A 70,873-nucleotide genomic window follows, 5' to 3' on the forward strand; every position below is an offset into this window, starting at 1 on the left:
ATTGCTTTTTGTTTCTTCAAGAACAGGGGTGTCTAACACAATGCCCGTGAGCCACATCCGGCCCGCAATGTGGTTGAATACAGCACGTGGGGCCGTCCTAGAAAATTTGAGACATTGCTTCAACCTGGTCTAACCAGTTTGAAGAGAAACATGCCAGTAGTTTGGGGAGTGGTGTCAAGCTGGCCGTGCCCACCCAGTTGGCCACGCCCAGTGAGTGGCATCAAGCTGGCCATGCCCACCCAGTCAGCCAAGCCCCTGGGACCTCCCAAAGTCAACCACAGCCTTGATGCGGCCCTCAATAAAATTGAGTGTTGATACCCCTGTTCAAGGCACCCCTGGTATAGCCAACAGAAAGAGGGGCTCCTTCCCATTCCGAGATCTGACAGACTTTCAAATACTTCATCGGCTTTGGTTTCTCAACCTTTACAACTTAAGACATGGGGACTTCCACCTCCCAGAATTCCCTACCCAGAGGGATTCTGAGAATTGAAGTCCACCCATCTTCAACTGCAGAGCTTGAGAAACACTGGTTTATAGGATTCAGCCTTTCAATTATTATTGCACCAGAAAGTTAAGAAGGAAGCTGAACAGGAGTTTTTAGGGATTTACTTTTGGGCGAAGTATTCATCGATTGGAGGCCCTGAGCAAATAGTGACTTGGCTTCCTCCCTCCCTGCCCAAGAGTGGGAATGACATTGAGGACATTTTGAATCGTGTCGCATTCTTGGAACCACAAGCTTCTCCTTCCTGGCTGCTGAGGTGTACAACTCAAGTTTATTGTCCTATGTTTTTTTAAAGAAAGAAGTAAACATGTCTGTGACCTGTTTTATATAAAGACACACTGTTTGCGACTGAAGTACCCAATGTGAGTTGTCGTCTTTGGAATTTCAACATGGAAAGTCGGAAAGGGTGGGAGGGGAGGCCAGCGAATTAATCTTACTGAATTAAATGATCTAAACAAGGGGTGACAAACTCAAGGCCCGGGGGCCAGATTTGGCCCGTGGGGCCACCCTGGAAATAATGAAGGACTGGCCCACGTCCGGAGTTCTGGAACTTCCGTGAGGTCCTCCCAGAGGCTCCTCATGGGCCGTGCACTTCCCGGGCATGCAAAATGGGCCGCCTGGAGACTCCTGGGAGGGGTGGGATGGAGTGGGTGGGGCCAGCCAGTCCTTGCAACCGACTTTGGAAGGATGGAAGGCTGAATTAGCCTTAAGTTGAACTCCTGGCTGCGTTCAGAGTTAGTCTACAATACTTACTGCATTTCTAACCACCGCTCTTGCAATCCAGCGTTCGTAAAAGTATTTTACTAAGTCCACATACTTCTCGTTCACACGTAAACTGTCCTGGTTGAGGATTTGAACTAGGAGTGGCGAGACCAGAGTTCTAGTCTATCATTAGCTAGAGAAGACCCGTCTTTAGATCTGTCACACTGACCAGTTCAATCTGAAACTGGTCTGCCCAATCTATACTTGGGTTTGTTATGGGAAGAAGTTCAGAAGAGACAACGCAGCCTTGAATTCTGAAACACAAGCCAGGATGTAAATTTATATCTTGTCGCTGACTTAGGACCATATTTGGGGCCAGGATTCATTGCTAAGCCAAGGTAGCTGCTCAGAGATTTGAACCTGATTTTACAACTGTTTTGGCCATGGTTCTAAAGTGAACCACTGCAGTCGTTAAGTGAATCACATGGTTAAACGAATCCAGTTTCCCGATTGACTTTGCTTGCTGGAAGGTCGGAAATGAGAGTCATATAACGCCAGGACACTGCAATTGTGACAAACACAGGTAGTACTTGACTTACAACAGTTCATTTAAGGACCATTCGAAGTTATGGCACAGAAAAAAAGGGGCTTATGACAATTGTTTGCACTTATGACTGCTGCAGCAGCCCCAGGATCACAGGAGGAAAATTCAGATGCTTGCGAACTGACTCCTATTAATGACGGCTTCAGTGTCCTGGGGTAATGTTGCGATAGGTTAAGTCAACGGGGAAGCCAGATTCACTTAACAACGCTGTTACTCGCTTAACAACTGCAGTGAACACCGCGGTGGCAGGAAAATTCATAAAATATGGGGAGGAGAAAAACCTCACTTAACAAATGTCTCACTTAGCCACAGAAATTTTGGGCTCAATAGTGGTCGTTAAATCGAGGACACCCTGTACTTGCTGGTGGGCAAATGCATGAATTCTGGATTATGTGAATGCGGGAAGGTGGTATTCAACCCGTTCGCCCAAGCCAGTAGTGGAACACATCATGGGTAGGGGTGGACCAGTGATGGGTTTCAAATTCTTTTAGAACCCCTTCGGTAGGTTTGGTCTGCTTTGTGGGAGTGGCTTGCCAGCCATGTGGGCGTGGTCAACTTGTAAAATGTGGTGAAACTCACTTAACAACACTCTTGCTTAGCAACCAAAATGTTGGCTCAGTCACTTACGGTTTGTCTGTAGGGCTGTTTTTCATCCTCTGGACCCTTCAGAGGCCTTCAAGCTTCCCTGAAGGCTCCGAAGGGCTAAAACTGGTTCTATAAGCAAACCGGAAGTACGTTTCTAAACTTTCAGTTTGCCCATAAGGCCAGTTTTTCGCGCTCCAGAGGCGTCTCCGGAGGGCAAAAAATGCCTTCAAAAGGCTGAAATCCATTGTTGTTTTGTGTTGAAACAGCCTGGGTGGTGGGTGGGGCTCGTTTGTTTACCAGGGCTGGTTTCCAGATGTCTGGCAGGCGGGAGGCATCGTCATGTTTATCGTCACCCACCACCCAGGCCGTTACAACACAAAACAACAACGCACAAACAGCCAGCACCAATCAACCAATCATGATACAGCCACACAGCCAATCAATCCACTTACTGAAACGCCAGCATTCCACACACACCCATCAAGATTTATAGAAAGACGGCAGCTCCGATCACACTTTAAGCCGAAAACACCAGCCTGAGGATGGCGAGTGACACCTCGCCGAAACGTTGCCAAGACAATCTCAATCTTACACGGGAGAAGGCTTGAATACAACAAGACCAGCATATGTGTGTGTGTGTGTGTGTGTGTACCAGCGTAACTCGAACACCTCGAGCAATTTCAACCAAACTTGGTACACAGATGACTTACTTTCTGGAGACAAAGACTGTGGGGATAAGACATCCCTAACACCCCTCGGGGGGGGGGGGTGTTCTGCTAAGATGCAGCCTGTTGTGCCTTTATACGGCTTCTACCATACTGCCGCAAAATGGCTTCTACTGTACAGCACAGTGGAGTTGCCATGCTAACGGCTTCACAGTACTCCAAAAGGGGGCTCCTTCTGGTAAGGGGGTAAATTCAACATTAGAAATTACATTTGACCTGGACATTTCCCCCCTTATAAATAAATACTGGGGCAACACCGGGCTATCAGCTATGATTAATAAAGCAAAAAAGCAAATATAATTCTCTTAACCATTTTTCTGTGTAGATTGAGTGGTGGGTAACATTCACCCCCTAACTTGGATGGCTTTAGAAAGCAAAAACAGGCAACAGGAGGCACGTTCCTATGTCATATTTTTTCCCCACGGATGGCGTGTTCTCTTGGAATAAGTACACTTGAAACATTTTGGGAGAACGTTCCAAATTGATCTATTTCACTCAGAACTGGAAACAAAAACATGTCTTGTTTAACGCACAGCCTTGCTACCCCCTCCGTACTCCAGGCTCACCCAACTGCACCCAGTTTAAAACGCTGAATTTCAACCTGACTTAAAATGCATTTTAGTTGTTGATTTCCCCCCCCTCTCCTTCTGGCTCAGAAGGGCCCCGGAGGCCAATGACGTTGAACTTTCAGCCTTCTTAACTCAGCACTTTTGGTCCCTTCCTCAACCTTTGCTCTGCAATACGAAACTTTTAATCTTGACACTTTCTCGGTAAAGGCAGGACATTAATACCTCTCCTTAATCTCCCCCCACCTTCTCCTGGACTCTGATGATAACGAAGCAGACCGGGCTTTATGTAATGACTGTACTAGATAAAAATGGAAGAGGAGGAGGAGGAGGAGGGGAAAACATGTAATTTTAACTAACTGTAGAAAATGAAGGCGTTCATGGTTAGTGGTAGAGCTGTCGGATTATGCCTGAAAAATATTAAATTCTGGGACAGAGGGGAGGGTATCATTTTTTGTCTCCGAATACATACTGTTCTTCGTGTCCTCCTCCAGTAATTGGAAGGAGGAGCAGTGAAATGTGCAAAACCAACATCCACCCATAAAGAATACCATCCAGAAAGGCTCAAACCACCCAAACCAATCTTATTTTTCTTCCCTTTTTCCAGTCTCAGGCAGGGGGGGGGGGGGGGTTCCTTCCAAAGTCGAACAGACCTTGCCCAAAAAAAGTTTATCTCTCCCCCCCCCCCCCAACTCCCTTCCCCTACTGGAGAGATGGCACAAAAACACAATTCTTGGCAGGAGCCAGCTGGCTTTTCCTCCCATCGGCATCAGTTACGGAAACCGTCCCATGGCCTCAAAGGTCAAACGTGTCCGGCCAAGCTTTCCTTTGGGAAGGTGAACTCAAAACGGCATGCCTTCCTTTTAAAGAGAGAGAGAAAAAGGGAAAGAAAGAAAAAAAAAGAGGACGAACCTTCCCTTTGCTGGGATTTAAAAATGAACGGTTTCCGTGGCAAAGGACTGCGGATCATAGGAATGACAGAGCTTCCTTGGGTCTTGCAGGTGCAAAAAACTTTCGAGATGTAACGATGGAGCTCAACCTAACTTTGAACATGTCCCTAAGAAAGGCGGGATTCACTGATGGGATTAAGGCTCTGCATGCATCATCCATCCCCTTTTCCCAGTCACTGTTTCGTGGGAATTGCAGCTTAGACGCGAGAGCTTGCCATCTTCCTCGTGGTCCTGATTACTATCCCAAGGAGCAAAACTTCCAGTCATCTGAAAAGGGATACTTGAATATATAAATTAAGGAAACTAAACTCCCTCCCCCCCTGGTTCCATTTGCGTAGGAGTTGTTACGGTCCTCTTTGTGCATCAACTCGCTGGCCAAGGTGTTGCATTGGTCTTTGGGGGAGGGCAGGTGGGGCTCAGGCAGATTAATTAAAATTAAACTTAAAATGAAAGTTCCCGGAGCCGAAAGGGTTAAATTCGGATGCCCATTGGTGCTGATGTCCCGATCCTCCTTGCTGATTCTCCGGATCTAAAGGATCCTCGCCGGAGTCGAATTTCTGTCGCATTTCTGGAAGGCAGGGAGGGAAATAAAAGAGAATGACAGAATTGAAAAAGGGACCTTGGAGGTCTTCTAGTCAAACTCCCCAACCCTGCTCAAGCAGGAGACCCTACGCTGCTTCAGACAAGTGGTTGTCTAATTGTGTTCTGACCTAGGCTTCCCAAGATTGTGAAGCAGACTCCTCGTCCCGATAAAACCTCTTTTATTTAACTGAAAGGGAATTCCTCTCCAGCAAAGTCCCATCCAACAGCCTTTCAAGAGATTTCACAACCACAGACCTTTATCAGGCTTGGAGAGCTGCCAGGCCGATATCTTCCAAACGCCATGCTGTAGCAGTAATTACTTGGCAAGAAGTCAGGAACAGATCTTTACCCTAATGAAGTGAACTAATGTAAAACTCCACTCCCCTTTGCTCCTCTTTATTCCCTATGGGAGGGACCATTCACTGTCCACCTGCGCCTTTATTCCCGAGTTCGGCCCTTATTCCTTAACTCCTGGCAGATCTGCGCATGTGCACATTGGGAACAGGCTCCAGCTGTTCTTCTGCCCCACTTATCTCCGACTCTGAAGGCAGCTGAAAACTGTCAAACGGCCCTGGCCCCATCTCTGCCTATAAGGGAGAGCACTCACCAGATCCTTCTCCAGATTCCAGGACTAGCCCAAGTTCCTCCCCAACCTCCTCACTGTCTGAGTCTGCCACCAGCTCCGCTGGCGGCCCACAAAACATCGCTCCTTAGAAACCTCCAGTGATCGAGCACCCAACAACAACCAAGGTTGAGTGGGAAGACCAGTTGCCAGGAGATGGTCTTAGCTTGGTATCGTCAGCCCTCACAGGAAAACCAGACAGGAAATCCAAGCAGATTCTACTTTGTTGTAAGGCTACATCAGGGATGTCAAACTCAAGGGCCATGGGACGAATCTGACCCGTGGGGGTGCTTAGATCTAGCCCCTGGGTCACCCAGGAAACAGCAAAGGACTGGCCTGTGGGCCTCTACCAGCGAAAATGGAGTTCAGGAGAGCTGTGTGCGGCCCTCCCGAGCTCCATTTTTGCTGGCAGAAAGTTGCAGGAGGCCGTCACCGACGAAAACGGAGCTCGGTAGCTCGTTTTCGCTGGCAGAGTGCTTAGGCTGCCACAGGCGTCCCCGACATGAGAGACGTCAGGCTGGCCATGCTCCCTGCCCACGCCTACCGGTTCTGTGGGCGTGGCTTGGGAGGTGTGGCAGGGGGTGGATACTGCAAAATCCCCATCTCTCCCCACTCCTGGGGGAAGGATATTACAAAATCTCCATTCCCACCCCCTCTGAGGCCAGCAGGAAGTGGTATTTGCCAGTTCTCCGAACTACTCAAAATTTCCACTACCGGTTTTCCAGAACCTGTCAGAACCGATAAGCTCATGCATGTTACCTGGATCTGTCAGGACCTCTTTAGCGGCTGCAATATCAATGAATCTTTTCTCGGCTTCCTTTTTCTCATCTTCCGACTGGAAATTGTCGGGGTGCCACTGCTGAGCCAGCTTTCGGTATGCTTTGATGATCTCCTGCTTGTTGGCGTTCCTGGGGAGGAGAGTGGGGCAGGAGAAAGAAGCCTGTTTAGGATAGGGAGATCTAAAGCATCATCTCTTGGGGGACAAAAATTAGCTCCATGTTATGACTAATACCCAAGGGAAGCTCCATTTGTCATTTTTCTGCTGGTGGGAATTGTTCTGACCCGGCCTTAGAAGAAGCAAGAAAGAGATTCCTGGTCACCAAAAACCCCTCTTCATTTACCTCTTGTGAATTAATTTGCCTTCACCCATCAAACTGTCCATGCAATAGTCCTTCAAGGAGTTAACTGCAGTGACAGACCTTATCATCAGTTCCTTGCGATAACTGCAAGAAGGCCGTGAGCTCCCAGATGAAAACTATAAAATTAAGTTCTGGCAAGCAGACTTTGTGGCACGAAACAACATGAGCAAGATCTTCAGAAATACGAACTGTTGTCTCCTGCGATAATCACTCCCCATTCCTTCTATTTATTCCCCAGCCAGGGAGGGGCCATTCAGTGTCCACGTGTGCTTTGCTTCTCAGGTCAACTCCTTGTCCTCCGTTGCTCACCTCTTCTAACTGCTCTGCGCGTAAGTGCATCTGGAACAGGCCCCAGATGTTCTTCCTCCTCACTCATATCAGCCTCCAAAGGCAGCCTGCCTCTCAGGTGGCTGGGAAATGTCGGAGGGCCCTCGCTCTATCTCTGCATCGGACACAGAGCATCCATCAGAGCCTTCCCCAGACTCCAGCACTGGGCCAAGTTCCTCCCCAACCTCCTCATCATCTGAGTCTGCTGCCAGCGGAGCTGGGGGGGCCACCACAGGAATATGAAGGACAGGGAGAATGGCAGATTGCAGGAGGTACAATAAAAAGCAGCAACCGAAATTACTCCTTTTGTCTACAGTATGTCCACAATGCAATAATTATTGGAGATTTATATCCATACACATAGGTACTATTATTTTTAAGAACATTTCCATAATGAGTGTAGAGCCCAGGCGGTGTTATTTCCCCCCCCGCTTCTCACTTAATATATAAAGATAATCCAAGATGGGGAATTTAGGGTGCTTCCAGAAGTTGTGATCTACAATTCCCAGCAGCCAGCAGGGTCATAAATAGAGGATTTGGGGAATTGTAGTTCAGCAGTGGAGGCAGGCGCAATGGCTCAGCGACTAAAGATGTTGAACTTAAGGTTCAAGACCTGAGTGCCACGCGATGGGTTGAGCTCCTGCCCACTTAGCAGTTCGAAAGCAGCAAATGCGAGTAGATAAATAGGTACCACTTCGGTGGGAAGGAAACAGCATTCTATGCACGTCAGCGTATATTCATGCTGCCACATGACCACAGAAGTGTCTTCAGACAATGCTGGCTCTCTCGGCTAAGAAACAGAGATGAGCACCGCCCCTTAAATTCTAACACGACTGGACGGGGGAAATCTTTACCTTTAGTTCAGAAGCATTTGAGAAGTTCTCACGGGACTCCACGATTCTAAATCGTAATGTGGTCCATTTCTTTGGGTCTATGTTTGAACCTACAAAGTGGGACCCAGTGGCTCAGTGGCTAAGACGCAATCAGAAAAGGTGGGCAGTTCGAATCCCTAGCGCCGCGTAACGGAGTGAGCTCCTGTTACTTTTCCCGGCTTCTGCCAACCTAGCAGTTCGAAAGCACGTAAAAATGCAAGTAGAAAAATAGGAACGACCTTTGATAGGAAGGTAAGTGTGTTCCATTCACCTTTGGCATTAGTCATGCTGGCTACATGACCACAGAGATGTCTTCAGACTGCGCTGGCTCTTCGGTTTTGAAACGGAGATGAGCACCTCTTAGAGTCAGGGATGACTAGCACATATGTGCGAGGGGAAGCTTTACCTTTTTACCTTGAACCTACCAATTATGGCTTGGGTGAGAACAAGCTATTGTGGCTTAGTCAACAAGCAATGGCTTGGCTGAACGTGCTGGTCGTTCAGGCCAGATAGCCTTGTTAATGTCAAGAGATTATTATTTTTTCCCTTGTAGAAAGGAACTTTGAGGTGACAAAAGTGCAGCAGCTCTTCTGGCTTCCCAAAATCATTAAACCAGGACTTCAACCTTCATGGTTATAGTACAGTGCAGCTTTTAATGTTCTATTACAGGGAAATTCCTTTCAGCAGTTTTAATCCTGGATTGTGAAAGACGCTGGATACCAGAGGTGAACCTGCTTACCTCTGAATTCCGAGAATTTTGTAATAGTTCCTCTTCTTGGACTGTTTCAGCAGTTTCTGTGCCCTCTCGAGCCCGTCTTTTAATTCCTCATTTTCAGCATCAAATTCTTTCGCTTCTTGATAATCTTCAATGGCTGGAGATTTTTTAAAAAGAAGGCTAGTTATAATTCTTTCAATGTGAAAGCTTCCTCCCCTGCCAGCTTTGACTCTTCGGTCAAAGACTTTTATTGTTCTGACCAAGACTTCTCAAGAGCATGAAACAAACTTCTTGTTCCAGCAAAAACCTCTTTTATTAATCTACAGTGAATTCTGCTCATTCACAGCCTGCAAAGTCTTTCAAGGGAGAATTTACAGTCACAGACCTTCTCTGGCTTGGAGAGCTGACAGGCCGATATCTACAAAACTTGGCAAGGAGTCTCAGAGTCACTAACCAATTAAGCAAACTAATTGTCTCCTGCAAACTCCACTCCCCTTTCACTCCTCTTTTATTCCCTCTGGGAGGGGCCATTCACTGTCCACCTGTGGCCTTACTCCCAAGTCAACCCCTGTTCTTTAGCTGTTCCCTTCATCTGGCAACTCTGCACATGCGCACACTGGGAACAGGCTCCAGCTGTTCCTCTGCCTCATTGATGTCTGACTCTGAAGGCAGCTGATAACTGGCAAATGGCTCTGGCCCCATCTCTTCCTCTGACACAGAGCCCTCATCAGAGTCTTTCCCAGCCTTTAGGACTGGCCCATGTTCCTCCCCAACCTCCTCACTATCCGAATCTGCTGTCAGTTCTGCTGCCCACAACATTTTATCCAGTTTAATGGAAATATGCAGCCTCCATCTACAACTAGCCGATACTCTGCAGGCTATTAGCTATTCTCCAAAAATAGGCAGGGGCAGGACTCATATTTACAATATACAATACAATAGTAGAGTTGGAAGGGACCCTGGGGTTCTTCTCGTCCAACCCCCTGCCTAGGCAGGAAACCCTATACCATTCCAGACAAATGGCTATCCAACCTTCTTAAAGACTTCCAGTGTTGGGGCATTCACAACTTCTGGAGGCAATTTCTGTTCCAGTGATTAATTGTTCTAACTGTCAGGAAATTTCTCCTCAGTTCTAAGTTGCTTCTCTCCTTGATTAGTTTCCACCCATTGCTTCTTGTTCTACCCTCAGGTGCCTTGGAGAATAGTTTGACTCCTTCTTTGTGGCAACCCCTGAGATATTGGAACAGTGCTATCATGTCTCCCCTAGTCCTTCTTTCTCTTTAAGCTAAACATACCCAGTTCCTGCAACCGTTCTTCATATGGTTTAGTCTCCAGTCTCCTAATCATCTTTGTTGCTCTTCTCTGCACTCTTTCTAGAGTTTCTTTAGACACCGTGTTAATCCCACGGGATCCATTTTAGGTACTTTAGGTTCAGGGCACTATCCCAAAAATGCTTTCCCCCGCTTCCCCCATGGCAACTAGACATTATAGGGTTATTTTTTTCTTTGAAAACATTTTTAAGCTCCTTAGACAAGAAGAAAAATGTTTTCAAAGGTAAAAACTAAGAAAGTCCAGTTGCCTCTTGAAGAAAAACAAACAAACCATCTTTGAGACAACCGTGGCCTGGATGACTTCAGAAACTCCACTGACGTTGAAGGCAAATATTTTACTCCTTAACCTCCCAAATGTGAAAAAAAATGAAAGAAAGGGGAAAGAGGACTGGAGTGTACACCTATCAATCTGGTGTGTATGTGTAAGAGAGAGAGGTGGGGGGGGGAGAGAAAGAGAGACTCTAAAGGAATTGCTACTGAGCCTCATCTCTCTCCCCTAACTACATAAAAAAAATTCTGAAGTAGAATTAGGTCTACAATTGTAGCACAATATAACAGAAGAATAGAATAGAATAACAGAGTTGGAAGGGACCTTGGAGGTCTTCTAGTCCAACCTCGTTTAGGCAGGAAACCTTACACCACTTCAGACAAATGGGTTATACAACATCTTCTTTAAAACTTCCAATGTTCGGGCATTCACAATTTCTGGAAGCAAGTTGTTCCACTGATTGTTCTCACTGTCAGGAAATTTCTCCTCAGTTCTAAGTTGCTTCTCTCCTTGATTAGTTTCCACCCATTGCTTCTTGTCCTGCCCTCAGATGCTTTGGAGAATAGTTTGACTCCCTCTTCTTTGGGGCAACCCCTGAGATATTGGAACACTGCTATCATGTCTCCCCTAGTCCTTCTTCTCATTAAACTAGACATACCCAGTTCCAGCAACCGTTCTTTATACATTTTAGCCTCCAGTCCCCTAAACAATCTTTATTGTTCTTCTCTGCCCTGTTTTCTTGAGTCTCAACATCTTTTTTATATCATGGCGACCAAAACTGGATGCAATATTCCAAGTGTGGCCTTACCAGGATACTATAAAGTGGTGTTAACACTTCACATGATATTGAGATTCCATTGGGGGAATTGTTTTGTGTTTAGTGCTATTTTTCTCCCTGCTGATAATGAAGTGTTTGGTTTTTTAAAAAAAATACTCCCAGGTTTGAGATGTTTGGAATCGCATTTTATTGCCTCTGGATGAGATTTTTAGGCGGGCTGGAAATGAACAAGCGGTGCTCGCTTCGTGTGGCTTCTGTATTTTGCGATCAGAAAGTGGTTTGACTGGGACGAGAACGCTTGCCAAGAAACGTCAAATGTAAAAAGCCAGAGAACCAGTTTGGCATAGCGGTTAAGGCGGCAGGCTAGGAACTGGGAGTTCTAGTCCTGCTTAAGGCACGAAGCCAGTTGGGTGACCTTGGACTAGTTGTACACTCCAAAGAAGGAAGGAGGAGACTGTGGGGCATCCCTTCGGGCAAAGCCTTGCCAAGAAAACAGCAGGGACTCATCTAGGCCAGGGGTGCCAACTCAAGGCCTGTGGGCTGGATCCAGCCTTAGATGTGGCCTGTGCGGCCAGCCTGGAGATAGCAAAGGACTGGCCTGCGGTGTCTCTGCTAGCAAAAATGGGGCACCTCTCCCCTCCCCGGCCCGTTTTTAGCCTGGACGGCGTCCTGCAGTACTTTGCCTGCCAAAAATGGGCTGCAGGTGGAGGGCAACACCCCCCCCCAACCCATTTTTGCTGGCAATGACTATCAAAAGAAGCTAAAAACAAAAGGAGAAATGTTTCCCCTTTTCCATTGGAACATGCAAGAAGGGGCAGGAAAGGAGAAAGGGAAAGAGGAAAGACAAAGAAAAAGATGGGAAGAGAGCAAGGAAGGAAAAAGAAGGAAAGAGGAGGAGAAGAAAGAAGAATGAAGAGGGAAGGAAAAAGAAGAGAAGGAAGGAAGATTATAATGAGAGATGGTTGGTCTCAGGGAAGTCCTGCCTAAGCACTTGGCCGCCACAGGTGCCACCCCTGACACAAGTCCCGTGTCATGCCCACCATCACCTCCGACCATGCCTATGCCCCCCCCCCCTGCCCAGGCATGCCCTGCCCCCTGGCCTTCCGATGTCAAACACAACCCTAATACGGCCCTCAATGAAATTGAGTTTGACACACCTGGTGTAGGCGGTTTCTGAGAATTAAACACGACTGAACGGAAGAAAAAAAATAAGTAAATAAGCGAAGCCGTTAACCCCGGGATGGAAGGAGGAAGAAATGAATCGGATGAGGCCGTAGCGGCCAAGAGCTTTCTCGGATACTGACCTTTCTCAAATTCTTCGTTAAGGATGAAGGCCTCTGCTCGGTCACGCAGGATGAAGATGTTTCTGGGATCAAGCTGATGGGCTTCGCTGCAGAGATCTATGGCTTCAGCAGTCCGTTTGCTCTGCAACAGGGAGTAGTGTTTTTTTTAAAAAAATCAGGGCAACCTGGTCTGCCCAAATATAGGATGGAGCATACAGCTTCTGCTTTTCGCCTCAAGAAATACTATCTAAGTCACTGGGAACTTGCAATTAGTATCCTTCTCAAAATGAGAAGGAACCCCATCATCCTGTAGCCAGAGCCCAAAGAGGAAAAAAAATGTTTTTTAATGCCTTTCGAATGGGCCAAGATGGTTTGACAACTAAACCCATCCTGTGTCGTTTCTTCCAGCTAGTTGGGGAAGGATCAGGAGAATTATTGGGCAAAACATCTGGAAAAACCTTTCCAGGACATCTTTTTACAATTTCAGAGTCTTGCAGATGCCTTTGGGTTATGATTTACAATACAATAGCAGAGTTGGAAGGGACCTTGGAGGTCTTCTAGTCCAACCCTCTGCCTAGGCAGGAAACCCTATACCATTTCAGACAAATGGCTGTCCAACAACGTCTTAAAGACTTCCAGTGTTGGGGCATTCACAACTTCTGGAGGCAACTTCTGTTCCACTGATTAATTGTTCTAACTGTCAGGAAGTTTCTCCTCAGTTCTAAGTTGCTTCTCTTCTTGATTAGTTTCCACCCATTGCTTCTTGTTCTACCCTCAGGTGCCTTGGAGAATAGCTTGACTCCCTCTTCTTTGTGGCAACCCCTGAGATATTGGAACACTGCTATCATGTCTCCCCTAGTCCTTCTTTTCATTAAACTAGACATACCCAGTTCCTGCAACCGTTCTTCATATGTTTTAGCCTCCAGTCCCCTAATCATCTTTGTTGCTCTTCTCTGCACTCTTTCTAGAGTCTCCACTATCTTTTCTATATTGACCCAGATTTCTGTTCGCTCTGACCGGCATGGTTCTCCAAAACATCTGGAGATGATCGGCTTGGCCAAAGAATGCAGATCAAGGACCACGCTCCCCCAGGGCGCAGTGGTTAGAATGCAGTACTGCAGGCAAACTCTGCCCACCGCCAGCAGTTCAATTCTCATCAGGCTCAAGGTTGACTCAGCCTTCCATTCTTCCAAGGTGGGTAAAAATGAGGAACCAGATTGTTGGGGGAGGGGGGCAATAGGCTGACTCTGTAAATCGCTTAGAAAGGAGTATAAAGCATTGTGAAGTAGGTAGCGGGATAGAGAGAGAGAAATAGAAAGAGATAGAGAGAAATAAGTAGATAGGTAGCAAGAGAGAGAGTAGGTAGGTAGAAGAATAGAGAGATCGAGAGAGAAATACAGTAGGTAAGCAGGGAGAGAGAGAGTAGTTAGGTAGATAGGTAGAGGGATAGAGAGAGAAATAGAGAAATACAGTAGATAGGTAGGGAGAGAGAGAGTAGTTAGGTAGATAGGTAGAGGGATAGAGAGAGAGAAATAGAGAAATACAGTAGATAGGTAGGGAGAGAGAGAGTGTGTGTGTATAGGTAGGTAGATAGAGGGATATATATATAGAGAAATAGAGAAATACAGTAGATAGGTAGAGAGAGAGAGTGTATGTGTGTAGGTAGGTAGGTAGAGGGATAGAGAGAGAAATAGAAAGAGAGAAAGAGAGAGAAATAAAGTAGATAGGTAGGAAGAGAGAGAGAGTAGGTAGGTAGGTAGATGTTTCCAGGTGTTTTTATCCATGTGCTGGAGAAGGAAATCTCTGATAATCTGCAGCACCTAAGACTGTGTTTCTGCTGGCACAGCACTTGATCAATGCAATTCTCATCAATCCGTTAAAGAGCTTTCCCAAAGGGAAAAAAAAAGTTTTTGCACTCTGCAAACCTCCCCCAAAGAGCTGTTTTTTTGCGAAAATGGGCCCATGTTTTTTTTTTTTAAAAAAGGCATGAATAGCCTTGCGGGGGCTTGCAGAGTGCTCCTGGGGAGTGGGGGGGGACAAACAAAAAACGGCCTGTTTTTTGTGAAAACGGGCCCGTTTTTTGTCAAAAAAATTGCACACATAGTCTTATGGAGGCTTAGAGAGTGCTGCTGGGGGCTGGGGAGGGCAAAAAACGCCCCATTTTTTTGCTTATTTCCGCCCTCCCGACCCCAGGAGCTCTGAAAGCCTCCATAAGGGTATGCACGGCCATTTTGGTGAAGGGGCGGGGTTTCGGGAGGCAAAAAATGCTGTATTCGATATATAAGACGCACCCAGATTTTCAGCATCTTTTTTGCGGAAAAAAGGTGCGTTTTATACTCCGAAAAATACGGTAATTACCCCGCGGGCCAGTTCCAGCCCGCGGGCCAATCCTTCACTATTTTTAGGGCAGTCGTACAGGCCAGATCTAAGGACCCCACGGGCCTTGAGTTTGACATCCCTGCCATACAGAAAGAAAGCAAAATGTCAGATGGGTGAGCAACAGAACCAGACAGACGGAGGCCTGATAGTAGACCCAGGAAGTAAGCACCGATCCCCATTTCAACTTTATGAGATCAAGCAAAGCATTGGCACTTCTTTCGGCCTCTGGTCACATTATGCCAACACAGGCAGCTTCCCAAAGGGGGCGGCTAATCGACAGGGATCCAAACCCAGATTCTACCTTGGATAAACAGTGGCAGATCCGTCCTTTGGCTTTGATGGTGTAGACCTCTACGCTGGGTTCCGTTTTCATGGTGGCTTTGTACTTCTCGATGGCATCTGCGTATCTGTTATTAGAGAGCAGCAAAGAAGAAACAAGATTGGATAGGGGACACAGATAGTGAATGATGGTATAGCAGGAGCATTTAGATTCATATATACCGCCCCATAGTAAAGCTAGCAGCAGAGTCGGACAGTGAGGAGGTTGGGGAGGAACATGGGCCAGTCCTGGAGTCTGGGGAAGGCTCTGATGAGGGCTCTGCGTCGGAGGCAGAGATGGGGCCAGGGCCATATGCCAGTTATCAGCTGCCTTCAGAGCCAGACATTAATGAGGCAGATGAACAGCTGGAGCCTGTTCCCAGTGTGCACATGCACAGAGTTGCTAGACGAAGGGAACAGCTAAAGAACAGGGGTCGACTTGGGAGTAAGGCCACAGGTGGACGATGAATGGCCCCTCCCAGAGGAAATAAGAGAGGAGCGAAAGGGGAGTGGAGTTTGCAGGAGGCCAATGAAGTTCCCTTCATTGGTTCGTGACTCTCCGAGACTCCTTGCCAAGTTCTGCAGATATCGGCCTGTCAGCTCTCCAAGCCAGAGAAGGTCTGTGACTGTAAGTCCTCCCTTGAAAGACTTTGCTGGATGTGAATGAGCAGAATTCACAGTAAATTAATAAAAGGGTTTTTTTTCAGGACCAGGAGTTTGCTTCGTGCTCTTGGGGAGTCTGGTTCAGAATACAGAAAGGATTACTTCATATCCTTCTTACCAGCATGCCCAATGATTTCAATCCACGGTGCTTTGTGCCATGCAACCTCCGTGAGAGTGTTAAAGGTAGGTAAGGTGGCTGGAGAAATCTCAACCACGGTTAAGGCCGAAGTCAGCTTAGATATGGGCACCCAAGCAAACAGAAAACCCTGGGTGGGAAGATCACCTCTGAGCTCTGATGTGCTCCTCAGCGGATTCCAGCTGCTTGGTGAGCTTCCTCACTTGCTTGTAGTGGGAAAAGCAGTCCTTGTCATCTTGATCCAGCTTCAAGCACTCCCGCACTTGGCTGTGTGTGGAAAAATGTTGAGAGCGAGAGTTGAAAAGAGGGAGGTGTTTGAAGCCTTCCAAGCAGGGAAACTGAGGCAGAGAATAGAATAGAAGTTGGAAGGGACCTTGGAAGTCTTCTAGTCCAACCCCCTGCTTTGGAAGGAAACCCTATACCAGGGTTTGGCAATCTTAAGCACTCACAGAGCCACAAAGGTCCTAACCGGAAGCCCCCCCTCTGCCAACCAAAAGTCTGGTTCCCCCACCATAGAGTCTCCTCCTAGCACGGCGCCCTTCTTCCTCTACCTGTCCTAACCGAAAGCATTATCAATTGTGGAGCTGACCGGAAAACCCATCCCTTTCCATAGACTCCTCCTGGCGCACCCTGCTCCCCCCCCCAAAAAAACCCCTTGAAGCTCCTCTCGAAATTGTGGTGCTCAGTGGCAGCAGGGAGCCGCACAGAGGGATGAAAGAGCCACATGCAGCCCCAGATCCGTGGGTTGCTGACAGCTGCTCTATACCATTTCAGACAAATGGTTAAAAACTTCCAGTGTTGGCGCATTCACAACTTCTGGAGGCAAGTTGTTCCACTGATTCATTGTTCTCACTGTCAGGAAATTTGCCCTTCGTTCCAAGTTATTTCTAGAATAGAATAGAATAGAACAGAAGAGAAGTTGGAAGGGACCTTGAAGGTCTTCTAGTCCAACCCCCTGCTTAGGCAGAAAACCGACAAGTTTCCACCTATTGCTTCTTGTCCTGCCCTCAGGTGCTTTCATTCCATTGGGAAGCTTTTATTATATTTTATTCTATTCTATTTTATTATTTTATTGCTCCCTACATGACTCTGGGCTGTTCACAATGTTAAAAAAACACACAATACCATAAATAACCAAAATTGCACAATTATTATTTGGCGTACGATGAGATCGTGACAAAGAGAAAATATACTGTGGGGGTAACAAACCCTTATCACCACTCGGGGAGTTTGTGTGTGTGTGTGTGTGTGTCTGTGTGTTTGTGTGTCCTGGCACCCAGGTGGCATGCAGAACCCAGCTTAGCTTTACCGCGCATGCGTGCGTGCCTGCCATTGGCCAGCTGATTTTTGGGTTTCTGCCATGCATGCGCAGGCGTTAGGGGGAGCACAGCGGGGGCAGTGCAAGCCCCCCCAACGACCAGGTTTTGCTCCCAGGAGGCTGCAGGGAGGCCTACTAAGCCCAAAACGGGATGCCTGGGTGTGTGTGTGTCATGCACGCATGCGCGCAGGGTCGGTGGTGTTGCACGATACTATAGATATCATTCATTCCCTTTCCTGTCAAACACAGGATTAGGAAAAATAAATGCCCAGGCAATTTCAGGTTAGTTCATTATAATTACAACATGGATATTAAGATTAGAATTTGGAAGGCTATGATTATGTATATTTAATTGTATTATTATGATTAGCATTGTGTAAAAAGTACATTGACCCAGACAATACACTGTCCAGAAAATATGTATGGCTATACAATATAATAGAATAGCAGAGTTGGAAGAAGAGACCTTGGAGGTCTTCTAGTCCAACCCCCTGCCTAGACAGGAAATCTTACACCATTTCATACAAATGGCTATCCAACATCTTCTTAAAGACTTCCAGTGTTGGAGCATTCACAACTTCTGGAGGTAAGCTGTTCCACTGATTAATTGTTCTACCTGTCAGGAAATTTCTCCTCAGTTCTAAGTTGCTTCTCTCCTTGATTAGTTTCCACCCATTGCTTCTTGTTCTACCCTCAGGTGCCTTGGAGAAAAGTTTGACTCCCTCTTCTTTGTGGCAACCCCTGAGATATTGGAACACTGCTATCATGTCTCCCCTAGTCCTTCTTTCTCTTAAGCTAAACATACCCAGTTCCTGCAACCGTTCTTCATATGTTTTAGCCTCCAGTCCCCTAATCATCTTTGTTGCTCTTCTTTGCACTCTTTCTAGAGTCTCCACATCTTTTCTACATCGTGGTGACCAAAACTGAATGCAGTATTCCAAGTGTGGCCTTACCAAGGCATTATAAAGTGGTATTAACACTTCACGTGATCTTGATTCTATCCCTCTGTTGATGCAGCCTAGAACTTTTTCACTTTTTTGGCAGCTGCTGCACACTGCTGGCTCCTATTTAAATGGTTGTCCACTAGGACTCCAAGATCCCTTTCACAGTTACTACTATTGAGGAAGGTACCACCCATACTGCACCTGTGCATTTCGTTTTTCCTGCCTAAATGTAGAACCTTACTCTTTTCACCATTGAATTTCATTTTATTAGATAGTGCCCAATGTTCAAGTTTGTCAAGATCCTTCTGTATCTTAAGCCTATCTTCCGGAGTGTTGGCTATTCCTGCCAGCTTGGTATCATCTGCAATATTACTTAATTGTATTATTATGATTAGCTTTGTGAAAAATTAATTGACTCAGACAATACACTGTCCAATACAACACAATGTACGGCTGTTAAAGGAAAATGACAAATAAAATATATTAAAACAAATAAATAAATAAAACTACGGGTATGTCTGGGAAGGAAAACCAGCTTGTTTATGGTACACTGACTCGGGCTCCCAAATTCTGTGAAGCCACCATGTGACTTCCCTAATTTGGGTTTGGCGTGGGTGAAGGAATGCAGACTTGGCCTTGAGAACAGGGAAGAAATAAACCCCGCCATCAAAGGGGAAGTTTCAGAAAGGATGAGTCAGTCTGAGCATGAGGAGGAGAAGAAAATCAAGAAGACCCCACCTTGAGTTTATCTGGCATACAAGCGGAGTGGAGGAAAAAGAAGAAGAAGGAAAAACTCTCGATAGGCTTTGAAGGGGCTGTTTTTCTACCCTACATCAACAAAAAGCATTCTGGGAATTTCGGCTTTTATACCTGTTTTTTTTTCCCCTTGACCTGGCCTTCCTTGAAGGGCTAATAAAATGCTATGGCGGCTTGCAAGCCATGTTTTCTGAACAGACTCAATCATCGCCATGTACATTTATACATCCGAACTAGACTATGTTGTTTTTCTGTGTTATCATACATGTGACTATATGCATAATTAACTTTTTTCATTTATCTATCTCTCAGGGACTTGGTGACTCAGTGGCTAAGACGCTGAGCTCGTCGATCAGAAAGGTCGGCAGTTCAGTGGTTCGAATCCCTAGCGCTGCGTAACAGAGTGAGCTCCTGTGACTTGTCCCAGTTTCTGCCAATCTAGCAGTTCGAAAGCATGTAAAAAATGCAAGTAGAAAAATAGGGACCATCTTTTGGTGGGAAGGTAACATGCCGGTCACATGACTACGGAGACGTCTTCGGACAGTGCTGGCTCTTCGGCTTTGAAACGGAGATGAGCACCGCCCCCTAGAGCCATAAACGACTAGCATGCAAGTGCGGGGGAATATGTGTGCCCAATATAAGCACTACCCCCCAAATAAACCCCAATTAAGACCCCGCCCACTCCAGGGTGCAAGGGTAAAAATTAAGCCAGGGTGGGGATTGAGGTGTGTATTGATTTGCCCTACTGCTTAGCTTCGGATAGTTGCAGCCAGGCCTCGCACACCTCAGCCCATTTCTTCTGCAGCCAGCAGCCAACAGCCCGAAGCCTGAAGGCCTCTGCCAGCGAAAAGGAGGCCGGGGATGACGCCCTCAAGTGAGGTGAGTCAGTGGACATCGCTTAATAACCACACAATTCACTTAATGATGCTGGGGAAAAATGCTGTAAAATGGGGGCAAAACTCACTTAACAACTGCCTTGCTTAGCAACAGAAATGTTTAGTCGTAAGTCGGGGACTATCCTGTTACTCATTGGAAAAATGGAAATTGGAGGCAAAACTGCTACTGTTTGCATGTCACAACTTTTTCCCCTGAATTCTAGCATTCCAAGTTTGGGATCGTGTGGGGGGGGGGGGCACTAGAACAGTGTTTTTGAGGTTGTCGGTGGTCTTTTTAAAAATTATTATTATTATTTTTTAATACAAACAATCCATCTTCCATTAAACAGTGTATCATTTGGGTACAAATTACTGGTGCGATAACAATTAAAATTTACAACCATGCTCATTATTTATCTGCTCATGACTGAATACTGAATTATAGTCAAATTAAGGTTGAGCTATAATAATTGCGATATACATGAATATAGGTGAATTTAAAATATGCGATTTGATATGAAAAGCAGGTGGTGACTATGGAAGAGATGCATGGAAATACTGTAACCAACTGACACACTTTCTACAAATTGTAATGGAAGATGGTTTTTTTTTAAAATTTTAATTTTTATGTTTTTTTGTCCTTGTTCAAAAACAAATAAAAATTGTATTAAAAAAACAATTAAAATTTACAACCATACTCATTATTTATCTGCTCATGACTGAATACTGCTATGCATAACATATCTGATACTGTAACAATCCTCTTCTTAAATTATTTAATTCTATTAATATATATTTCTATATTTCACTAATCTACTTTCACTTTTAACTACCATATCGGTTCTCTAACCTTCGGGAGAATAGTTTCCATTTACTATAATAGTCAGTCTGCTCCTTCTATTTCATTGCAAGTGTTAACCTATTCATTTCTGCACATTCTACCCTGTTTCCCTGAAAAGAAGGCCTCCCCGAATAATAAGCACAATCGGGCTTTTGAGCGCAAGCCCCCCCCTGAAAATAAGCCCTCCCGGAAAATATTACAACATAGCAGCAGCAGCCATGAGGTGACCACGCTCGCTGCCTTCTGCACCTCAAAAATAACAAGACCTCCCCAAAAGTAAGGCCAAGTGCTTATTTTGGGGGAGTCAAAAGAAAATAAGACTCTGTCTTTTTGGGGGAAACCCGGTAATATTTTCCTGATCACCTTCTCATGCATAGGAATGTCTGTGTATTGCTCACCTGCTACCCAAGTATACCAAAAAGTGCGCACGGGCACACAAAGAGCATTGGATTTACATGGCCCACTCACATTAAGGACTCCTCGTGTTCTCCCAAGTTGTAATAGAGCTTGCTGAGCTTAAGGAAGGCGGCCCTGTTGTCATTCCGCAGCTTAGTGGTGGGCTTCAAGTCCATGATGGCCTTATTGTAGTCCCCAAGATGGAGGTAGCACTCGGAGCGCAGCTCTTTGGGTTCTGGATCCCACGGAGAGATCTGAAAGAAAGCCGGGGGGGGGGGGGGTTGGTGGTTTTGCTTAGCCTAATTGTGGTAAAACACACACACACACAAATTATATATAAGGAAGAGAACCTGTGGCTTAGTGGTTAAGACTCCTGCCTAAGATATATACAGCCCGGGTTCTAATCCCAGTAAGGGTATGGCTAGCTGATGAGAGCTAATTAGCTCGAAATAGATCTATCCTAGTCTCCCTTTATTTATTTATCAGTACAATTACAACACACACACACACACACACACACACACATATATATATATATATGTTTTCGTAGATTTTCACGGGTGTAGGTATGCTGGTTTTGTTGTATTCGGGTCTCAACCTTACACGGGAAAAGACCCGAATACAACAAAACCAGCATGCATATATACGTTCGCTTAGAGAAGATGAATTAAGAAGGTACCTCAATGACTCGATCCAGAAAACTGACCGCTCCCACATAGTTTTTTTTCTGAAAGGCAATCTGAGCTTCTTGCATGGAAAATTCTCGCTCAGTGACTCTGGACAGCTGGTTCTGGGCGTCTGCATCATCCGGATTGCTCTTGAGCTGGGGAAAGTGTTGGTTTTTTTTTTTTTTAAAAAATAATTTTAAAAAAGGGTACGTGATACATATTGCATATAAAAGGAAGCACATTGTTTGCATTCTTTTGTGGCACATGTTAAAGAAAAATGCTCAGTTCAAACAGATCTGGACAGCGGTTTGTTTATTTAGCAATGCATTCTATTCCACCCAGCTCCAGAGACTCTGGGTACCTAGCGAAAGAATCAAATTAAAACTCGTGAAACAAACAACGATTATCATGGCACAACGTGGATGGGATCGAAGAAGAAATGTCTGAAATGCGTAGGGTAGAAAAACAATCGTCATTCCAGCTCTTAGTGTCAGGCCCAGAAGCTTTCAGATTCAGGTTTTCCCAGATGCTAAAGACTCTCTTGATGCGGGTGAAGAAAGAGAGTGCCAAAGTTGGCTTGAAACTCAACATTAAGAAAGCTAAGATCATGGCATCCGGCCCTCTCAATTAGATGGGGAAGAAATGGAGGTGGTGACAGATTTTATTTTCCTGGGCTCCAAAGTCAAATTAAAAGACGCTTCTTTCTGAGGAGGAAAGCTATGGCAAATCTAGATAGTATACTAAAAAGCAGAGACATCACGTTGCCAACAAAAGTGCCTATAGTCAAGGCTATGGTTGTCCCAGTTGCCATGGATGGCTGTGAAGGTTGGACCATAAGGAAGGCCGAGCGCCAAATAATTGAGGCCTTTGAACTCTGGTGCTGGAGAAGACTCCTGCGAGTCCCTTGGACTACAAGGCAATAAAACCGGTCAGTCCTAGAGGAGATCAACCCTGACTGCTCTTTAGAAGGCCAGATCCTGAAGAGGAAACTCAAAGACTTTGGCCACCTAACGAGAAGGAAGGACTCCCTGGAGAAGAGACTCATGCTGGAAATGATTGAGGAGAAAAGGGGACGACAGAGAACGAGGTGGCTGGATGGAGTCACTGAAGCAGTCAGCGTGACCTTCAATGGACTCCAGAGGATGATAGAGGACAGGAAGACGTGGAGGAATGTTGTCCATGGGGTTGCAATGGGTCGAACACGATTTCACAACTATCAACAACAACAAATAAAATGGACCTTTGAGGAAACTCAAGCCTCAGAGTCTTCTTTCGTTGGGGGTGTTAAACATTTAGTCTGCAATTACTGTCCGTTAAAAACCAGGGCTTTCTCGCTACAGGGAAAACACTGGAGTTTGGGCACCGTATGGATTTCAGGCTGCTGAAGATCCCACAGGAATAAACATTTAAAAGTCTTGCTTCCAGCCCCCTCCCTTCCCCCCCCCTCGAGATGTCAAGAGGAGAATGACAGGGCATCATGGATGATGCATGAAAATGGGATGGGTAGATTCCAACACACGGTCCATTTGTGGCTGGAGACACACTCAAGATTATTGAGTAGGCCGATAATCTTGGTCACCCACCCGCTTCTGTATTTTGAAATGATATTTTAATCCAGAAATCCAGGCTGCCAGCTAACCACGCTGCTTACTAACTGAAGTTGTTGCTACCGAGGAATGGTGTTTCTGATGCACAAGTCAAAACAACGACACCTGCATGTCTTTAAACCCTACCCAACTAGGAAGGGAACGTGATTCCTCCAAAAGTTTCTTGAAACAGGTATTTTCCTTACCACGGCTTCAAAGTCTTGCTTTGCTTCCTGGGTGTAGCCTTGTTTCAGAAGGATATTGCCTCGTTGAAGCCGGGCCTGTGGAAATGGAGAAGACCAGATCCTTCAGAGCCAACTAAAAGTAAAGGTTCCCCTCGCACATATGTGCTACTCGTTCCTGACTCTAGGGGGTGGTGCTCATCTCCGTTTCAAAGCCGAAGAGCCAGCGCTGTCCAAAGACGTCTCTGTGGTCATGTGGCTGGTGTGACTAAACACAGAAGGCGCACGGAATACTGTTACCTGCCTAACAAAGGTGGTTCCTATTTTTCTGCTTGCATTTTTTTACGTGCTTTCGAACTGCTAGGTTGGCAGAAGCTGAGACAAGTAACGGGAGCTCACTCTGTTATGCGACGCTAGGGATTCGAACTGCCAACCTTTCTGATCGACAAGCTCAGTGTCTTAGCCACTGACTGCCCCAAATTAGAACAGTTTGTTGTCTGTTTGTTTTAAAGACTAGGTCAGCACTTTGGGACCAGAATAATCCCATTTGCCCTTAAGAGTCCCTTTCTGCTTAATGTCAGCTTGGACCAGTGGTGGGTTGCAAATCCTGTTCCAACCGGTACGGTTGGAACAGGGCCGGCAGCGTCCTCATGAATGCGCGCAGCGTGTGCATGCATCTTAGCGCCTCCGCAACGCTCCAGCTGCTCCACGGAGAGTTGCGCAGGCGCTGTATTTACCATGTGCCTGCGCAGAAGTGCAGAAGCCTTTAAACACCGGTAAGGAGCTCGGACGGGTGGGCGGGCCCTCCGGAGCACCGTACCCGAACAGTATACAGTGCTTTGGGCTGGCTCCGGTACGCCCGTAAAGGGGCATACCGCCTGCAACCCACCACTGGCATGGATAGAGGGTGAAAGTAAGAAGCACTTACCACAAGGAAGTCCGGTTTGAGTTCAATAGCTTTGGAGAGATCCGGCAATGCTGATTTAAACTTGCCCATAGCCAGGTAAATGGTGGCCCGTTTGTAATAGGTAAGGTAATTTTTGGGATCAATTTCTGAGGGGAGGAAAAGAAATCAGCCAGAGGGTCAGTGTCAGTTGATACTTCACATTTGTGTGTGCTTCGTTACAGTCTGTCATGGACTCTGGGAAGGGTGGATAGGAGGAATAATGCTTGGGGGAAAGTAAAAATAACTTCTGTATCTTCCCGAGATGCTGCTTCAAGGTCACCCTTCTGGGAGAAGAAGGCAGCTGCATACCAAAGTTGAAGTGACCTGTTCTGAAAATATTTTAGTTGAAACCTGATTGATCAGTGTGTGTGTATGTGTGTATTTTCAAGTTGCTGGCCTGGCTCAACTTTGATCCAACTATATCGCTCCTGACGGGTTTTTTATTTGGGGTATTTTAATTGCATTCAATTTATTTAGGGGTTTTTAAACATTGTTTTTACTTGTTTTTATCTATCAGTTCACCTCCTCCTTGTATATGTCGTATATATGTCTTGGTATATGTTTTGTTATATGTATGTCGATATATTTATTTCCTATGTTTTGTTGTACGCCGCCCCGAGTCCTTCGGGAGAGGGTGCGGCTAAGAAATAAATAATAATAATAATAATAATAATAATAATAATAATAATAATAATAATAATTATTATTATTATTATTATGATGTGTGGGGCAGTTAAGGGAGAGAAAAGTTGAACGCAGGGAGTTTGGTGTGCAATTCTGGCTATGCACTATCGCAAGGCAATTGATTTCTACTAAAACTATTCCTTTCCCAATAAATGGAGCCAAGGAACATTCCTGTTTAGAGTGTTGGCAGTCACTGAGTGCATTATCTACTCTATTTCCCCCAAAATAAGCCCTCCCCAAACATATTGCAACACAGCAGCAGCCATGAGGTGACCACTGCCTCCTGCACCGCAAAAACATAAGACTTCCCCGAAAATAGGGCCAAGCGCTTATTTCGGGGTGGGGTGGGGGATGGGGTCAAAAGAAAATAAGACCCTGTCTTATTTTGGGGGAAACACGATAGCAGGAAGGCAGGCGAACAGGGACTCTTGCTAGCATTCTAATCAACCTGCAACTCTGCCTCCATTTGCGACACACAACACCAGAAAAGCAGCAATGGAAACAAAGAATGTTGGTCCCTCACTGGGTGTTCCTGCCTTGAGTATGCAAAATCCCTCCCGGAGTCATTTTGCAAAGGGACACAACGCTGAAACGGCTACATCTTCCTGCAGCAGGCTGCCAGCGGTGGGTCAGAAAGCCTTGGACTGAACCTCAACAGAGCATCCTGGAGCTGCCATTATTGCTATTCTCTACTGTACTGATCCCCAAACTATGGCCCGCGGGCCGGATACGGCCCACCAATGCAAAGCATCCGGCCCGCGGGGTGGTGGGATTCAGCCCTGCCTCTCACCCCACCCCTCACCTTTGGCCTTATCTTCCAGCGAGCATCCACTCCAGCTGCACTTCTGGTTAGTTATTCCACTGGTTGAGCTGCACTTCCAATCACACCGCTACTGCCGAAGGTAAGGCCGAAGGGCGCTGGGGAGGGCCAGCTGAGGGGTGATCTCGCCAGCGCAACCCCATGATCCAGGGCTGTGGGTGAGCAGGGGAGGGCCTGCTACTGGCTTGAAAAGCAGCTGCCAGCTTGTAAAGCAGTGTTTTAAAGTTGTTTAAAAACACTTTAAAAACAGTGTTTCAGGATGTTTTTCAAAGCCACATGATCCAGGGCCGGTGGGTGAGTAGGGGAGGGGCAAGTACAGCAAGGGCAAAGACAAAATGGACTGCTAAATTGGCTACACCTACCCAGTCACATGACCACCTAGCGATGCTCACCCAGTCACATGACCACCTAGCCAAGCCTATCCAACCAGTCCGGGCCCCCAACAGTCTGAGAGACTGTGAATCGGTCTCCTGTTTAAAAAGTTTCTGGACTCCTGCTGTACTGCATTATTGTACAGATTAAGAAAGGGTGGTGGGGAAGGAAATTTGTGCCCTGTGTACAAAGGAAGGGCAGGTTAAACATCTGAATAAAAATATTGAGACCAGCTACTGAAGGAAAGGAGTCCTGCTACTTATCTGAGAAATAGTCCATCAGGTTTGTAAAAGGGGAAAATCATATGAATTTGAAGGAAGCATTATGTAAGATTTTGGCTTTTTTGTGCTAGAGACATGGCCCGTTCATAGCAGGCCCTGCCTTAAAAAACACAACCCCCCCCCCCCTGTGGAAAACCCGACAGATTTGTGTTTCACATCAGAAGATTTTAAAAGTGCTTGAAGTTCAAATAAATATTTTTAAAATGAATTGATCTAGGTCCTGGCAATAGGGCCAATTTTGGTTAGCTTTTTGCTTTCTTCCTATTAAGCCTAAGTGAAGATACAGGTAAAGGTTCCCCTCGCACATATGTGCTAGTTGTTCCCGACTCTAGGAGGTGGTGCTCATCTCCCCTTCAAAAGCCGAAGAGCCAATGTTGTCTGAAGACGTCTCCGTGGTCATGTGGCCGGCATGACTAACTAAATGGCGAAGACGCACGGAACGCTGTTACCTTCCCACCAAAGGTGGTTCCTATTTTTCTACTTGCATTTTTACGTGCTTTCGAACTGCTAGGTTGGCAGAATGTAGGACAAGTAACGGGAGCTCACTCCGTTACGCGGTGTTAGGGATTCAAACCGCCGAACTGCTGAACTTTCTGACCGACAAGCTCAGCGTCTTCGCCACTGAGGCACGGCGTCCCTTAGCCTGAGTAAGACACTGTAAAAACACACTGATCTACACTATTATGTAGCAGATCTGCCTGTTTAGTAGTTATTAATAGTTAACAGACTTTTTTTTTTGCTGAAGAACAGGATAGACTTGTTCCAGTTCAGTTCATCTAATTCTCCTTTTTAAAAACTGCTTGGGCTGATTCCTAAAGCTCTAAATTTTCCTACTAAGAGATCTGTCACTGCCTTTCAGCAGTCTACCCTAGAGAAATTGGACAGTGCCCCAATGTTAATGTAACTGTGTCAGCCAATGCAGCTCTACTTCCAATAGGCAGCTGGCATCTTGAAATGGTATTCCAAGGCTGGTACTCACCCACTGCCGAATGGTAGTGTGAGAGGGCTTCGGCCAGCTGCCCAGCAGCCAGTAGCTTCCGACCCATTTCTAGATGGTTGTCAATCTCAGCTTGCCCGGCAGCCAACAAACCTGGAAGGGATGAAGTCATTCAGGAGAGCAAGAGCTAAGGCAGTGCTTTTCAATGATGGGCAATTTTAAGATGCCTGGACTTTAACATCTTTGCCAAGAGTATGCCGGTAGGGAATTCTGACAGCTGAAGGCCTCACATGCTGGCTGGGAACTCTGGGAGTTAAAGGCTTCACATGCTGGCTGGGGAACTCTGGGAGTTAAAGGCTTCACATGCTGGCTGGGGAACTCTGGGAGTTAAAGTCCTCACATGCTGACTGGGGAACTCTGGGAGTTAAAGTCCTCACATGCTGCCTGGGGAACTCTGGGAGTTAAAGGCTTCACATGCTGCCTGGGGAACTCTGGGAGTTAAAGGCTTCACATGCTGCCTGGGGAACTCTGGGAGTTAAAGGCTTCAAATGCTGCCTGGGGAACTCTGGGAGTTAAAGTCCTCACATGCTGGCTGGGGAACTCTGGGAGTTAAGGGCTTCACATGCTGACTGGGGAACTCTGGGAGTTAAAGGCTTCACATGCTGACTGGGGAACTCTGGGAGTTAAAGGCTTCAAATGCTGCCTGGGGAACTCTGGGAGTTAAAGTCCTCACATGCTGGCTGGGGAACTCTGGGAGTTAAGGGCTTCACATGCTGACTGGGGAACTCTGGGAGTTAAAGGCTTCACATGCTGACTGGGGAACTCTGGGAGTTAAAGTCCTCACATGCTGACTGGGGAACTCTGGGAGTTAAGGGCTTCACATGCTGACTGGGGAACTCTGGGAGTTGAAGGCTTCACATGCTGACTGGGGAACTCTGGGAGTTAAAGTCCTCACATGCTGACTGGGGAACTCTGGGAGTTAAGGGCTTCACATGCTGACTGGGGAACTCTGGGAGTTAAGGGCTTCACATGCTGACTGGGGAACTCTGGGAGTTAAAGTCCTCACATGCTGGCTGGGGAACTCTGGGAGTTAAAGGCTTCACATGCTGACTGGGGAACTCTGGGAGTTAAAGGCTTCACATGCTGACTGGGGAACTCTGGGAGTTAAAGTCCTCACATGCTGACTGGGGAACTCTGGGAGTTAAAGGCTTCAAATGCTGCCTGGGGAACTCTGGGAGTTAAAGTCCTCACATGCTGACTGGGGAACTCTGGGAGTTAAGGGCTTCACATGCTGACTGGGGAACTCTGGGAGTTAAAGGCTTCACATGCTGACTGGGGAACTCTGGGAGTTAAAGTCCTCACATGCTGACTGGGGAACTCTGGGAGTTAAAGGCTTCAAATGCTGCCTGGGGAACTCTGGGAGTTAAAGTCCTCACATGCTGACTGGGGAACTCTGGGAGTTAAGGGCTTCACATGCTGACTGGGGAACTCTGGGAGTTAAAGGCTTCACATGCTGACTGGGGAACTCTGGGAGTTAAAGGCTTCACATGCTGACTGGGGAACTCTGGGAGTTAAAGGCTTCACATGCTGGCTGGGGAACTCTGGGAGTTAAAGGCTTCACATGCTGGCTGGGGAACTCTGGGAGTTAAAGGCTTCACATGCTGACTGGGGAACTCTGGGAGTTAAGGGCTTCACATGCTGACTGGGGAACTCTGGGAGTTAAAGTCCTCACATGCTGGCTGGGGAACTCTGGGAGTTAAAGTCCTCACATGCTGGCTGGGGAACTCTGGGAGTTAAAGGCTTCACATGCTGGCTGGGGAACTCTGGGAGTTAAAGGCTTCACATGCTGCCTGGGGAACTCTGGGAGTTAAAGGCTTCACATGCTGACTGGGGAACTCTGGGAGTTAAAGTCCTCACATGCTGGCTGGGGAACTCTGGGAGTTAAAGGCTTCACATGCTGCCTGGGGAACTCTGGGAGTTAAAGGCTTCACATGCTGGCTGGGGAACTCTGGGAGTTAAAGGCTTCACATGCTGACTGGGGAACTCTGGGAGTTAAAGTCCTCACATGCTGACTGGGGAACTCTGGGAGTTAAAGGCTTCACATGCTGGCTGGGGAACTCTGGGAGTTAAAGGCTTCACATGCTGACTGGGGAACTCTGGGAGTTAAAGGCTTCAAATGCTGCCTGGGGAACTCTGGGAGTTAAAGTCCTCACATGCTGGCTGGGGAACTCTGGGAGTTAAAGGCTTCACATGCTGACTGGGGAACTCTGGGAGTTAAGGGCTTCACATGCTGACTGGGGAACTCTGGGAGTTGAAGGCTTCACATGCTGACTGGGGAACTCTGGGAGTTAAAGTCCTCACATGCTGACTGGGGAACTCTGGGAGTTAAAGTCCTCACATGCTGGCTGGGGAACTCTGGGAGTTAAAGGCTTCACATGCTGACTGGGGAACTCTGGGAGTTAAAGGCTTCACATGCTGACTGGGGAACTCTGGGAGTTAAAGGCTTCACATGCTGACTGGGGAACTCTGGGAGTTAAAGGCTTCACATGCTGGCTGGGGAACTCTGGGAGTTAAAGGCTTCACATGCTGGCTGGGGAACTCTGGGAGTTAAAGGCTTCACATGCTGACTGGGGAACTCTGGGAGTTAAGGGCTTCACATGCTGACTGGGGAACTCTGGGAGTTAAAGTCCTCACATGCTGGCTGGGGAACTCTGGGAGTTAAAGGCTTCACATGCTGGCTGAGGAACTCTGGGAGTTAAAGGCTTCACATGCTGCCTGGGGAACTCTGGGAGTTAAAGGCTTCACATGCTGACTGGGGAACTCTGGGAGTTAAAGGCTTCACATGCTGACTGGGGAACTCTGGGAGTTAAAGTCCTCACATGCTGGCTGGGGAACTCTGGGAGTTAAAGGCTTCACATGCTGCCTGGGGAACTCTGGGAGTTAAAGGCTTCACATGCTGGCTGGGGAACTCTGGGAGTTAAAGGCTTCACATGCTGACTGGGGAACTCTGGGAGTTAAAGTCCTCACATGCTGACTGGGGAACTCTGGGAGTTAAAGGCTTCACATGCTGGCTGGGGAACTCTGGGAGTTAAAGGCTTCACATGCTGACTGGGGAACTCTGGGAGTTAAAGGCTTCAAATGCTGACTGGGGAACTCTGGGAGTTAAAGTCCTCACATGCTGGCTGGGGAACTCTGGGAGTTAAAGGCTTCACATGCTGACTGGGGAACTCTGGGAGTTAAGGGCTTCACATGCTGACTGGGGAACTCTGGGAGTTGAAGGCTTCACATGCTGACTGGGGAACTCTGGGAGTTAAAGTCCTCACATGCTGGCTGGGGAACTCTGGGAGTTAAAGTCCTCACATGCTGACTGGGGAACTCTGGGAGTTAAGGGCTTCACATGCTGACTGGGGAACTCTGGGAGTTAAGGGCTTCACATGCTGACTGGGGAACTCTGGGAGTTAAAGGCTTCACATGCTGACTGGGGAACTCTGGGAGTTAAAGGCTTCACATGCTGACTGGGGAACTCTGGGAGTTAAAGGCTTCACATGCTGACTGGGGAACTCTGGGAGTTAAAGTCCTCACATGCTGACTGGGGAACTCTGGGAGTTAAAGGCTTCAAATGCTGGCTGGAGAACTCTGGGAGTTACAGGCTTCACATGCTGACTGGGGAACTCTGGGAGTTAAAGGCTTCACATGCTGACTGGGGAACTCTGGGAGTTAAAGGCTTCACATGCTGACTGGGGAACTCTGGGAGTTAAAGTCCTCACATGCTGACTGGGGAACTCTGGGAGTTAAGGGCTTCACATGCTGACTGGGGAACTCTGGGAGTTAAAGGCTTCACATGCTGACTGGGGAACTCTGAGAGTTAAGGGCTTCACATGCTGACTGGGGAACTCTGGGAGTTAAAGGCTTCACATGCTGACTGGGGAACTCTGGGAGTTAAAGGCTTCACATGCTGACTGGGGAACTCTGGGAGTTAAAGGCTTCACATGCTGACTGGGGAACTCTGGGAGTTAAAGGCTTCACATGCTGACTGGGGAACTCTGGGAGTTAAGGGCTTCACATGCTGACTGGGGAACTCTGGGAGTTAAAGGCTTCACATGCTGACTGGGGAACTCTGGGAGTTAAAGGCTTCAAATGCTGGCTGGGGAACTCTGGGAGTTAAAGGCTTCACATGCTGACTGGGGAACTCTGGGAGTTAAAGGCTTCACATGCTGACTGGGGAACTCTGGGAGTTAAAGGCTTCACATGCTGACTGGGGAACTCTGGGAGTTAAAGTCCTCACATGCTGACTGGGGAACTCTGGGAGTTAAAGGCTTCAAATGCTGACTGGGGAACTCTGGGAGTTAAAGGCTTCACATGCTGACTGGGGAACTCTGGGAGTTAAAGGCTTCAAATGCTGACTGGGGAACTCTGGGAGTTAAAGTCCTCACATGCTGGCTGGGGAACTCTGGGAGTTAAAGGCTTCACATGCTGACTGGGGAACTCTGGGAGTTAAGGGCTTCACATGCTGACTGGGGAACTCTGGGAGTTGAAGGCTTCACATGCTGACTGGGGAACTCTGGGAGTTAAAGTCCTCACATGCTGGCTGGGGAACTCTGGGAGTTAAAGTCCTCACATGCTGACTGGGGAACTCTGGGAGTTAAGGGCTTCACATGCTGACTGGGGAACTCTGGGAGTTAAGGGCTTCACATGCTGACTGGGGAACTCTGGGAGTTAAAGGCTTCACATGCTGACTGGGGAACTCTGGGAGTTAAAGGCTTCACATGCTGACTGGGGAACTCTGGGAGTTAAAGGCTTCACATGCTGACTGGGGAACTCTGGGAGTTAAAGTCCTCACATGCTGACTGGGGAACTCTGGGAGTTAAAGGCTTCAAATGCTGGCTGGAGAACTCTGGGAGTTACAGGCTTCACATGCTGACTGGGGAACTCTGGGAGTTAAAGGCTTCACATGCTGACTGGGGAACTCTGGGAGTTAAAGGCTTCACATGCTGACTGGGGAACTCTGGGAGTTAAAGTCCTCACATGCTGACTGGGGAACTCTGGGAGTTAAGGGCTTCACATGCTGACTGGGGAACTCTGGGAGTTAAAGGCTTCACATGCTGACTGGGGAACTCTGAGAGTTAAGGGCTTCACATGCTGACTGGGGAACTCTGGGAGTTAAAGGCTTCACATGCTGACTGGGGAACTCTGGGAGTTAAAGGCTTCACATGCTGACTGGGGAACTCTGGGAGTTAAAGGCTTCACATGCTGACTGGGGAACTCTGGGAGTTAAAGGCTTCACATGCTGACTGGGGAACTCTGGGAGTTAAGGGCTTCACATGCTGACTGGGGAACTCTGGGAGTTAAAGGCTTCACATGCTGACTGGGGAACTCTGGGAGTTAAAGGCTTCAAATGCTGGCTGGGGAACTCTGGGAGTTAAAGGCTTCACATGCTGACTGGGGAACTCTGGGAGTTAAAGGCTTCACATGCTGACTGGGGAACTCTGGGAGTTAAAGGCTTCACATGCTGACTGGGGAACTCTGGGAGTTAAAGTCCTCACATGCTGACTGGGGAACTCTGGGAGTTAAAGGCTTCAAATGCTGACTGGGGAACTCTGGGAGTTAAAGGCTTCACATGCTGACTGGGGAACTCTGGGAGTTAAAGGCTTCACATGCTGACTGGGGAACTCTGGGAGTTAAAGGCTTCACATGCTGCCTGGGGAACTCTGGGAGTTAAGGGCTTCACATGCTGACTGGGGAACTCTGGGAGTTAAAGTCCTCACATGCTGACTGGGGAACTCTGGGAGTTAAAGGCTTCACATGCTGCCTGGGGAACTCTGGGAGTTAAAGGCTTCACATGCTGACTGGGGAACTCTGGGAGTTAAAGGCTTCACATGCTGACTGGGGAACTCTGGGAGTTAAAGGCTTCACATGCTGACTGGGGAACTCTGGGAGTTAAAGTCCTCACATGCTGACTGGGGAACTCTGGGAGTTAAAGGCTTCAAATGCTGGCTGGGGAACTCTGGGAGTTAAAGGCTTCACGTGCTGACTGGGGAACTCTGGGAGTTAAAGGCTTCAAATGCTGGCTGGGGAACTCTGGGAGTTAAAGGCTTCACATGCTGACTGGGGAACTCTGGGAGTTAAAGGCTTCACATGCTGCCTGGGGAACTCTGGGAGTTAAAGTCCTCACATGCTGACTGGGGAACTCTGGGAGTTAAGGGCTTCACATGCTGACTGGGGAACTCTGGGAGTTAAAGGCTTCACATGCTGACTGGGGAACTCTGGGAGTTAAAGTCCTCACATGCTGACTGGGGAACTCTGGGAGTTAAGGGCTTCACATGCTGACTGGGGAACTCTGGGAGTTAAGGGCTTCACATGCTGACTGGGGAACTCTGGGAGTTAAAGGCTTCACATGCTGACTGGGGAACTCTGGGAGTTAAAGGCTTCACATGCTGACTGGGGAACTCTGGGAGTTAAGGGCTTCACATGCTGACTGGGGAACTCTGGGAGTTAAAGGCTTCACATGCTGACTGGGGAACTCTGGGAGTTAAAGGCTTCAAATGCTGGCTGGGGAACTCTGGGAGTTAAAGGCTTCACATGCTGACTGGGGAACTCTGGGAGTTAAAGGCTTCACATGCTGACTGGGGAACTCTGGGAGTTAAAGGCTTCACATGCTGACTGGGGAACTCTGGGAGTTAAAGTCCTCACATGCTGACTGGGGAACTCTGGGAGTTAAAGGCTTCAAATGCTGACTGGGGAACTCTGGGAGTTAAAGGCTTCACATGCTGACTGGGGAACTCTGGGAGTTAAAGGCTTCACATGCTGACTGGGGAACTCTGGGAGTTAAAGGCTTCACATGCTGCCTGGGGAACTCTGGGAGTTAAGGGCTTCACATGCTGACTGGGGAACTCTGGGAGTTAAAGTCCTCACATGCTGACTGGGGAACTCTGGGAGTTAAAGGCTTCACATGCTGCCTGGGGAACTCTGGGAGTTAAAGGCTTCACATGCTGACTGGGGAACTCTGGGAGTTAAAGGCTTCACATGCTGACTGGGGAACTCTGGGAGTTAAAGGCTTCACATGCTGACTGGGGAACTCTGGGAGTTAAAGTCCTCACATGCTGACTGGGGAACTCTGGGAGTTAAAGGCTTCAAATGCTGGCTGGGGAACTCTGGGAGTTAAAGGCTTCACGTGCTGACTGGGGAACTCTGGGAGTTAAAGGCTTCAAATGCTGGCTGGGGAACTCTGGGAGTTAAAGGCTTCACATGCTGACTGGGGAACTCTGGGAGTTAAAGGCTTCACATGCTGCCTGGGGAACTCTGGGAGTTAAAGTCCTCACATGCTGACTGGGGAACTCTGGGAGTTAAGGGCTTCACATGCTGACTGGGGAACTCTGGGAGTTAAAGGCTTCACATGCTGACTGGGGAACTCTGGGAGTTAAAGTCCTCACATGCTGACTGGGGAACTCTGGGAGTTAAGGGCTTCACATGCTGACTGGGGAACTCTGGGAGTTAAGGGCTTCACATGCTGACTGGGGAACTCTGGGAGTTAAAGGCTTCACATGCTGACTGGGGAACTCTGGGAGTTAAAGTCTTCAAATGCTGACTGGGGAACTCTGGGAGTTAAAGTCTTCAAATGCTGGCTGGGGAACTCTGGGAGTTGAAGTCCTCACATGCTGACTGGGGAACTCTGGGAGTTAAAGGCTTCACATGCTGACTGGGGAACTCTGGGAGTTAAAGGCTTCACATGCTGCCTGGGGAACTCTGGGAGTTAAGGGCTTCACATGCTGACTGGGGAACTCTGGGAGTTAAAGTCCTCACATGCTGACTGGGGAACTCTGGGAGTTAAAGGCTTCACATGCTGCCTGGGGAACTCTGGGAGTTAAAGGCTTCACATGCTGACTGGGGAACTCTGGGAGTTAAAGGCTTCACATGCTGACTGGGGAACTCTGGGAGTTAAAGTCCTCACATGCTGACTGGGGAACTCTGGGAGTTAAAGGCTTCAAATGCTGGCTGGGGAACTCTGGGAGTTAAAGGCTTCACATGCTGACTGGGGAACTCTGGGAGTTAAAGGCTTCACATGCTGACTGGGGAACTCTGGGAGTTAAAGGCTTCACATGCTGACTGGGGAACTCTGGGAGTTAAAGTCCTCACATGCTGACTGGGGAACTCTGGGAGTTAAAGGCTTCAAATGCTGGCTGGGGAACTCTGGGAGTTAAAGGCTTCACATGCTGACTGGGGAACTCTGGGAGTTGAAGTCCTCACATGCTGACTGGGGAACTCTGGGAGTTAAAGTCCTCACATGCTGGCTGGGGAACTCTGGGAGTTAAAGGCTTCACATTCTGGCTGGGGAACTCTGGGAGTTAAAGGCTTCACATGCTGACTGGGGAACTCTGGGAGTTAAAGGCTTCACATGCTGACTGGGGAACTCTGGGAGTTAAAGGCTTCACATGCTGACTGGGGAACTCTGGGAGTTAAAGTCCTCACATGCTGACTGGGGAACTCTGGGAGTTAAAGGCTTCAAATGCTGGCTGGGGAACTCTGGGAGTTAAAGGCTTCACATGCTGACTGGGGAACTCTGGGAGTTAAAGTCCTCACATGCTGGCTGGGGAACTCTGGGAGTTAAAGGCTTCACATTCTGGCTGGGGAACTCTGGGAGTTAAAGGCTTCACATGCTGACTGGGGAACTCTGGGAGTTAAAGGCTTCACATGCTGACTGGGGAACTCTGGGAGTTAAAGGCTTCACATGCTGACTGGGGAACTCTGGGAGTTAAAGGCTTCACATGCTGACTGGGGAACTCTGGGAGTTAAAGTCCTCACATGCTGACTGGGGAACTCTGGGAGTTAAAGGCTTCAAATGCTGGCTGGGGAACTCTGGGAGTTAAAGGCTTCACATGCTGACTGGGGAATTCTGGGAGCTGAAGTAGAAGTGCAAATGCAATACAATATACAAATACAATAGCAGAGTTGGAAGGGACCTTGGAGGTCTTCTAGTCCAACCCCCTGCCTAGGCAGGAAACCCTAAACCATTTCAGACAAATGGCTATCCAACATCTTCTTAAAGACTTCCAGTGTTGGGGCATTCACAACTTCTGGAGGCAGAAGTCCTCACATGCTGGCTGTGGAACTCTGGGAGTTGAAGTCCTTACATCTTGGCAAGGGAATTCTGGGAGTTGAAGTCTTCACATGTTGGCTGGGGAATTCTGGGAATTGAAGTCCACACAACTTAAAAATGGCTGAGAAACTCTGACCTAGATCCTTGATGCATTCTTAGCAAGCTGGTGATACAACAAATTCTTTTGCAAACACCAAAGATGGTACCTCACTAATTTCCTTCCTCCCTCCCTCCCTCCCTCCCTCCCTGAGGAATCCTTTTCCTTTGAAAATGACTCTGGATGGCTCACCGGTAGTAGAAACCAATTATTAAAATACGAGAATAAAAACAGCCACATTAGGGACACAAGCAGGCTTAACATATATATCATTACTATATTAGATTTGCACACTGTCCTGCCCCAGTACCTTTTGAAAGAACATGGCTTAATTAATTAATTAATTAGTGAGGTCAGGGCCATAAGGATTTCGGAGGGATGCTAATAAAAGAGTGAAAAAAACACTGACTTTTGAGTTTGCAGATTGCTGCTCTTTCATGAGAACCATAGAGCTCCTGTCCTTCTTTGATTAAATGAGCAAGATTTGAAAGGCTAGGAAATAGTACTCAAATGTGCCCAAATCCTATTGTATATATTGTAATGTAAACACACTTTTCACACCATTTGTTCCTTAGATATTATGTTTTCCTGCATTTGCTCCAGAACCTTCTTTCTTTCTTTCTTTCTTTCTTTCTTTCTTTCTTTCTTTCTTTCTTTCTTTCTTTCTTTCTTTCTTTCTTCTTTCTTTCTTTCTTTCTTTCTTTCTTTCTCTCTCTTTCTCTCTCTCTCTCTATCATCTATCTATCTATCTATCTATCTATCTATCTATCTATCATCTATCTATCTATCATCTATCTATCTATCTATCTATCTATCTATCATCTATCTATCTATCTATCATCTATCTATCATCTAACTATCTATCATCTATCTATCTATCTATCTATCATCTATCTATCTATCTATCTATCTATCATCTATCTATCTATCTATCTATCTATCTATCTATCTATCATCTATCATCTTGTCATGTTTATGTAGTGTAAAATTGGAGGTGGTGACCCTTTAAAAGCTGTATCCAACAAAATTTCATTTTTAATGTATGCCAATAAGTGAACAAAGTGATAATAAAGTATTGTATTGTATTTCTATTCCATTCTATTCTATTCTACCTCTCTATACTCTACTACCTAGAGGTCCACTGAAACTTTAGATCACGTTTCTAATTCAAACTTTTCTATTTAACTTTACCTTACTAAATTAGCTGTATAGTTATAAATCTTTCCTGTTTTTTATTGTAAAACGGTTACCTGCTTGGTATACCTCTACCAAGGGTAGTTCCTCTTATACCCCATGGCCTAGGTTTTGATGGGTATAAGTTGTAACTTTGTACAGCTCAGTTTAGTGAACATTTCTTTATTTTTCTCCTGTCCTGGGTTTTTAAATAAATAAACCTTGACTTATGACTATTTTTTTTTCTAAGCGAAACATTTGCTAAGTGAGTTTTGCCCCATTTCATGACATTTCTTGCTACAGCTTTTAAGTGAATCACTGCAGTTGTTAAAGTTAGTAAGACGGTTAAGTGAATCTGATTTCCCCATTGACTTTACTTGTCTCAAGGTTATAACGGACCCCGGGACACTGCAATGGTCATAAATATGAGTCTGTTGCCAACTGTTCTGAATTTTGATCATCTGGCCAAGGGGATATGGCAACGGTCGTAAGGGTGAAAAATGGTCATAAGTCTCTTTTTTTAGTACCGTTGTAGCTTTGAACAGTCACAAAATGAACTGTGGTAAGTCAAGGGCTACTTATATAGAACGAATAGATTAACAGAGGTCAATCCCCTCAGACAGAGAGATCATTGAGGACTAGGAACATGCTAAGGTTTAAATGGAAGAAACCCAGAGAAGAGGGTTGGGGGGAAAGCACAGGCGAAGCCAGCCAATCACGTTGCCTGAGGGGAGGGCCTCTCGGAGCTTGTCAAGGCAAAGGGGTATTGGGAACAAAAAAGATTGACAGGAAACGACTGTGGGAACAAGGGGCGGGGCCAGTGGAAGCTCGGTTGCTAAGGTCAAAAAGGAAACGGAGGTGGTCTCCAGTTACTATGGTTACCTGGCAACTGTAGATCCAGCAAGACGCAGAGCAACGAAGCGGCCCACAGCAGCCTCTTCTCACAGTTGGCCGGACCGAGTCCGGGACCGTCCGCCCTTCGGCCAAGCAGCCCCAGGCTGCGCCACACCGGCTGCTGTCCGAACTCCATGTCCCAGCTCCGGAACCCGCTCACTTCCGCATCCGTATTCAGGTCGTTGACAGTTCTTTCCGGCACGCTGGTCGTCTTTTCTATTGTTCGAGTGTGAAGGTGGGGCCGCTCTAGGAGGATCATTATCTCTCGTCATCGGCCGTCCAAAGAAAGGGAGGATGGGAATGGAAGACTGGAGCCTGCTAGCCAATCACCGCCCTCTTCTTGGAGAGCCGTAGAACTTCCCTGGCCAATCAGAGCTAGGACAGGAGCGGCGGAGAGTCGGAAGGCGGGGCTTCTTCGCGGGGAAAATTTGCAGAATTCGAAAGGAGGTGAGATTTTTCCCCCCCAATCACGTGGTGCGAAAAAAAGTGGGATTCCGGGATTTTTTTGGGAGGTGGGGGGCGGCGGCGGTTATGTACAAGGCCTTTTGCAAATTGGAGGAAGGGAAATTACTATATGCATTGTTTTATTTAACAGCCAATAATAGTAATATTTTTAAGGGTGCCTTATTATTTCCAGCGGAAGCACGTGATGAAAAATGTAGTCCCTGAGCTTGTGCAGAGCGCCTCCCCCGCCGTCCTCTCCTCCAGACTCTCCCATTGAAAGCAGGGCGTATAAAGCAAAAGCTGAGCAAGAGCCACTAGAGATTATTCTTAACCTTTGTGCCGTGTAAAATAAATAAATAATACGGGTGGCTCTTTTAAGGGTGGCCTTTTCTATTTCCCCCTTTAAAAACAATATAATTTTTTTTTAAAAAAACGCTCTTGTTCTTGGAATTGTCAGTTAAAGTACCCAAGGAGCTGGAAGGCTATTGTGTCACAACTGGAATGTTCACAACATTGAGGGTTCTGTGTGCTTTTCGAGTTGTGAAATGTTTGGGAATGAATGGGGAAAACTGGTTTGCAGTGCACGTTCTCCTTTTGTTGTTGTTAGTGGTGAAGTCATGTCCAACCCATTGCGACTCCATGGACCACGTTCCTCCAGGCCTTCCTTCCTCTACCATCCCCTGGAGTCCATTTAAGCTCACACCTACTACTTCAGTGACTCCATCCAGCCACCTCATTCTCTGTCGTTCCCTTCTTCTCTTGCCCTCCATCTTTCCCAGCATTACATTCTTCTCCAGGGAGTCCTTCCTTCTCATTAGGTGGCCAAAGAATTTGAGTTTCATCTTCAGGATCTGGCCTTCTAAAGAGCAGCCAGGATTAATCTCATCTAGGACTGACTGGTTTGATGGCCTTGCAGTTTCAAAGGCCTCCATTCTTTGGCGCTCAGCCTTTCTTATGCTCCAACTTTCACAGCCATCCATTTCAACTGGGAAAACCAAACAATTGACTATGCACATTTTTATTGGCAGGGTTGGTGTCTCTGCTTTTTAGTCTGCTGTCTAGATTTGCCATAGCTTTCCTCCCCAGGAGCAAGCGTCTTTTAGTTTCTTGGCTGCAGTCCCCATCTACGGTGATTTTGGAGCCCAAGAAAATAAAAGCTGTCACTACTTCCATTTCTTCCCCATCTATTGGCCAGGAATTGAGAGGGCCGGATGCCATGATCTTAGTTTTCTTAATGTTGAGTTTCATGCCAACTTTAGCACGCTCCTTCAACCGCATCAAAAGGCTCCTTAGTTTCTCTGCCATTAGAGTGGTATCATCTGCATGTCTTAGATTGTTGATATTTCTCCTGGCAATCTTAATTCCAATTTTTGGTACATCTACACCTTTCTCATGGTGTGCTCTGCATATATGTTAAATAGGCTCCCCTTTGCAACTCTTTAAAACAGCTCCATCTTTCTCCTGGGATTACATGGCAGCTTTCTGGAGCTGCCCCATGATCTTGGGGTGGGGGGGTGAGGGAATCATGGTTTTAAATTTTAAAATGTAATTCAGCCTCACGGTGAGCTGGATGGCAAATGAAGCAAACAATAAATACTTTAAAAAAATAAAATCAAACGGTGTTTGCATTTTTGTCTTAGCCACACATCCTGGAACCAGATTTGAAGTTCAGTACAGCCAGTTGTGAGCTGCGGACAAGGCCTTGACTTGTTTCTTTAAAACGAATCATGTTTGGATTTTTTCCCTCTCTTTGAACGTTTTGTGAAGGAAGGAGAAGATGGGAGGGCAGGTGAATGATTAGTGCTTTTAACAATCATCCTGCATTTAATTTTGGATTGACTCATTGTTCCAATATTTGAGGGGCTGCCACAGAGAGGAGGGGGGTCAAGCTATTTTCCAAGGCACCCGAAGGCCGGACAAGGAATGATGGATGGAAACTGATCAAGGAGAGATTCAACCTGGAAATGAGAAATTATTCTGACAGTGAGAACAATCGACCGATGGAATAGAAGTTGTGGGAGCTTCATCACTTGAGGCTTTCAAGAAGAGACTGAACTGCCATCTGTCAGAAAATGTGTAGGGCAGTATTTCTCAATCTTGGTGACTGTAAGTCCTGTGAACTTCAACTCCCAGAATTCTCCACCCACCTGTGCTGGCTGGGGGATTCTGGGAGTTGAAGTCCACAGGACCTAAAGTCACCAAGGTTGAGAAACAGTGGTGTAGGGTCTCCTGCTTGGGTGGAGGGGGGTTGGACAATATGACCTATAACCGTGATGGCGAACCTATGGCACGCGTGCCACAGGTGGCACACAGAGCCCTCTCTGTGGGCATGTGAGCCGTTGCCCCAGCTCAGCTCCACTGTGCATGCATATGTGCTTCCTGCGACCAGTTGATTTTTGGATCTCTGCCACTTATGCACAGGGCACTCATGTGCTTGCATGAGTGGGGGTGTCAGGCGCACATGCATGGGGGAGTACGGAGGAATGCCACCCCCCTGCCCCCGCGGCCCATTTTTGGTCCCAACAGGCTGCAGAGAGGCCTACCAGGCCCAAAATAGGGCACAGGTATGTGTGGCATGCTTTCCCCGCGGCCCGTTTTTAGTCCCAGGAGGCTGCAGAATGTTGTACTAGGCCGAAAACTTAGCACGGGGGTAGTGCATGTGCATGCAGTGGGTGTAAGGGAAGTGGGCGTGTGTGTCACACGTCGGCGTGGGGGAAGGGCACATGGGAGCATGCCAGGGGTGGGTTGCAGGCAGTGTGCCCTGGTACGGGCGTACCGGAGCCTGCCTGGAGCACCAGATACCGCTGAGCGGCTGGAGCGTCGCGGAGGCTCACGGAGGCGCTAAGACGCATGTGCCGCTGCCGTTCCAACCGTATCGGGTAGAACGGGATCCGGAACCCACCACTGGGGCATACATTGCATTATGGGCACGCCCATGCGTGCACGTTTGGCACACAACAACAAAAAGATTAGCCATCAGTGGTGTAAGGTCTCCTGCTTGGGCGGGGGGGGTGTTGGACTAGATACTACAAGGACCCTTCCAACTCCGTTAATCTGCAAATCTCTTTCATCCCCAGAGAATGTGACAAGAATGCCTGATGGAGCCCGATTCCAAGCGACGGAAGACAGCGGAGCCCAATGGCGCCTCTGCTTGGGAAGTGCGGCCTGTACTTTCGGAGCAGGAATCTCGGGACGTCCGGCTCATGCCCGTCTACGCTGCCCCTGTGCTGGATAAGAAAGAGACCTGTCGCCTAATGAAAGAGGTCTCAGCTGTCTATCCGTTGAGTGACTACCCTCATTTGAAACGTATCCGGGCCTGTCTATCCACAGGCAGCCCCCACCCACTGGAGATGATCTTGTGCCTTGAAGGCCTCAACGGAGAGCAAGCCAGCTTGCGGACTCTCGCTGAACTCTTTCCCAGCGGCGAAGTAGATCTCAGTGGCTTGGGGAAACCTTTCTTGGTCCATGTGCCGGCTTGCGCGCCTTTGACCCGTCCCCAGTATGAGGAAGCAGCGTCGCACTGGCCCGTCTCCTTCCACGAGAACAAACGGATCAGCCAAGCGCTGAAAGGCTGCCTGTTCTCCCCGCTGGAAAAAGAGCGTATGCAGGGTTACATGGAGTTGGCCATCCAAGCGGCCCAGCGGGGAGCCAGGCAGGGTATGGAGCCCGTAGGAGCTACAGTGGTGGACCCCGCCACTGGCCAAGTCCTGGCTGTGGGTCACGACTGTAGAGAGGGCTCCAACCCGCTTCTCCACGCTGCCATGGTCTGCGTTGACTTGGTGGCCCACAGCCACGGAGGGGGAGCTTACAGCTTCCAAGATTATCCCGCTTGCACATTTCTTCCTGCGGACAACACTTCCGGGCCGCCACCGCCTCTTGAGGACAGCCTTCCGTACATTTGCACCGGCTATGACATGTACTTAACGCGGGAACCGTGCATGATGTGTGCCATGGCGCTGGTGCACTCCCGCATCCAGCGGGTGTTCTACGGTGCTCCGTCCTCTCACGGGGCTCTGGGCACCACACACCACATCCACAGCCGGAAGGACCTCAACCACCGCTATGAAGTCTTCCGGGGCATTCTGGAAGATCAGTGCCAACGCTTAGCGCGGCTTTCCGATCACAAGGAATTGCCATGAGGGAACGTTTCTGGTGCTTTTGATGCTTCTGGGGATGGTATATTGTATTTTTTTAAAAAAAAATGATATTGGAAGGATGGTTTCGTGTTTGTGGTGTAGTTTGTTTGTAGTTCTTGACTTATAACCATTTGTTTAGTGATGGTTTGAAGTTAAAAACGGCACTGAATAAAGGGACCAATGACTGTTTTCCCCCACTTACGACCGTGGTTACATCCTCTTGGTTACAGATGCTTGCCAACAGGTTCATATTTATGACGGTTGCAAGGTCTTGGGGTCACATGATCCTTTTTTGTGACCGTCAGACAAGCAAAGACAATGGGGAAATTCATTTAACAGCCGTGCTACTGACAACTGCACTGATTCACATAACAACTGTGGCAAGAAAGGTCGTAAAATGGGGCAAAACTCCCTTAACAACGGTCTCCATTAGCAACAGAAATTTTGGGGTCAGTTATGGTCATAAAGGGACACAGTGGCTCAGTGGCTAAGACACTTAGGTTGTCGATCAGAAAGGTTGGTAGTTTGGCGGTTCGAATCTCTAGCGCCGCATAACGGAGTGAGCTCCCATTACTTATCCCAGCTTCTGCCAACCTAGCAGTTCGAAAGCATGTAAAAATGCAAGTAAAAAAATAAGGACCACCTTTGGTAGGAAAGTAAAAGCGTTCTGGGCAGCTTTGGCATTTAGCAGTCATGCCGGCCACATGACCATGGAGACGTCTTCGGACAGCGCTGGCTCTTTGGCTTTGAAACGGAGATCCCCTTAGAGTTGGGAATGACTCGCACATATATGCGAGGAGAACCTTTAACTTATGGTCATAAATCGAGGACTACCTGTAAAAGCTTGGATCTTGAGATCAGCTGGTGAGAGAACCAAAATGCAGGGTGCCATAATATGGTGGGTATAAGCAAAAGCCAGTTTGTTCTAGTGTAGATAAAGCACCAGATTAGAAACTGGGAGGCTGTGAGTTCTAATTCCGTCTTGGCTATGAAAGCCAGGTGAGTGACTTTGGGCCAGTCCTTCCCTCTCAGTCCAACCCACTTCACAGGGTTGTTGTTATGTAGGGAAAACAGAAGGACGAAGGAGTATGTCAACTCATAAAGCATGTCTGTTATAAGTTGCCATGGTGAGGAAATGGGGGGAGAGCATTTCAGGCATACCTTCAGCTAGAATCGGATCTCGGATTACTACAGCAGGCTTGTGAGGCATGCACCTCATTGGAGAATGTGATTTATGACACAGTCTGAGGGGAAGGGAAGAAACCGGGGCAAAGTTCAGCCATAATTTAAATGAGATCAGTTCTGACTGTAATGGGGTATTGCCGAAATAGTGTTCCTTATAAATGACTGGATTTCTTTTGAAACTTGGCTCGAATTAATTAGGGCATCTTTTGGAAACCTGACAAAGTATTGGATTTATTCACCGGCTTGAGTTATTTCTAAAAATTATAAAGGTTGGATAAAAAATAAAAATAAACATGGTCATAGCAAGGCTAAAATAAGACGGAATGGTGCAAGGCCCTGAATCTACGGTGGAATTGTTATTGTTTTTATTTTGCTTTCGATGCCTAAGAAACGGTGACTTTGTTAACCATCAATATAAATTATAAGTAAAGTCTTTTTATCCTTGTCTCTCTCTCTCACACACACACACACAATGTTACATTTGATCATTGCCTATTTCTGGTGAGCTGGAACCAATTGCTCCCTTTTCCCTAAAAAACCCCCATCACTTTGATATTTTAAAACGATGCAACCATTTTCTGAGATTCATTCATCCCAACACTCAAGACAGTATCACTCAAGACTGTCAAGACTGCTGGCGCCGAATACAGACGTGCCTGCTTGCTTTAATTCAACAATTGCAATGACTCGACTCCTTTGGGATTGTATAACCCAGGGGTTGGCAATCTTAAACACTCAAAGAGCCATTTGGACCTGTTTCCCATAGAAAAGAAAACACCGGGATCCACAACTGCCTGACTATTTTTCCTGAGCGGCCACAAAACTAATATATGTAGTTGAAGCAAGCATTCTATTTTCTTCTGAAACTTTTCTTGGATTTCACCATCTTTGACCTGGTACCCGGAAGTTGAAAAGCTCAAGAAATCACATTCCAGCGGGTGTCGCACATTGGCGGGTGTAACACATATTTTGAGCAACAGAGAGCCGCAGCAGAGGGCTAAAAGAACCACATGTGGCTCTGGAAGCCCAGATTGCTGACCACTAGTATAACCAACAGTGCTGGCGTTTTCCACTTTTCCCACGACAGTCTCCCCAAGGAGGCAGTATAGCAGGAGTCGTAGAGCTAATCATTTTGATTTACACTTTTATTAAATAAAAATGGAATGAAATCATGTTTAATACCTGTCCTAGTGACACTCATACATTAATGAAGCAGGGTGGCCTATAGGGGCCTGAACGGCATCCTTCTTTCTTCAAGATTCATAAAATGTGGATCTATCCACTCGTATTAGTTAAACTGCTATGACTGGATATGTACCTATTTCACCGAAAATAAGACCTCCCCGGATAATAAGCCTCAGAGTTGGTGGGGCATGCATGGCCATTTTGTGTTCTGAGGGCGTTTTGAGTTTGCCGCTCAAAAATGGCTGCTCGAAGCCACGCTGAGCTCCGGGCTGGATGTACTTGCTCGATTGCTCGATTGCTACGCTCTTTTTGGTTTGCCTAATTGCCTTCCAATCCTATCCTCGTTGCCAGTGTTAGATTGGGTAGTGGATAGGCACACACAGGCTTAACGGTAACAACAGCTCTTTATTAAGTACAACAAGTGAGAACAATCCAGCGAAGGTTGAGTCTGACAGCAGCCCTTTTATAGGGAGCTCTCAGACCCTTCGACCAATAGGATTAAAGCTCTGTTCCCGCCGGAACAGAGGACCTTAGAACAAGTATCTAACAACGTTGGATCTGTTGTGGCCTGCCAGCGGCAAATATAGCTGGCAGCAGATCCGGGGACAGTGAGGAGGTTGGGGAGGAGCAATGGCCAGTCCGGGAGTGTGGGGAAGGCTCTGATGAGGGCTCTGTGTCAGAGGCAGAGATGGGGCCAGAGCCGTATGCCAGTTATCAGCTGCCTTTGGAGTCAGACAGCATGAAGGAGACGAACAGCAGGTGCCTGTTCCCAGTGTGCACATGCACAGAGTTGCCAGATGAAGGGAACAGCTAAAGAACGGGTTGACTTGGGAGTCGGGCCACAGATGGATGATGAGGAAATAAAAGAGGAGCCAAAGGGGAGTGGAGTTTGCAGGAGACAATTCATTCACTTCATTGGTTCGTGACTCTCCGAGACTCCTTGCCAAGTTTTGCAGTTATCGGCCTGTCAACTCTCCAAGCCAGAAAAGGTCTGTGACTGCAAATCCTCCCTTGAAAGACTCTGCTGGATGTGAATGAGCAGAATTCACAGTCAATTAATAAAATGTTTTTTTTCATGGGGACAAGGAATTTGCTTCATACTCTTAGGTAGCCTAGGTCTGAACAAGAGGACGGATAGGAAACAAATGTTGTATCAGCTATATATCATTTTTGGGGTATACACAGTCTATGTCGATACAACACGTTGATTTACAGATGCTCAACTCACGATTCACCATGTAGACACGTAACTAATATACAGAGTAGCCACCATCCAATACACAGTATTTAATCCCAATACCAAGCAAGGAGAACATACAGGAACAACCAGAAACAATCAGGAGTAACCAGTATAGTTCCTACTTCCTTTTATGGCTGCTTAAAGCAATAGCATCCAATTACATTTCACTTGCATTTAAAGTAACAGATACATTGTTACAATCATGGCTTATGCATACATACATACATACATACATACATACATACATACATACATACTGCCAAGCCAAGACTAGGTTACATCCTTAACAGTGTCCACTGATACTTTACTAATTTTTACTATGGTGACACTTGATTGACTAATTTTGAAAATATTTGGAGAGACATTGCATGCCAACCAGCAATTAGGGAACAATAGCGTTGAATCCATATTCACGTTTTTCTTCGTATGTTTTCCTAAAATGACCTTAGCCTCTTGATTAAAAAAGGCTATATATGAACCCTTTTGTAAGAAAATAAACCAAATGATAAAGCAAGAAGGCAAAGATTAAAACCAATTATTTAAAAATAAAACAATTAGGGCAGCTGATAAGGAAGTCCAAGAAAAGGGAGGGAAACTGATAAATCTAATTTGCTGACACCAGGAGGAGAATGACCTTCTCACCTTGAAGTAAATATTTAACCAAAGTATTTCATATTTAAACATTTAATCAAAATATTTAAGATGGGGAGTCCTTGATTTCCGAGCACAGTTGAGCCTAAGATTTCCATTGTTAAGGCAGTTAAGTGAGTTTTGTCCCGTTTTACGACCTTTCTTGCCACACTTGTTAAGTGAATCACTGCCCTTGTTCAGTTAGTAACACGGTTGTGACGTGAACATGGCTTCCCCATTGACTTTGCTTGTCAGAAGGTCGCAAAGGGGGATCACATGAGCCCGGGATGCTGCAACTGTCATAAGTACATGCCAGTTGCCAAGCCTCTGAATTCTGATCATGTGACCCTTGGGGACCATTCATTGGTGCTAAGTGTGACAAATGATCATGCTGGGTTTTTTTTTCAGTGCAGTTGTAACTTCAGTCACTAAGTGGATGGTTGTAAGTCAAGAACTACCAGCAATACCATTTGACTGACCAATTTTGGAAATACTGGGAGATAAATTTCATGCCAACAAGCAATTAGTTCACCACAGAATATAATTCATCTTCACACTTTTCTTCCTATTTCTTCCCAAAACGATCTTAGCTTCTTGATTTAAAAAGACTGCAGGCGAACCCTTCCTAAGGAATTATCTAAAGTTATAAAGTTAAAAACAAACATTGAAACCAATTATTTGAAAATTAAACAAGGGATAAGTAGGGCGGCTGATGAAATGACAGGGAAGTCCCAGAAAAGGGAGGGAAAGAGATAAATCTAATTTGCCAACACCAGGATACAATAAACCTTTCTCCATTAAGTAAATATTTAACTGAAGCATTTCATATTTAACTTAATATTTAACCAAAATATTTCATATCTGGGAGCTGAAGTCCACGTATTTTAAAGTTGCTATGTTCAAGTGACAACAGGTTTTGGTATTTGTGAATCAGAATCAAATATGCCTCTCCTCATTTATGATCCTCGACTTATAACCGTTTGTTTAGTGACCGGAATTAACAATGGTACTGAAAAAAATGACTTACGACCGTTTTTCGCCCTTACAACCATTGCAACATCTCCACGTGATTAAAATTCAGATGCTTGGCAACTGACTTGTATTTATGAGGGTTTCAGTGTCTCCTATACTATACTATACTATATTAATTATTCTAATAATTGAAGTCCCCAAGTCTTAAAGTTGCCAGGTTTGCAGTTATAAGGAGTCTTCAAAATTGGCCACTTTTAGGCCTGTGGACTTCATCTCCCAGAACTCCCCAGGAAACGTGGCTGACTGGCTGTGGAATTCTGGGAGTTGAAGTCCCCAAGTCTTAAAACTGCCACGTTTGCAGCGTCTTATTATAATATAAGGAGTCTTACTGGTTGTGGAATTCTGGGAGTTGAAGTCCACAAGTCTTAAAATGGCCACCCTGCTTTAGCATATTAACACACCAAATGGAACACAATGTGACTCTATTGGGAAGCACAGTTGCCTTTTAACGGAGAAAAGAAAGGCGCATTTCGGCAGGCAGCAGAGTGGCGCAGCGGAAGCGTGCTGGGCCCATAACCCAGAGGTCGATGGATCGAAACCATCCTCTGCTAAGTTGTGTTTTTTCCCCTCTTCTTCCCCAAAGGGGAAAAAAATGAATTATAACCTGCCGACTTTTGGATACATCCTTTTAACATTTTTCCCCCTGCCTGGATTTCAGAAAATACAGGAAATGCTGCAAAATCACACCTGTCAATCATCCTGACTGCCTAGCATTAAGGATGGCACAGAATTGCCTTTAATTGCTGTTTAACGCAAAACCTTGCTTTGCGTGGGTACAATTCAGGGCGCAGGGGCGAGGGAAAGCTAGCTGGGTTAAGGAAGTGGATGGGAATTGTAGTGTGAGGCTGCTGGGTTGCAAATGAAAAAGGCGGAGCATTGATTTAAACAGACGTGCGCATTTTATAATAAATCGGATTTATTCCTTCGGGATTGCAAAACCTTGGCTGCAGAGGCTGGAAAAGCTAAGCAAGAGAAAAGGCTTATAAGCCAACATTTAATGGGGAAGGATTAAAAAAAAAATTAACCGCCCGAACAGGGACTTGAACCCTGGACCCTCAGATTAAAAGTCTGATGCTCTACCGACTGAGCTATCCGGGCTCTTGGAGAATGTGGTTTTCTGCACTCCTGTAGTGTAACTCAAACTCCCGATGTATTTTATTTTTTTTAAGAGAAGAGAAAAGAAAATAGGAAGTGAGGTGGAATGGAATAGAATAGAATAGAAAATATGGAATGGAATAAAATGGAATGGAATGGAATAGAATAGAATAGAATAGAATAACTTCTTTGTTGGCCAAGTGTGATTGGACAAACAATGAATTTGTCTTAGGTATATATGCTCTTAGTGCATAGGAGAATAAAATAAATCCATCATAAATAAAAAGATACCACACTTAGTGATAGTCAAGGTAACTAATAAGCTATCTTATCGTATTAGGAAACAAATAAAAACATTCTATTTTATTTTATCTTTCAATATTGAAAGATACAAGAAACATGATTATAGTAATAAGGTGGAAGAGACAGAATATTCCATTGACTTTTTCAATTCTCTGATCTCAATTTTGACCCGGAATCCAAATGATTTGTGGGAGCAACCAGGGGGGGGGGGTATATTAAATAACTGTGGGAAGCATCCCCCTTCCGAAGAATGAAATATTTTGGGAAATATTAAAAAGCTAGCATAGAATATTTTCCCTAAATGATGTAGAAAGCTAGCACCCACCCCTCTCCACGAAGAATGATATATTCTAATTAATATTAAAAAGGAAGAATATTATATTTCCCTGGATGAGAAATGGAGAAACATGTTTTTTAAATGTTTTATTTATTTTACTTATAACACTTTTCATCTCCATCAAACAGTGTGTGAACTGGGTACAATTATTTTAAAGTTCATAATCCACATATTTCTTGTTATATTCATTACAACAGCATATATAACTATGTATCAGGAAAAACCAAATAATACATAATGTCATCATAAACTTCTCTCCAGAGTAACGTTTTCTATTCTTGTATCTCCTCCTTCCTAACTTCTGTTTCTATTCTCCAGCTATTGATAAAATGCATCCCACGTCAAAAAATATTCAGTTTCTTCTCTGTCCCTGATAATAAGCGTTAATCTGTACATTTCTGTGGATTCCATGTTGCATTCCACAAACATGATCCCACATAGCCTCCTGGGAGTCCGACAGCCAATAGAATAACATGTCTTTGCCACAGGAACAGGAAACTCAAGTTCATAGCCCACAAGAGGCTATAAATAACACTCTCTCCACTCCATGTAGTCAGGTATCCAGAATCACACGTGCTTGGTGGCTCTGCTTCACCAATAAACCATCTTCCCGATCAGCCTCCATATTTCCAATGTCTTCCTCCCCACTTTGAACTGAACATGGATGGATATTTCTTCCAATAATGAGAAATGGGAAAAACCTTAAGGGAGACAGAAGTCAGCCCCAGTTTCCCGTGTCCCCCAAGCAAAAATTGAGGAGGCCAGCTTTTAGAAACGCAGATTTGGTAATCCATTCAGAAAGACTGGGTTAGACGGAAACTCCAGATAAGCCACAAACAAAAGGTTGACAAGATTAGCTCAGACAAACACACACGATTTGCATTTCCCCTTTTGTCTATACAGCCAGCTATGACCCCTACATGACCCCATAGGAATTCAGAAGGTATAAAAAAACCACTCACTCTAAACTCTATTTTGTCAGCGGTACCAGAATCACATCGGGTTGGTGATTCTGCTTCATCTTTCTAATAAGCCTTCATTTTATTTCCAGCATCTTTCTCCCAGCTTGGAATTGAACCAGATGGATTTTCCTCCCAAAGTAACCATAACGCAAGACTGCAAAGACAATAAAAACAAGGAAGAGAGTAACAAAAACCATAAGGAGCTGATGAGATTTGTGCCTTGGCAGGATGGCTAAGAGTTTGTAACAGGGGTGGATTCCTGCCAGTTCTAACCTCTTCTGTAGAAGAGGTTCCACAAATCTACCGTGCCGTTTAGAACCGGTTCCAGCTCCCCCCCGCCTGTCCGCACATCATCAAGATGAAGAGCAAGAGGAGGAATTCTGGGAATTGAAGTCCACAAGTCTTAAAGCTGTCAAGTTTGAACACCCCTGGGGCTTTTTTTCTAAAGGGTTAGGAGTGCAAGGGTCTTATAACTTGACAGCTTTAAGACTTGCATGCTTCAAATGCCAGAGTTTCTGAGCCAACATTTTGGTTGCTAAGCAAAAGCGTTGTTAAGTGAGTTTCACCACATTTTACAAGTTGGCCATGCCCACCCAGTCACATGGCTGGCAAGCCACTCCCACCCAGTCACATGGCAGACAAACCACTCCCACAAAGCAGGTCACACCTACAGAAGAGGTTCTAAAAAAATTTGAAACCCACCACTGCTACAGGCAACCCGGAAATCCATACTTCCGGGTTGCACGGAGGGCCTTTTTTCGCCCTCTGGAGGCTTCAGGTTGTTCCCCAGTCGCTGGTTGGAACTACCAGTTCGCAAACCAGCAGCAGCCCACCATTGCTTGGAGTAAGGATCTCCCAGGGAACAAGAGCCAAATTGATTCTCTCTAAAGGTCTCTGGTCATCCATGAGCCAGAGGGAGTAAAAGGTGGTGAGATTCAAAGCAGAAGACTCAGGGCAAGAGTCGCCTTAGAGAAGGTTCAGCTTGAACCTCAAAATAAAACAGGACACTATTATAAGAAACTATGAGAATCAGGAACAATCTGTCCCATCTTCCTTGCTTACATAAAAGCGGAGAACTTCAGATAACTTTGTTGATAAGTCGCCTGACCTGAGAGGGAGACAACCCTCTAAACAACTTCCTTTCTCCCAGTAGTCCTCGACACACAGGCCAAATCTTTATCCAGACATCTAAACGCTGGTTTAGATCATCAAGAGAGGTCATTTGGGAGAGGACACTGTGGCAAGAAAAATCCAGCTCCAGTTCCAAGCTGGGAGAAAGATGCTGGAAAATAAAATGGAGGCTGATTGGAAAGAAGGTTTTGTTGATGAGGAGAACCAACTACAGTACACAATTCTGGGACAACTGGGGAACAACAAACAAATGGGTTTGATGAGTACATGGATTTTTGTAGGGTTCTGAGATGCTGAGTTGGGTTGTGCAATTTCTGAGACCTTTGTGTCTTTTTACTATTTTAGTAATAGGTCAATCCTATTGCCTCCTAACGGCAACATCTTGCCCTTCTTAATCTGATCAGCTGGAGCTATGTATGCAGGAGAAATCTGGTTCACAATCTGTTGGCTCGGTGGTGGTCGGTAATTGAAACACGTAAGGGAATATCGCCCTTGCTGCCTTGAGTCTGGAAGCAGTTCCATAGGTGGAAGGCGTAGACATTTTGGTGAGTTTAGTACGGTAAGGTACTATTTAGTACTGTTAGGAGCCCCAAGACCGCTCCTGAGTGAAAGAATGTCTGCCAGTTTGAACTGAGGTAATGGAATGTGAGTCAACTGGCAGTCGGAACAGAGTTCTTTTCAGGTGGGGAGAGGGAGTAGAACTCCTTAGCATCAGAGCGTGTTAATTACTGTATAAGGAATACTAATGATCTGAAGGTTATTTCAAAACATCCTGGTTTCTGTCTTTAAGAACATGTTTTCTCAAATTTTGGCCTTTAGTTCAAGAGTGAACTAAAAAATAAAAGGGAATCGGAATATTTTGAAGTCTGGAACAGATTTTATTATTATTAAGACAAGATGGCAAGACTGGAACAAACTGTAGATAATGTGATTGGATAGAAGGATAGATAATGTATTAAGTAGGCTAATAGTTACTGGATGAGATTATTTGTATATAATGTGATTGTATGGTCATTTCGACTTCGCGGTGCTGCACTGTTTTAAATGTAAAAACAATAAAAATATATTCAAAAAAAGAGAACATGTTTTCTCTATTTCTCCTTTGGGAAAATATTCTATCCTGCTTCTTAATACTAAGAATAAAGAATATTTTAATCTGGGGGTGGGGTGCTTGCTACAACATCAAAGCTCTGTTGTTGAGTATATGGGAAAAGTGTTAGGTTGGGGTTGAATGAAGAGACAGGACTAGCATCACGATTTCAACTCTTTATGTAGTAGACCAGTACATCGAAGTGAACAGGCTCTCTCACAGCTCTCTCTTTTAAAGGGACCTCTCAGGCAGCCCAGCCACTGAGATTATTCTATTTTCCCGCCAATCAATTGGACCAATGGGCTCAGATTATGCTAATTTCTACTTAAGAACCGGCCCAGGGTGAAGCCTCTATCCAAGTCTTCGCTCTCTATTTACATATGTAACAAAAAGCACCTTCTCTTTAGGCTGTGCTTTGAGTCCAAGTTTGGTTGCCTTGTTGGCTGATGTAATTTTTCCAGGTGCCTGATGGTGAGTTTCTGCAGAAGGCTAATTCTACCTTTGTTATGTAGAGTAGACTAGTTCAGGCTTTTTAATGGCCCATTAATAAAGGTGGGGGCTATTAGGAGTGAGTCTGTTTCCTGCCTAAAAACATGTTTCTCCATTTCTTATCCAGGGGAATCTAATATTCTGTCTTTTCAATATTTCCCAGGATATTTCATTTTTCTAGGAGAGGGGTGGGTTTTAACTTCCTACATACGTTTTTTTTAAAAAAATAAATTGCTTTGCGCTGCTTTCAGTGTCCAGAGAAACTAAACACCATCAATATGACAGTGAATAAAAATGAATAAAATTTAATTTAAAGAAAAATACTAAAGGCCTCTCTTGCAGGCTTTTGTTTTAAAATGTGCTGCAGCAAGAAGGATGAACAATCCTTGATGAAAATAAAAGGGCTCAAGAAATCCGAATTGAACAACGGAAGGTGATAATACAATATTTAGGATTATATTTAAAGAAGCAAATTTAGAGAGCATCAAAGACTTCCCCTTTTAGGAATATAATTCGACTCATTTGGATTCATGGAGAGGCTAAACCAGCTCCTTCCATAGGTGGCCGGTTAGCTCAGTTGGTTAGAGCGTGGTGCTAATAACGCCAAGGTCGCGGGTTCGATCCCCGTACGGGCCAACGAGTATTTTTATTTTATTTTTAAAAAAAAGACGATGAAAAACTATTTTAAACAACAACGCGTTGTGACTCGCTGTTTCCCCCGACAAATCTTTCGGGAAACCGACGTTTTATGCAATTCTTCCCGTGTTAAGCAGAACATACCATGAAAAAAATGCAACGCAACGTAATGCAACACAATGTAATGCAATGCAAAGAAAAAGATGCAACGCCTAAGGAGGGAGATGCTAGAAGACCTCCAAAGATGCTTTTTCAAAAGGCAACTGGACTTTTTTTTTTTTCCTTTGAAGACATTTTGTTTCTTATCCAAGTAATTTCACTTCTTGGATAAGCAGCAAAACGTCAAGGAAAAGAAAGGAAATTGAGTTGCTTTTTGAAAAGTCACCTTTGGGACAACCATGACAATCCGTTCCTCCCTTAGGATTACAGGACACAAGGTCCATATTTTGAAGGGCTACCGAATTGCTCATAAAATAAGAGTTGGAAAAGACCTTGGAGGTCTTCTAGTCCAACCCCGCGCACGGGGGAGGGTTTTAGCAGAGTGGGTGCTGTTTTGTGCGTGATGTTTGTAGTGCTTGTTGTAAGTGGCTTTTTAGTTGCTGATTGGGGTGCTATATATAACACAGTCGGAAGGGACTCTGGAGGTCTTCTAGTCTAACCCCCCCTAGGCAGGAAATCCTACATCACTTCAGACAAATGGCTATCCAATCTCTCCTTCAAACCCTTGTGTTGGAGCATTAACACCTGGAGGCAAGTTGTTCCACTGACTGATTGTTCTGTCAGGAAATTTCTCCTTAGTTCAAAGTTGTTTCTCTCCTTGATTAGTTTCCACCCATTGCTTGCTCTCAGGTGCTTTGGAAAATTTTTCACTTTGTGGCAACCCCTGAAATATCGGAAGACTGCTATCATGTCTCCCCTTGTCCTTTTCACTAACCCAGTTCCTGCAACCGTTCTTCATGTTTTAGCCTCGTCCCCTAATCATCAGTGTTGCTCTTCTCTGCACGTGGCTTTAAATAGCTAGGAACAGCAGCTCTTCCTTTGCCTACGTGTTTGGCTCTTAAAAGAGCCTTTGGTGTTAGAGATTTAAGGATCCCCGCGCTTTTGCAGGAAAGCACCTTTCACTTGGAGCTGGTGTACTTGGTGACGGCCTTGGTGCCCTCGGAGACGGCGTGCTTGGCCAGCTCCCCGGGCAGGAGGAGGCGGACGGCCGTCTGGATCTCGCGGGAGGTGATGGTGGAGCGCTTGTTGTAGTGAGCCAGGCGGGAAGCCTCGGCGGCGATGCGCTCGAAGATGTCGTTGACGAAGGAGTTCATGATGCTCATGGCCTTGGAGGAGATGCCGGTGTCGGGGTGGACCTGCTTGAGGACCTTGTAGACGTAGATGGAGTAGCTCTCCTTGCGGCTCTTCTTGCGCTTCTTGTCCCCTTTCTTCTGCGTCTTGGTGATGGCTTTCTTGGAGCCCTTCTTGGGCACCGGGGCAGATTTAGCCGGTTCAGGCATCCTTCGTTCTAATCACGATACAGCACAACCGAAAAAAATAACCTGAACTTAATTTAGCAGCTACCTTTCTACTTATAAGGAGCCAGATGCAAATGAAGTTCTAAAACGCACTCCTTACTATTGGCTCACACCCGCTTTTTCAAAGGGGGGCGGGGCGGGAAAAACTTTTCGAAAGTTTGGTTTGACGAGCGGTGCGCTCTCATTGGTCAATCCTTAGCATGGTTCTCTCCCATTGGTGGCTTCAACAGACGTCCTTTTGGTGATTGGTTAGTCCGGGGATTCCGGACCTGATTGGAACGCCGGAGATTCGAGCGGCCCAATCAAAAAGAAGCACTAGTAAGACCCCGAGAAAGTATATAAAGGGCAGAACGAGGCAGGCTTTTCATTCGGCGATTTCAAAGTCGATTTTCTCCCCCTTCCAATTCTAGCTTCACCCAATTTCAATCGGGATGTCTGGACGTGGCAAGCAAGGAGGCAAAGCTCGGGCTAAGGCCAAGACTCGCTCTTCCCGCGCCGGGCTGCAGTTCCCCGTGGGCCGCGTGCATCGTCTGCTTCGCAAGGGCAACTACGCAGAGAGAGTCGGAGCCGGGGCGCCCGTCTACCTGGCCGCCGTGCTGGAGTACCTGACAGCCGAAATCTTGGAGCTGGCGGGCAACGCGGCCCGGGACAACAAGAAGACGCGTATTATCCCGCGCCACTTGCAGCTGGCCATCCGTAACGACGAGGAGCTCAACAAACTCCTGGGCAAAGTCACCATCGCCCAGGGAGGCGTCTTGCCCAACATCCAGGCCGTCCTGCTGCCCAAGAAGACCGAGAGCCACAAGGCCAAAGGGAAGTAGACAGCGCGCCCTCTTGCCTACAGGCTCACTTTTAGCCGCCAAGAACGACACCCAAAGGCTCTTTTAAGAGCCACCCACCTTTTCATAGAAAGAGCTGGGGAGAACAGAAAGGTGTTTTTTTTTGGGGGGGGGGGGTAGAATTTAAAAGTCGACCTCTTGATTTCCCTGGCAATAATACAATTTTACTTTAAACGGTCAGGCTGGATTTTTGCACGAAAATCGGGTCTCTACGATTTATATTTTGTTTCCTAGTAGAATAGAATTCTTTATTGGCGAAGTTGATTGGACACAAAAGGAATTTGTCTTTAGTGCATATGCTCTCTGTACATAAAAGGCAAGATACAAAAAAGTATTTGATTTGCTTATTTAGTAACCAATGACTCACTAAGTGTTGTATTTTAAGATTCTTTATGAATATATTTTCCCCTTTTTATGTACACTGAGAATATGCACTAAAGACAAATTCCTTGTGTGTCCAATCACACTTTGCCAATAAAGAATTCTGTTCTTTTTGTATGCTAATTTAGATTTTAAAAAATCTACCCCAAGATTACGGCCACCCTTCAGGTTTCTAATTACGTTTAAAGTAATCAACTTTGGTTTATATGGAGATTCAGTCATCCAAGTCTTGGTTTGTCCCAAAGGTGCTTTTTTTGAAGAGACAACGACTTTGCCTGGACTTCTTTGAATGACCAGTTGTCTGCAAGGAGTGTAAATCTTTCCATTTCCCATCATCCAGTCAGCTGAAGAAGCTTCTTGGAGGAGAAGGGGAATGTCTTCAAAGAAAAACCAGAAATATTCTTCCCTAAAATGTCACCCCCCCCAGTTACTAGACTAGATTGTTTTATTATGTTCTACAACTTTGTGATTTTAATACTTATTACACATTAGTGATTTTAAAGCCTGTTTTATGCCTCTGGTTGGTTTTAATTTCTTATTTTAAAAAGGCTAATTCTATTTTTATCATAGCTTCTGTTGTTTTATGATGCTGACTACACACACAATCTCAAAAATCTTTGCAATTTTAAGCCTTTTGGGCAATCCTGCATATACTTATATATGGTGGCCTTTTATTTTGTGTGTTTTTATATCTTTGCATTTCACTGTATTATTTTAAAGAAACCAGGCAAAATTTAGCAGTTACCTATGTGACACCTCTCATGCCCAAATAACATTCTATAGAAGACTAATTAATATAAATAAAAAGACCAAAGAAACAAGAAACAGCTTTGTCATTTACACATTATCTGAAAAAATTGTACAGCCTCTTGGGGAAAAAAAGCACCCTTGGGATAATAAACTGGGTTTTCTTAAAAGCCATTCATTTCATCCCCTTGGCCTTATTCACACATAACCCGATCTCCCAGAAATTTAATACCTTTAATACGTGGTTTCATATTTTGTTGTAACCCGGAGGACGGATTAAATGAATGGCTTTTAAGGAAACCCAAACTTTATTATCTATAAAAGCGTCCCAAAGATGTGTGAACACAACCCATAGTCGTGGTCAAAGCGAGTTTAACGAGAGTTTGAAAGGCGTGTAAAACGCGCGATTCGCCCCTTTGAGTAAGCATCTTTAAGAGAGATTGATACTGTAATTCAAGTGAAATGTTTCAAAGTGGCCTTATATTTTTACAATGTTAAAAAGGCCCGGGGATAAATACGACTTTTTTTTGCAACCAATCGAAAGTCTGGCCGCGACTTTTTCGACGATCACATTTTTAATTTTTAAAAAAGCGTAAGCTTTCCTTTCGTTGAAAAGCGCTGGCTTTAAAACTCTTTAAAACTTTCCAAGGAGTTTTGCTTTCCCGCCCCTTGTTTCAAAATCCTCAACTACGCGCCAACTCAAAAGGAGAGGAAGCGATTGGCTTCCGTCCAAGCTGGCGCGGGAGTTTGTTTTTTTTGAAAAAGGAACCAGTCGCTTGCAAGCGCGGGAATTTTGAAAAGGGGGGGGATTCAGCCCTGCTTGGAAGGACAAACGCGCCTTTGCGTTCATGCCTGAAGGGTGGGAAACAGTGGATCGGTTTAAGTTCCTTATTGATCAAACGGGGCATTTTGAAAATAATTTGGGGTGATAAAGAAATCAGCAGTTTTAAGATGTGTGAACTCCAGGTCCCAAAATCCCCCAGCTTGCTGAAATTGAAAAACTAAGTATACCCAGATCCCTATGGGCTAATCTGTATTTACACCAAAAATGTATTCTTACTGATTTTCTTTCCTATTGAATCCTATTATATTTAACATAACTTATGCGAATTCAAATATTACGACCTTGGCTTTCTATCTCTTTCATTTGGATTGATTTGGTTAAAGGCATTGTTTTAAATGTATGGCCAAGGCGATGGTTTTCCCAGTTGCAATGGATGGCTGTGAAAGTTGGACCATAAGGAAGGCTGAGTGCCTAAGAATGGAGGCCTTTGAACTCTGGTGCTGGAGAAGACTCCTGCAAGTCTCTTGGACTGCAAGGCGGTCAAACTGGTCAGTCCTTAGAGAAGATCATCCCTGGCTGCTCTTTAGAAGGCCAGATCCTGAAGATGAAACTCTACGTATTTTGGCCACCTAATGAGAAGGAAGGACTCACTGGAGAAGAGCCTCGTGCTGGGAAAGATTGAGGGCAAAAGAAGAAAGGAACGACAGAGAATGAGGTGGGTGGATGGAGTCACCAAGCAATTGGCATGAGCTTAAATGGACTCCAGAGGATGGTAGAGGACAGGAAGGCCTGGAGGAACATTGCTCATGGGGTTGCGATGTGTCGGACATGACTTCGCAACTAACAATAACAAATTGTTTTAAAGCTAAGAGCTTGACGCAGAATAAGTAGCATTCCTCTATTTCTCATGCTGCCAACAACCCTGTGAGGTAGGCCAGGCTAGGACAGTACCAAGCCAAAAGTTTCCCAGGGTCTGGGTGGGGCCTTTCCAATTCTTTTGATTGACATTTTAAAATTACTTCTTTGTTATTATATAAGCTACAGCTCTTGAATCTTTTCTAAATGAGATGAGTGGCAAATTCAATAAAGAAAATATTATGTTGCACCAAATTGTTTTCAAGTCCTAAAGAACGCCTCAATGGATTTTATCCAAGATAAATGGACTTTTAATTTGTTCTTTCAAATCTCTCAATCTCTTAACAACTGTGTTGTTTTTCCGTGTCATGTAATATACACTATATTGCCAAAAGTATTTGCTCACAGCTGATTCTGCTTATTTGGATGGGTGAGTGAATACTTTTGGCAATATAGTGTATGTGGGTATATGCATAATTTTGTATTTATTTAGTCATGTTTATGTAGTGTATATTGGAGGTGGAGACCGTTTGAGAGCTAATTTTTCATTTTAATGTATGCCAATTAGTGTACATTCCAAATGGCAATAAAGTTATATTATATTAAATTCATCAATATTGATGTTACTACTTACTAGTCGTCCTCTTCTCTTTTCTTCCTTCTCTCCTCTTTTTCTCTTTCCTTCCACTTTCTCCTGCATTAGAACACTTTCCAGAGAATTAGGTCTTTGCATACTGGGTTCAAAGTGAAGATAATTTGAACCTGTTTTTTGTATCACAGTTTTTGGGTTGACTCCTAATTTCATCCTTCCAATTATCTCTTTGCCCCTGATTTTAAAAAACACTTCTGTAGTTGATGACTTAGATGGGAGAATAGAAGGGGAACGTACCAAATTTACGAATGATACTAAACTGGCAAGAATCGCCAACACCCCTAGATGATAGGGTCAATATCCAGATGGATCTTGACAGACTTGAAACCTGGGTCCTATCTAACGAAATGAAATTCAACGTAGAGAAAAGCAAAGTCTTACACTTAGGCAAGAAAAACCCAAAGTACACATATAGACTGGGTGAAACCAGGCTGAACAGCAGCAACTGTGAGAGGGATCTTGGAGTCTTAGTGGACAACCAGCTAAATATGAGCCAGCAGTGTGCAGCGATAACCAAAAAAGCCAACACAATCCTAAATTGCATTAACAGAGGGATACAATCAAGATCAAGGGAGGTACTAATACCACTCTATAAAGCCTTAGTAAGACCACACCTAGAATGCTGCACCCAGTTTTGGTCACCACACTATAAAAAAAGATGTTGAGACTCTAGAAAAAGTGCAGAGAAGAGCAACCAGGATGATTAGGGGAGTGGAGGTTAAAACATAAAGAACGGTTGCAGGAACTGGGTATGGCTAGTCTAGTGAAGAGAAGGTTCATGGGAGACATGATAGCAGTCTTCCAATATTTGAGGGGCTGCCACTGAGAGTAGGGGGGGGGGTCAAGCTATTTTTCAAGGCACCTGAAGGCCAGACAAGGAATAATGGATGGAAACTGAACAAGGAGAGATTCAACCTGGAAATAAGGAGAAATTTTCTGACAGGGATAATAATCAACCAGTGGAACAGAAGTTGCCTTCAGAAGTTGTGGGAGTTTTATCATTGGAAGCTTTCAAGAAGAGACTGGACTGCTACCTGTCAGAAATGGTGTAGGGCAGGGGTGTCCAAACTTGGGAACTTTAAGACTTGTGGACTTCAACTCCCAGAATTCCCCAGCCTGGCTGGGGAATTCTGGGAGTTGAAGTCCACAAGTCTTAAAGTTCCCAAGTTTGGACACCCCTGGTGTAGGGTCTGCTTTTTTTGGGGGGAGGGGGGAAGTGTTGGACTAGATGACCTTCCAACTCTGTTAATCCGTAATCTGTAAATTAACTTCATTATAAATTGCCGCCACCACCTCTCAACTGCACGCAAAACCGTAAAAAGGACAGGAACTTCCAAATATAAATCAATTAAAAGTCATTTTGTGAGTGGAAAGGTTGAGAAATAAAGGCTATCAACGCGGAGGATCTGAGAGAGACGAATCAACACAGGGGATTGGACTAGGTGACCTGCAAGGTCCTTTCTAACTCTGTTAATCTGTTAAATCACTTCTAAAAGGGATCTAATCCAATTAACTCTTGCTTCCAAAAATAGAACATCTCTTCCAGGTTAAAGATGTCACAACCTTGTACCCATGTGCCTTCTTAGCGCAGTAGGCAGCGCGTCAGTCTCATAATCTGAAGGTCCTGAGTTCGAGCCTCAGAGAGGGCATAATTTTTCTTTTTAATTTAAGGAAGTGGGGGGGGAGAAGAGCTTTTATTTTAGCAGCGTTCTTAAAAAAATGAAATAAAATATCTTGCTTTGGGCAAATTGAAGGACACAGGTCAAGTCTTCTAAAGGGAGTTTTGCATTCCTGCCCCAGCCATTCCATTCCTTCTTTTCTTTTCTTATCCTATCCTATCCTATTCCATTCCATTCCATATTTTCTAGTCTATTCCATTCAATTTATTCCATTCTATATTTTCTGTTCTGTTCTGTTCTGTTCTGTTCTGTTCTGTTCTGTTCTGCAGGTTTTGGATTTAATGGGGGAGGGGAGAGGTTGGACGGACACACACACACACAAACACACACACACACACACACACAAACACACACACACACACACTTTTATTAGGGTCTTGTGCAGGCTTTAGAATTTGGCTGCAAATAGCGTGATAAATCACCATTGGCTTCTCATTGCAATTCACTGTTCCATGCATGGGTCTTCTCCGACGGAGTAAAGATACGTAAACTGCAATACTTCTCAACTGCCCGGCTAGCTCAGTCGGTAGAGCATGAGACTCTTAATCTCAGGGTCGTGGGTTCGAGCCCCACGTTGGGCGTACTTTATTTTTTCTGCTCTGCTTTTGAAATAGCAGCTCAACGTCATCGAAGGGTGGTTTTAAAAAAACAAAGCAAAATCAACACGCTTTATCCAGCACAGATCACAGAATAAATGGCCCTGGCTGCAATCATCCTGCCCCAGCCATGTTTTACAAGCAGGTGACTGCATCTGTTTCAGGATGGAGGGTTCACAAACGGAATTGAAGGGCTAAAACTTTGTTGGGAATGAGTTGCAAACAAAATAATAATAATAATTAAAAAAAAACCAACCTGGATCTAAGGATAGGGGAAAAAAGCACTATTTAGCAGAGGATGGTTTCGATCCATCGACCTCTGGGTTATGGGCCCAGCACGCTTCCGCTGCGCCACTCTGCTGTACGTGAAATTCTTTTAATGGAAACCCTTCAAATGATGCTCTTTCTGCTTGAGAGCATCTTAAAAAAAAAAGCTTTTTCTACCTCTGAAACCCTGAAAGGAAACAGCTTGGATTGCTGTCGGTACAGAGGTGAGGTATTCAGAGTAAAATCAGGGTGGGGTGGGTGGGCGGGGGCGAGGGGGTCATACCACCAAGCCCCTTCCCCTTTTTGCATGCATTAATGCATGCCAATTAGTGTACTTTCAAAATGACAATAAAGTCCTATCCTATCCTATCCCCTTTCCTATTCTATTCTATTCTATTCTGTTCTGTTCTGTTCTGTTCTGTTCTGTTCTATTCTATTCTATTCTATTCTATTCTATTCTATTCTATTCTATTCTATTCTATTCTATTCTATTCCCTTTCCTATTCTATTCTATTCCCTATTCTATTCTATTCCATTCCATTCTATTCTATTCCCTATTCTATTCTATTCCATTCCATTCCATTCCATTCCATTCCATTCCATTCTATTCCCTGCCCTGCCACCCCACTGCATTCCATTCCATTCCTTTTCTTTTCTTTCTTTTCTTTTTATTCCATTCCACTCCATCTCATCCCATATTTTCTATTCTATTCTATTCTATTCTATTCTATTCTATTCTATTCTATTCTATTCTATTCTATTCTATTCCATTCCATTCCATTCCATTCCATTCCATCTCATCCCATTGCATCATTTTTCATCCCCTTCATATGAATACTCTTGTGTCCATACAGTGATTAAAACTGGCAAGTTGAAGGTGTGCAAGAAATAATAAAATTTGGATTCCCTGAAACACACCTTCCTTGGTCAATTTGACAGCTGTTTTTTTTTTAAAAAAATATTGCTGTTTCTTTATATCCTGCTTTTACTATTTTTATAAATATAGGTAGTCCTCCATTTACAACCACAATTGAGCCCAAAATGTCCGTTTCTACCAAATTCCTCAGCCACTCATGGAATTCTGGGAGTTGAAGTCCACACAAGTCTTAAAGCTGCTCATTTTGGAGTCCCCTGAGGTAAAAGATGGGACAGAATCATTCAATACTATCCCAAGAGACAGGACAAAAATAATGGTCTTAACATCTGGCCTGTCTCTCTTTGTTACTTCTGCAAAAACACTGTAATATCTCTCTTCTCATTCACAGAGCCAACCCCACCGCAAAAGAGTTCACATCCTTTATATTAGCTGATAAATCCTCAGAAATACTTTTTAAGAGGATACAGTTTTGCTCAATTGCAGTAGGAAACCTTGTTACAGCAACCCCATATTTGAAAGCATGCTTCTTTAATATTTTAGTTCACCAGTTGTTGATATTTATAGTTACATTTTGAACTCTATTGCTTATTGCAGGGGTGTCCAAACTTGGGAACTTTAAGGCTTGTGGACTTCAACTCCCAGAATTCCCCAGCCAGGAATTCTGGGAGTTGAAATCCACAAGTCTTAAAGTTCCCAAGTTTGGACACCCCTGGTTTATTGTCTTCTCAATGCTGTGCTTTTTTTTTGGGGGGGGGGGGGGAGGGAGCCAGTCTCTCTCTCTTCTTTCTTTCTGCTTTTTGCAGATGTTACCTTTCAGCTCTTTTTTTCCAAAATACCTTGCCATTCTAATTCAAAGTTTTCTTCCCTGCCTTCTCTGTCTCCCCCAAAGAAAATAGGATTGGTGGCCCTTTCTTTTTCTTTTTTTCTCATTTCCCCTTCCTCCTTTTTTCTTTTCTTTTGCTTCTTACTTTCTCTCTCCCCCCCCCCGTTCCTTTCCTTCTCCTCCCTCCCTCATTCCCTCCTTTTTGCTTGCCTGTTTTTCTTACTTTCTCTCTCTCTTCCTTTCCTCTTCCTTTCCTCTTCTTTCTTTTCCTTTCCTTTCCTATCCCTCCCTTCTCCTACCTCCTTCCCTCCTTTCTGCCTGACTGTTTTTTCTTACTTGCTCTGTCTCTCTCCCTTTCCTTCCTCCTTCCTTTCCTCTTCCTTTTCTCTTCTTTCCTTTCCTCTCCTTTCTTTCCTCTCCTTTCCTTTCCTTCTTCCTTTCCTCTTCTTTCTTTTCCATTCCTTTCCTTCTTTCTTTCTTCCTTTCCTTTCCTTTCCTCTTCCCTTCCTTTCCTCTTCCCTTCCCTTCCCGTATTCAACCCTTCTATTGAATATCCTCTGAATATCAATACTTGTGCGCCATCTGCTGGTAGCCCGAAGAGTTGCAGCATTTGAATAGACAGAATATACTTTTTTATTGTTGAAATATATCGCTAGATAGTCCATGTTGAGATGACTGATACTCCCCCCCCCCAAAAAAAAAAAAAATTACAAGCGGAATGTACCAGAGTATTTAAATTCTGACCAAAAGTGGTGATAGGGAGAAGACTAAGTTATTATGGTCAGATAGATCGGTTAATCTAAAATGTTCTAAAGTCACTTATAATTTCCACTGTTTCGTCCTTGGTCTTGCTTTTAAATAAGCAAACATATATAAGCTTAGGTGGGCTCAGCAAAGTATTAAAAGCTTGCGGGAGATCCAGAATATAGTGTATTGTATTGTAAGTCAGGGAACCTGTGGCTCAGGAAATCAAATTGTTTCTATAGGTAGTTTTCAACTTATTTGTTTATTTAGGTAGTTTTTAACATCAGAAAGAAAGTGACTCATGACATTTTTTACACTTACAACCATTGCATCAAAATTCAGACACTTGGCAACTGACTCGTATTTATGGCGGTTTGCAGCATCCTCTGGCCAGGTGAACAATTTCTGAGACCTTTGGACAAGCAAAGTCAACATGGAAACAGGATTCACTTAACAACCAGGTTACTAACTTAACAACTGCAGTGATTCACGTATCAACTGTGGAAAAAAAGAGGTCATAAAATGGGGCAAAACATAAGAAATGTCTCACTTAGCAACAGAAATTTTAGGCTCAATTGTGGTCGAGGACTATCTGTTTCACTGACCATATCTCACAGGTGCTATGGCTAGGATGTTGACCTAATAGGAAGGGCTAAATAATATTGTGGTCAGATCGATCGGTTAATCTAAAATGTTCTAAAGTCACTTATAATTTCCACTGTTTCGTCCTTGGTCTTGCTTTTAAATAAGCAAACATATATAAGCTTAGGTGGGCTCAGCAAAGTATTAAAAGCTTGCGGGAGATCCAGAATATAGTGTATTATTGCTTGTAAGCAGTGGTGGGATTCAATTTTATTTTTACTACAGGTTTACTACAGGCTTGGTGGGCGTGGCGTGGCTGGGTGGGTGTGGCAGGAGAAGGATACTGTAAAATTTCTATTCCTCCCCACTCCAGGGGAAGGTTACTGCAAAATCTCTATTCCCTCCCACTCCAGGGGAAGGTTACTGCAAAATCTCTATTCCCTCCCACTCCAGGGGAAGGTTACTGCAAAATCTCTATTCCCTCCCACTCCAGGGGAAGGTTACTGCAAAGTCCCTATCCCTCCCCACTCCAGGGGAAGGTTACTGCAAAATCTCTATTCCTCTCCACTCCAGGGGAAGGTTACTGCAAAATCTCTATTCCTCCCCACTCCAGGGGAAGGTTACTGCAAAATCTCTATTCCTCCCCAGTCCAGGGGAAGGTTACTGCAAATAGATGGGGGCGGGGCCAGTCAGAGGTGATATTTACCGGTTCTCCGATCTACTCAAAATTTCCTCTACTGGTTCTCCAGAACTGGTCAGAACCTGCTGAATGCCATCTCTGCTTGTAAGCATTGTTGGAAGAAATATCCATCTGTTCAGTTTCAAGCTGGGAGAAAGACACTGGAAAAATGGAGGCTGATTGGAAAGATGGTTTAATGATGAAGCAGAAGCACATGGGTTCTGGGCAGCTGGCCACATGGAGTTGAGAGTGGGTTTTAAAAAAATATCTTCTCTTTGGCTATGCACTTGAGCTTCCTGTTCCTGTGCAAGAACATGTATTCTATTGGGTGTTGTAGTGGTTATAGCTAGCTCTGTAGGTTGTCTAAGCTCCCTGGTTTGGTTGAAGTTTCTGGGAGTGGTGCAATTGAGATGATGCAATGAAGGGGATTTGGGCAATTCCTATTGTGACTGATGGATAATCCTACCTTTGTTGGATTTTGGGCAAGGGTATTTGCTTATGAATAGAACTAGCTACCACATTTCTCCAAAACTAACACCTTGTCTTATATTTTTTTTTGAACCCCAAAATAAGTGCTTGGCCTTATTTTCCGAGTGTGTGTGTGTGTCTTATTATTTTGGCGGGTGCAAAAGGCAGACAGTATGGTCACCTCATGGCTGCTGCTGTGTTGCACTTGTCAGCCGCTTGTCAGCTATTCGCCCCTGAGGTGTCCCGCCACCGCCTCTTGGAGCAGGACTCTGCAAGGCTTGTTGTGCCGTTGCATGCATGAACTGCAGCACCACTGTGAGGTTCGACATACCAGCACAGCTGGCTTCCTGCCACTCGCGGCTGTGCCAGTATGTCAAACCTTGCGGTGGTGCTGCAGTTTGTGTGGGCAACGGCATAACAAGCCTTGCAGAATATTGCTCCAAGAGGTGGTGGCGCGACAGGACTCATAAAGTCTCATTTCTGGCATCTTTTATCGAGAGGGGAGGCAGGTGGGGCGGGGGAGAAGTGAGATGCGTGGAGCGAGATGTAGGTCCTCTTGCCGTCTCTTCTCCCTCACCCCTTGCCAGGCATGGCAGGGCTTCCTGCTCCTCGCTTAGCCACCCGCCCCCTTTAGGGATGCAATTTGGAGGTGGCAGGTGGGTTGGGGTCGGGCGTGTTGGACCACAAGTTGTGTATCTCATCTGAGACTTACGGCTCCATCACATTCCTTGCCTTTGTGTCCCAGGGCAACACATTGTAAAAAAATGTGTCTTGCAAGTTCAATCAAACATCTTCTTAAATCCTAGTTTAGGACACAAGACCACGCTTTCTCTTCCCTATCTAATTTACCCGACAAAATCCCCCAAAGGCAAGGGTTTCATCAGGATATATTTATTTTCATCTAGGGAACAAAATATTTATTTATTTATTTTTATTTTTTGAAACATAAATAGAAAGAAATATTTTTAAGCATCCTTAAACCTTCACGCCATTAGGAATTGTACATTAAAATAATTGCCCAACTCATATGCATCTTCTAATGTAGTTGGAAGTGATGTGAAGAGTTTGGTAATGATTGTGTTATCAGCTTTGATGGCAAAATTTAATTAGTCACTAATTAATTAGTCAGTGGTTTTTAAGGGGTAGGAAAGCCACTCAACAATCTACAAAGAATCACAATCTGTTCTTTCTAATGTTTATCTTGACAGGGACACGGTGGCTCAGTGGCTAAGATGCTAAGCGTGTCAATCAGAAAGGTCGGCAGTTCAGCGGTTTGAATCCCTAGTGCCGTGTAACGGAGTGCGAGGGATGAACCTTTACCTATCTTGATAATGGCCAGTTCTTTTTTTAAATTACTATTGAATACCCAAACAGAATATCTTAATTAAATTATATAGAAAATGTCTTACTGAAAAATTAATATAACCCCTCCCCACAAATAAACCCGTCAACCTTTAAAACAAAAGACAAATTCAGTTGAGTTTGTTTATACTTTATTACCTAAATAGTTAATGTATTTCCTAATAGTTTACTCTTGGGTGTACTAATCAAATTTGGACACAAATATTCCATGTAACTGTTTGAAATGTTTGTGCATTTTCATCTCATTACTCATTCATTCATTTCATATGAAAATGGCTGCACATATACATCCAATTAGTATTTGCTTGTTCAAATTTCAATCATCATCATCATCATCATCTCCTCCTCCTCCTCCTCCTCCTCCTCCTCCTCCTCCTCCTCCTCCTCCTCCTCCTCCTCCTCCTCCTCCTCCTCCTCCTCCTCTTCTTCTTCTTCTTCTTCTTCTTCTTCTTCTTCTTCTTCTTCTTCTTCTTCTTCTTCTTCTTCTTCTTCTTCATTTCTTGTGTATTAAATTCTCTTTAGTGTTTAGCTCAGGCCTCCATATAATTACATAGATTTTGGGGGTGAAGATGCATCCCAGTAAACCAACACCGGAAGACAGGATGGAGAAGATCTCTACGGCCACCATGTACTTCCCTTTGGTGCTCAGGTAGGTGGGGACAAAGGTCAACCAAACGCTGCAGAAAACCAACATGCTGAAAGTAATGAACTTGGCTTCATTGAAAGTATCTGGTAGCTTCCTAGCCAGGAAGGCCACAGTGAAGCTGAGAAGAGCCAAGAGGCCCATGTAGCCCAAGACACAGTAAAACATGATGATGGCGCCTTCATTACATTCGACAATGGTTTCTCCATAAAGTGTCTTCATATCCAAATCTGGAAATGGGGGATTAGTACTCAGCCAAGCAATACAAATACCTAGTTGAATGAAGGAACAGAAGCAGATAATAGAATAGGCCAACTTTTGCCCCACCCATTTGTGGAATAGGCTTCCTGGCTTAGAGGCTAGGAATGCTACCACAACCGTGATGGTTTTGGCCAATATAGAAGAGATTGCAATAGAGAAGATGATGCCAAATGTTGTTTGTCGGAGGAGACAGGTCGCCTTATTGGGCTGTCCAATGAACAGAAGTGAGCAGAGGAAACAGAGAAAGAGGGAGGTAAGTAGAAGGTAGGTGAGGTTGCGATTGTTGGCTTTGACAATGGGAGTGTCCTGTTGCTTGATGAAGATTGCAAGCAGCAGAACTGTGGAGAAGGAAAAGAGAAGAGACAGAGAGACCAGAGTAATGCCCAGTGGCTCTTCAAAGGAGAGGAAATTCATTGTCTTTGGAATGCATTCATCGTGATCTTGGTTTGGAAATTGATCCTCTGGACAACTGTCACAATTCTCCATGTCTGTAAAGAGGAAAAGAGTTTTTGAACAGAGTTAAACTTGTCCCAAGTTTCACAATCACTTTTTCTGGAATATCCTTGCAATCTGAGCATTTCCTAAAACTTTCTGTAGCTCTCTATTTCAACCTGCATTTTAAAAGCGAGTATTGTAGGGAAATAAAATATTTAGGATTCCTGTTGTGGCCTATCAGCATCCAGAAGAGCTTGTGGCAGACTCAGACAGTGAGGAGGTAGGGGAGGAACATGGGCCAGTCCTGGAGTCTGGGGAAGGCTCTGATGAGGGCTCTGTGTCGGAGGCAGAGATGGGGCCAGGGCCGTCTGAAGGTTATCAGCTGCTTTCAGAGTCAGAGATCAGTGGAGCAGAAGAACAGGTGGAGCCTGTTCCCAATGTGCACATGTACAGAGCTGCCAGGACAAGCGAACAGTTAAGGAACAAAGGGCAACTTGGGAATAAAGCCACAGGGTGGATGGTGAATGGCCCCTCCCATAGGGAATAAAGAGGAGCAAAGGGGAGTGGAGTTTGCAGGAGACAATTAGTTCACTTCATTAGGGTGAAGATCTGTTCCTGACTTCTTGCCAAGTAATTGCTGCTACAGCGTGGCGTTTGGAAGATATCGCCCTGGCAATTCTCCATTCCGGTACGGTGCTCCGGAGGGCCTAGCTGCCCGCCCGCCCTCCTTACATGTATTTGAGCTCTTCGGGGCTTCCGCACATGTGCATGGAGTGTACGGTGCCTGCGTGACACTCCGCCAAGCAGCTGGAGCATCTCGGAGGTGTTCTGGAGCGTTGCAGACGGTAAGTACGCATGCGCGCACTGTGCCTGTTC

At 45.4% G+C, this 70,873-nt stretch overlaps 4 protein-coding genes across 4 annotated transcripts; 2 read left to right on the top strand and 2 right to left on the bottom strand.

The window, feature by feature from the left end:
- Positions 1-3,757: 3,757 nt before the first annotated feature.
- On the bottom strand, positions 3,758-39,215 carry LOC309381874 (dnaJ homolog subfamily C member 3-like). The gene is made up of 12 exons (XM_081933176.1): positions 38,900-39,215; positions 27,696-27,806; positions 24,542-24,666; positions 23,638-23,712; positions 21,857-22,000; positions 21,250-21,431; positions 16,195-16,314; positions 15,232-15,337; positions 12,573-12,693; positions 8,916-9,048; positions 6,598-6,746; positions 3,758-5,202 (listed from the first exon to the last, which is right to left on the bottom strand). Exons 1-12 carry the CDS (start codon positions 39,168-39,170, stop codon positions 5,060-5,062), a joined length of 1,680 nt encoding a protein of 559 aa, XP_081789302.1. The 5' UTR covers positions 39,171-39,215; the 3' UTR covers positions 3,758-5,059.
- A 4-nt stretch (positions 39,216-39,219) lies between these two features.
- Positions 39,220-44,802, top strand: ADAT3 (adenosine deaminase tRNA specific 3). Its single transcript, XM_081933177.1, has 2 exons — positions 39,220-39,358; positions 42,433-44,802. The coding sequence occupies exon 2, from the start codon at positions 42,454-42,456 to the stop codon at positions 43,492-43,494; it is 1,041 nt and encodes a 346-aa protein (XP_081789303.1). The 5' UTR covers positions 39,220-39,358; positions 42,433-42,453; the 3' UTR covers positions 43,495-44,802.
- Positions 44,803-55,924: 11,122 nt separating this feature from the next.
- LOC309382262 (histone H2B 7-like) lies at positions 55,925-56,398 on the bottom strand (the record flags this gene model as incomplete). The annotated part of the gene is made up of 1 exon (XM_081933853.1): positions 55,925-56,398. The coding sequence occupies exon 1, from the start codon at positions 56,303-56,305 to the stop codon at positions 55,925-55,927; it is 381 nt and encodes a 126-aa protein (XP_081789979.1). The 5' UTR covers positions 56,306-56,398.
- Positions 56,399-56,679: 281 nt separating this feature from the next.
- On the top strand, positions 56,680-57,218 carry LOC309381639 (histone H2A type 2-C-like). The gene has a single exon (XM_081932836.1). The coding sequence runs from the start codon at positions 56,755-56,757 to the stop codon at positions 57,142-57,144; it is 390 nt and encodes a 129-aa protein (XP_081788962.1). The 5' UTR covers positions 56,680-56,754; the 3' UTR covers positions 57,145-57,218.
- The last annotated feature ends 13,655 nt before the right edge of the window (positions 57,219-70,873 follow it).

Source organism: Natrix helvetica, assembly GCF_964273705.1.
Source record: "Natrix helvetica genome assembly, chromosome: Z".
Taxonomy (NCBI): Eukaryota; Metazoa; Chordata; class Lepidosauria; order Squamata; family Natricidae; genus Natrix; species Natrix helvetica.

Bases quoted from the DNA above. Each gene is read 5' to 3' on its own strand.
- ADAT3 (XM_081933177.1), top strand. From the start codon at position 42,454: ATGGAGCCCGATTCCAAGCGACGGAAGACAGCGGAGCCCAATGGCGCC.
- LOC309381874 (XM_081933176.1), bottom strand. From the start codon at position 39,170: ATGATCCTCCTAGAGCGGCCCCACCTTCACACTCGAACAATAGAAAAG. The intron at 23,713-24,541 runs GTAAGTGCTTCT...CCATTTCCACAG, and splicing joins TCAAACCGGACTTCCTTGTG to GCCCGGCTTCAACGAGGCAA. The intron at 6,747-8,915 runs GTAAGCAGGTTC...TCTCCTCCCCAG, and splicing joins AAAATTCTCGGAATTCAGAG to GAACGCCAACAAGCAGGAGA.
- LOC309381639 (XM_081932836.1), top strand. From the start codon at position 56,755: ATGTCTGGACGTGGCAAGCAAGGAGGCAAAGCTCGGGCTAAGGCCAAG.